This window comes from Benincasa hispida, chromosome 2, assembly GCF_027475165.1.
Source record: "Benincasa hispida cultivar pf3 chromosome 2, pf3_genome.v1.1, whole genome shotgun sequence".
Lineage (NCBI taxonomy): Eukaryota > Viridiplantae > Streptophyta > Magnoliopsida > Cucurbitales > Cucurbitaceae > Benincasa > Benincasa hispida.
This window is the reverse complement of record NC_143479.1, coordinates 572118-643577: the sequence shown is the minus strand read 5'-3', so window position 1 is coordinate 643577 and position 71460 is coordinate 572118. Positions and strand designations below refer to the sequence as shown.

Sequence of the window (71460 nt, the reverse complement as noted above, 5' to 3'; positions counted from 1 at the left end):
GAGATCATTTTATATATTCAAACAAGCTAAAATAATGTGGCTGATGATTTTAATTTCATCATAATGGAGAGAGAATTAGAAACCGTGATTTTGTTTTGGGAATTTAATATGTGGTGTGGAGATTCAAATCTCGACCAAATCTCTTGGTTGAGAGTATATGCCTTATAACAATATAGTATAAGGTTTGTTTTGGTAATGTTTTCATTTTTCTTTATTTTTTTTATCTTTTAATAAAGAAAAAAATGAAACTATCAGTTTGTTTAGTAACAATTATTTTTTTTTATCGAAACAAAAACAGAAATGTATTTGGTTACTAAAAACTAAAAATAAAAGAAATTAGAACATTGACCAACGGGTGATGACTAAGTTATATATATAGTTCAACACAACATCCGAGAGTAGAGATTTGAAACTCTATTATTCTTAGGTTGAGATGTAAATGACTTCAACAAGTTGGGCTATATATGTTCATGTGTTTAGCTGATTTTCTTATTTGTGGGGTTAACATAGAGTGCAACAAATGCCTTATGATATGTAATAAAGATTTGAATATCTAATCTTTTAGTCAATGTTTTAATACTTTTAAAGGTTAGTCGGTACAGAATCGAAACAAAAGAGTTATCAAATAGATCATAACCACATTGACTTATGAAGGGTGATTTTGAACCAGACACTAGAATTACAATATTCCACACAGGATGCTTAAAGTTTGGGTTGAAAAATAAAATTTGAGTTGAATTTTAAATATAATTTTAATTTGATTGAAAGGTAGAAAATTAATGAAGGAGCAATAATGTTTATTTTTGAAGTGGTGCTGGATATGTACCACTTTTTTCTTCAAAAGCAACCACAAAATAAAACTTGATACATACATTAAATTTATGTTACTCTTTACTAATATAAGGACATTTTGTGGGGCAATATTTTGAAACTTTTAAATGCACGTGAAGTGTGAACTTCAAATTTTGAAGAATTATGCAAATTTAATTAATTAAAATTAATTATTGATTTCTATATCTTTTTATAAAAAGTAATTACGATAGATATCAGTTAATAATTAAATGTATAATAACAATTTTTAAGGAATTTCAAATATAGACTCTAACTATTAGACTTCGAGAGCCGGATCTAAATTTTAGTTATAGCCTCTAAATGTATAATAACATTTTTAAAGAATTTCAAATATTAGACTATAACTATTAGACTTCGAGAGCCGGATCTAAATTTTAGTTATAGTCTCTAAATGTATAATAACATTTTTAAAGAATTTCAAATATTGCAAAATCTATTAGTGATATACTCTGAAAGTTGGATCTAAATTTTGCTATATCTACATATTATTTTGTATTGTACTTTGTTAATACTTTAGACATGATTACTATATTTGCAACGGTTCATTTTTAAAAAATATTTCCATTTTAGTTCCAAAACCAAAAAAATTAATCTGCTTAAATTTCTTTCATTTTTTTTCACTATAAGAATGTGGACTTTTGCAGACGACAAAAACGATCGGAAAAAGTCCGAAAACCGTTGAGACAACCTATCCTAACGGAAATCCAACCGTCAGCTACATGTTAGGAAAGCGTCGTCGGGAAAACCTTCCTTGACCCAAAAAAACATTTTCATCGGGAGAAAAAGATATTTCGACGAGACAAGGATGAGGACTTTTGCTGATCCTAAATGATGCGCATCGGGAAAAGTTATTTCTCTCGACGGTAAGAATAATTTCAAACAGAACCAACTTATGCCGATGGTTCTGTTTGGCGTCAGGAGATGGTTACTTATCCCAACGCTCAATCTACGATTCTACCGATGGCAAAAATTATCTTGAGAGTTATTTTAGCGTGAAATTATACTTTTTTCCTGACCCCTGTACCATTAGGAGATGGTTACTTATGCCGACGATGACCTATTTTAGCGTCGGGAAAAGGGTAAAAACAAGCACGAAATATTTTTCTCGACCCCTCCGTCAGGATTACATATTTAGGCGTAGGAATATCTTTTTTTCCTTATTTACTAAATTTTATATCTATTATTTTTACAAATGTCATACCTGTTTGAATCTTACAAATATCAAATAAACTATATTAAAAATTAATAAAATTAATTAAATGTTTACAATATTAAGTAATATCTAAAAAACATGTTTGAATCTTACAAATTAGTCAAATAAACAACTACTAATACTATTAGACAATCACCCTATACCAACGGGAACCCAACATAAGAACATTAATAAATTCAAATGAACTTTATTCAAAATGAATATAAACTTAAAAGTCAACTTAAGAACATTAAGAAATTGAAACAAACCAATTCATATTTGCACATTTCAATCTCAAACTCAATATAGTATATATCTCTCTCAAAATTATTCTCAATAACTCAATTGAGAACATTAATAAATTGAAACAAACCAATTCATATTTACATATTTCAATCTCAAACTCAATATAAAAGAAATTTAAACTTAAACATAATTATACATGAAGTTTTGCAACTTCAAAAAATCAGGCTACTTCTTTTGCATACTCAGTTGATAACTTGTTACTAGTCTTAATCCACTTCTTATCAATTCTTAATAATATATGTGATAAGTTGAACCTATATGATTTAGACAAGTAATTATATTAGAACACATCATTTCAATTTCTAAGTATTAATTTTTTGTTTGATGAGTTGTTTTCTTTAAAGAACAATATTCAACCATAAATAATAAACCCAAGTTAAAATATATATTAAGATTTTAAATTTCATTTCATTTCTTTCTTGTTTTTGTTTCTTATTTGGATGTGTTTTCCCATCATCTTTCAAAATAAAGTCTTCAACAATAATCATGTAAAGTAACCATAAACCATAAGACCATATTCCCTAAGAGCCTAATAAAGTCCAAACTAATTCCCTTTATTAAGGCCACTAAATAACTTATAATTTTTTTCTACTTCCCATGTGAGACATATTCTCAATATGGAAAGTGTGTCCCTGTTTAACTCTTCCATCAATCTTGCATTTCAAATTTGATATTCCTCCTCTAGTACAAATTTGTTCGTTTTTTACTGCTTGTCACTGCATTTAAACTCCAAAAGTTTGCTCATTATTCAGTTAACTAAACTAGAACTAGAACTTCTATATGGATATAATCCGAAGTACTTAAGGTACCTTGAAAATAATTCTTACCCACTACACAAAAACTCAAAACAATAATTCTTGAATCTAAAAACCAACAAAAACTCAAAAAAATCGAAAGTAATTTAAGCCTTGCTAGACAGCATGTTAAAACTGAATGTAACAACAAAATATTATGAATAACTTAAGCCAAAGAGATTGTGGATATTTGAAAGCTACCTAGAAAGTCCCAAAACAAACCAATAAAACACCTACCCACTACACAAACGACATAGACAAGCGACAACTGGCGGCAAACGGTGGCAGTTGATGGTAGTGGTAGCCCGATCTGTGACGGAAGAGAAAAACGAGTGTGAGAGAGGAGAAGAAATAGAGGGTTTGAGAGAGAGAGAAGCAACAGGAGCAGCGGTTGCTGAAAAAGAAAGAGCAGAGAAATGAGGGTTTTAATTAATCCTCTCCCGACACTCTAAAAAACCGTCGGCTAAGTAGGTTCTTCCGACAGTCGTTTGGACAATCGTTGGGAGGACTCTAATAAAAATTCTCTAACATTTTTTTTAAAAAAATTGACCCTCTTCCGACGTTCGAAAAATCGTCAGTCTAAGTAGGTTCTCCTGACAGTCATTTGAACCACCGCTGGGATAACTTTAATAAAATTTCGGTAACCCTTTTATTTAAATTTACCATCTCCTGACCCTTGCAAAATCATCGGACTAAGTATATTCTCCTGACCCTAGTTTGAACCACCATTAGGATAACTCTATTAAATTTTCCCAATTTTTTTTTTTAAAATTAACTCTCTCTCGATGCTTATACAACCGTCGGATGAAGTATATTATCTCAACGATAGTTTGACCTATCGTTGGGATAATTCTAATAAAAGGTTTCCGATCTTTTTTAAAATTGACCTTCTCCCATCGCTCTTAAAACTGTCAGGCTAAGTACGTTCTCCCGATGGTAATTTCACCCACCGTCGAGATAACTCTAATAAAATTTTTTCAACCTTCTTTTAAAAGCCGACGTCTCATCTATACCGTTAGGATAGACACTATCTCCCAATGTTGCAACTTTAGTGTCAGGAAAAATAAGCTTTCCTGACCCTTTTTTCTGCGCCGAAAAAAACCAAAATTCTTATAGTGTTTTCCTTTCCTTCAAAACTTAATGGATAAAATATTTTTATACAACTTTAGAGAGACATCTCTCCCATCTAATAGGGGTAATAACCCCACAACCCGAACAATTCGGACTATCCAACCCAAAATATAAGGGTTGGATTGGGTTAGTTTTGTTTTTTGGTTGGGTTAGGTTAAACTTTTTCTATTTTTGTTGGGTTGGGTCGGGTCGTGGGTTGGTTAAAAAAATTGAGTTCACCCAACCCAATCCGAATTATATATGTATGTATATATATATATATATATATATATATATATTTCTTTGTTTAAAGTTGATTACTTTATATTGATCAATTTGTGAATTTTTAATTTTTTTTAAAAAATTGTTATGATATTTGTCTTTGTTTAAAGTTTGCAATAAATATCATAGATATTTGGTATTTTTCATTTGAAATTTATGAGATTTTAGTTATTAGTCATGTGTTGTATATAAATTTATTTTTAATTAAAAAGAAAAAATAAGTTATAACTCAACAATCAAACCCAATCCAACCCAAATTTTCAGCATTAGGTTGGGTTGAAAATTTTATTTGGGTCATTTCGGTTGCTAACTCGACTAACCCAAATTTTCGGGTGGATCATAAAATACCATCAACCCAACTCAATCCAACTCATGTATACCCCTGCTATCTAAGAAAATAAAAGTGTTAAATTACAAACTCTCAATGAGTTTGTGACTTTGTGTTTATTTCATCTTTCAACTTTAAAAAGTATCTAAAATAAAGATTTTAGACTTTAATGTTTGAGTCTATTTGACCTCTAAATTTTAAAATTTTTAGTATGAAAATTAAATGTTGTCCTTATCCGTCCTTGAAGCCGTTTGACGATTTTTTAAAATCATAAACCAAGCACAAATTAGTCCAAAATCTAGGGTCGTTCTATTAGACATAAAACTTCGATTTTACATCTAATGGATTTTTATTTTTATTTTTATTTTATTTTATTTTTACATTTTGGAAGCACTAAAGTATATAATATAAACTAATATAAACCAAAAGAGAACTATCGAAACTCCCACTAGCTTTTAGGGTTAGGGTTTTCTGGAAAAGAGAGAACAATAATTTTGTAATTTTGTTAAAGTAATTAATTATTACTACATTTGCAAAGTTGTTTTTTTCTTTCAAAGAATAATTTTAAAATTTGAATTGTATTTTTTGTGTCTGCAAAAATGGCTTAATTTAAGGTTGGCATCCATATTTGAAACACAAACCTCCGGTATGTTTTTGGACAATAAAATAAAAATGCAAAAACCTTCCATAAAAGAGGGCTTTTCTGCAGAAGTTATATATATTGTGTACTGCTTATTAAAAGAAATAATAAGAATAATACAGAAAGAACAATCATAGGGCTAAGAAATATTTTCATTCAATCCATATTAATCACTTTATCCCATCAGACTCCCAATTTTCCACTGTACAATTAATTTTAGTAACCCTAAAACCCAAAAATACACACAGAGTAAATATATTTATATATCATATTGGGGCTTTGAAATTTTTTATCTTTTTTTTTTTTTTGAGAGGAGCCATTTTTTTTCAAACTCACAGTGAATTCCTATCAATTTAAGAGGCACTGTCAGCTAGGTGTATTCAGGTAAAAGGGACCATCCATCTTAATTTGCTAATTAAATATATAATAAAGTTTCAATTTTTATTCATAAAGAGGAAGAAAAAGGAAAAATAATGGTTTTTACCAGTCAAAAATTGTAAAGGTTGTAAAGGGTATTTATAATTTGGCGAAATTATAAGTTTTTAGTTATCTAACAAGTTGTTGATAAATTCGATTTTTTAAAAATTAATTATTTTATTTTATATATAATATAACCCTAAATTTTTAATTTTGTATGTAGTGGAAACCATAAATTTTAAAAATTTAAAAATTTAGTCACCATTTGGTAACCATTTAATTAAAAATTATAAAACATGGTTTATTTTTTTATTTTTAGTACAATTGGGATACGAGGATTTGAACCACAAACCGCATGGATGCTAACACACTCAAATGCCAATCGAACTATGCTCGGTTCGGTAATCATTTGATTTTTTGTTTTTAGTTTTTAAAAATTAAGCCTATAAACAACTCTTCTACCTCTATATTTTTTGTTTTGATATCTACTTTTTATCCATGTTTTTAAAAACGAAGTTAAATTTTGAAAAATGAAAGTAATAATGTTTAAAAATCTATTTGATTTTTGAAATTTGGTTAAGAAATCAACTATTCTACTTAAGATTATTACAAACCATGTAAGAAAATGAGAGGAAATAAAGCTTAATTTTCAAAAACAAAATGGTTATGAAACAGAATCTTATAAAATAAATTTGTAGTTTTAAAAGTTTAGGGATGAAATAGATACCAATCTCAAAATTCATGCATTAAATTTGTATCTAACATTTTTTTTTATTATTATTCTTTTTTGTTTTTAAGATGGAGATATAAAGTAGGGCTCAGCTTTTTGACTGGCTCTTCCCAATTGTTGCAGTTGTAGCTACAGTCACTCTATTAATATCCTCAATTATTATTATTTTTCTTTTAGATTCCCATTTTATCCATCATATATAGAACTACTTAAAAGAAAAGTCTCCTCTCTCTCTCCAAAAAAAAAATAATAATAATAATAAAAAAAAAAGAAAAAAAAAAAGAAAAAAGAAAAAAGCCATAGGAATATGATATTTTTGTAGGGTTTAAGGTTTTTTTCTTCATGAATCCCCATTTTGCAATTTCTGTTTGGACATGTGTGAACTTTTTGCAGAGATAATGATAAGAGATGTGTAATATATACTCTTTGAGTAAAATTGTAAAGCCTTTTCCATTTTTTTAGCTACATAATCATATGGTGAGTTAAGCTTTTAGTTGCACTATATATACTTTCATATAGTTAAAGGGTTTGTACTTTGTTGGCTTCTTTCAAAATATATGGTCTGTGAGGAATAACTTTTTTTTAAAAAAAATTAATGGAACAAACGGGATTGAGAAGTGCACCTGAACATCTAAACTCATAGTGATGACTCAATTGACAAAGCTTAGTTTAATTTTCTCTTTTTAAAGGGATACTTTATTAACGGACGTATGTGAGAAACATATAACCTAACTAAAAAGAGATATATAGATATAAAGTAATAATTAAGAGTGAAACTAGTTTTACTTGGAATTATAGCTGTATTAAACTGATTTATTGTTATTTTGTGTTAGGATTAATTTCTCATATAAATGCACTTCATTCTGTCCATTGATTAATAGGCATAGCCTTCAAAATTCTTATGAGAAATTATTACACCTCACTCGTCTCTCGTATTTAATTTCATCAATAGACTAGTTCGATTTTACTTGGGTGTTCACTTGGATGCATCTATCTTGGTGCATCTCAAGTATAGTCAATAAATTTTATTTGTCAACAAATGTAATGACCTCATATCCTTCACTTTGATTTAAAGGAACCGTCTAAAAGATGTTTGAAAAATTGAACCTCATTCATCAAAATAATTTGTGTGATCGAAAATCATAGCCCATCAAATCAAGCTCATGGCACTTTGATTAATCATTTAACTACCTCATTATATTCATATTCCAAACAGGAAATTAGGGTTAGATTATATTTCATCTTTTCTCTTCTTTTAATCTTTTACATTTTGGGTAGAGATATTATTGTTTTGAAGTCTTAGTTGTATTCCATTGTAATCCTATTAAAGAATTGAGTACAAGTTTATATGTAATAGTTCCTAATTAAAATTGTGATGAACTTGGATAATTGCCAACCTTATATAGCTACCATTTTAATTTTCCACACAATACAATATACATGGATTATTGCTAAATATATACACTTAGACTTTCCTTTTACCCAATAATTTTTCCAATGTGTGTCTTGTCAAAATTTTCTTTTGCATTAATGAAAAAGTTGTACTTGATAAGGAAACTATGCAACATTCCCAAGGTATAGTAGTTTATAATAGAAACTAACCACGTTAATTAAAGTCTACGAATTAGGACTTCGTCAATATATAATTCAATTGGTTAAAAAATATACTATCAAACATATATCAAAATGCTTTTTAAACAAAATACTAGAAGATAAAAAAAAATCAGTAGGTACACCCGAATATCTCAACTTTATTACTTTTATGAGCTTTTTACTATCAACCAAAAGATTAGACGCTCGAATCTCTTCATCCCAATGTGTTATTAAACTTGAGAAAAAAGTTGTACAAATGGCTTTTCCAATTTAAGGTTATTGTTGTAATAGGAGATTGGGTTAATTAGCCAATATATAGTGGTTAACTCACGTATAACGGTCTTTGAATTTCGCGTAGTTGTGATGTAACATTAAGATATATTGAACAAGACCCCTCAAATTTGCATTTGGTTTTGAAAGATTAGTAAGAGGGAGAAAATCATATATTATAGAGAGATCATATAGCATGAATTAAAATTTGAAAGTTTGATAATAAATACAAAATTCAACTTGTGCTGTGAAAATCTTACTGCCCACCATATATCTCTATTGCATGCCTGTGGTCCTTGTTGGCATTGAGTTGGATGCCTTTAAATTAAAAGAACCTACATTGGTCCCTCATCTACTAAGTTGGAGAGTTGGAATAGCTTTCTATCTTCTAATAATCCAATTGATCTCAACTCTCTTCAAATACCTTACACACCACACCTTTTGCAAAGAAAATCAAATCAAAACCCTAATTTCTTGCCTCTCCTATGAGAGGCTTTTCCCTTTTCTCAAGTCACAATTATACACTAACTTTTAGTTAGCTTTCACATTATTGTTCAAAGCAAGTAGTTACAAGCCATCTCGACCAACCCTAATCATAATCTCGATGGATAGTTTGAGTGCGATCATACCAGCATTAATTAATGCACCGAATCCTATCAAAACTCTACAGTTAAGCGTGTTTGGGTGAGAATAATACTAAGTTGGGTGATCACTTAGGAAATCCTCATGTTGCACCCCTTAAAAAAATTCTAGACGGGTAGTTCAATAATAATTTTGCGTTTAGAGATAAAATTCCATAATATTTAAACTCATAATTCCTAAATAAAAAACCTCTAGCTTTAGAAAAGAAATACCCCACAACAGTAAATTGAAAGCAATCGGTAAAAAAGAAAAAAAAAAAAAAACTGAGTTAGGATCATCCTTTATTAATATTATTGTAACGGATGTTCAAATCGATGAAAATGAACTCTATGTTTTCCTTCTTTTTCCACCACTCTTTTGGTCATTTTTTAAAGGTGTAGCATTAGCAATTTTTCTTCGGTTGCAATATATTTTTTTAATTGAAAAAAAATTGGGGAAATTTCAAAAGTGTCTTTAAAAAGTTGAATAAATGTCTAAAAAGTTTGAAAATTGAAAATTAAAAGTATGTGAGACCTAAATCAATTAGTTTCCTAGTTATACTTAGTCTTTCGAACCCAATCTTTAATTGAAAGAGAATTTCAAACCAAACCCATATTGAATTTGAATGACACACACACCAAACCAAATCTTGTGAAAGATAATTACAAAGAAATGAAGATTTTGCATACTAGAAGTTAAGAGAACAATAAATAAATCTAGGGTTTTTTTTTTATATTGAGTATGTCTTTTCTTTTGGATATATATGTAGTAGCTAGCTAGGGCATGCATTCTTCAACTCATGATGTATTAAACAAACCAATAAAGCTGTTTGTAAATGCTGAAAAAGGTTAGCCCTTTTACTTTCTTCCCTTGGTTTAATTTGAATGGTCCCCATAGGGAAAGTTTTATATATTATTATTTAGTGATGAGTTAAAAATATTTATACCCTATTTAAATTTCCATTCCTACTGTCATATACTGATGGATAATTAATGAATCAAGTTGTAAAATTAGAAAGAAAAAAAAATTAGTATTCAACCAGTAAATGTAAATTTTAAAATTTGTAGAGCTATGGATGTGTTAACCTAGTGAGATGTTCAATTGTACTTCTGATCTCTTTTTTTGCTCTAGTATCTTGCTAAAAAAATTACTAGATAGAAACTTGAAGTATATTTTTTTAGCTTCTTTCTCATACTTTATCCAATACAAGACTGTTAGTATATTATGGTTTCATTCTCGAACAAATTCTCTAAATCTAGGGAGATTTGTATCCCCTTTGATATATAAACATTGATGACGAAACTATGTATCATTCACACTCTTGTCTGTTTCATTAATGTATCATAAAAAAAAAAACGTGCCACGTGGTTGAGAACACACCTTACCTTTTCCTTTTCTATCTTTGACATATATGCAACATGGAAGGGGTTAAATAAATTCCTGGCATCTTCTTTCCTTTACCCATCATATTGTCATTTCTTGTGTTAAAGTTTTGATTCCTTGCAAAGAAGGGAAGTTTTTAGAGTATTTTCACTCTAAAAAACATAGCTAGGTTGTGTGTTTCCATTGGTGCAATATATAAAATCTCCCCCTCCTTCTCTTCTTCTTCCACACATCAAAGAAAAAAGCTCTTTCTTTTGGTGATCAATAATTTGAGGGCCAACAACAACTGACATTTCTGGTCTCACAGCTTCAACAACTTGGAGTTTTTGGTAATTTTCAAATAATATAATGTAAGTTCATTATTTTCCTTTTTCACTCACTCACAATTGAATTTTTTTTTAGATGATTTTATATATTTCTTGAAGGTTTCCGATGGATCTGAAGAGCTATGGTTAAATTATTCATTATATACTTTAGAAAAAGCTTTTCCAAGAAGAACCCTTTAGAGTTGAGACGTTCGAGTCTACCTACTACTGATTCGTCTCATCATCTAGTTTCTTGTTGAAAATTTTTTAATTCTTTCTCTTTTTGTTTCATTATAATCATACTAATTCAAGTTTCCAATATCTTATACAAACTTCTCTCAAATCATTACAGCTTGGATGATCCATAAAGGCATATCTCTTGGAAGAGTCTGATTTTTGAAGGATTGATTGATAAAATGGAGCAAAAATGATGAACATATCATGATATATATATGAAATTATATATAAAGATATGTTGAGGAATAATTCTTCAAAAGAAAAGGGGTGTGAAGCAAAAGAAGAAGGAATTAGAAGTAGTAATAATAATGATGATGGAAAATATAGTTTTTCTAAGGCTGCAAGTACAAGTTCAAGACAATGGTCAGGATTTAGAAATCCAAGAATTGTTAGAGTTTCTCGTTCATTTGGAGGCAAAGATAGGCACAGCAAAGTTTGTACAATTAGAGGTTTGAGAGATAGAAGGATTAGACTTTCAGTTCCAACTGCAATTCAACTCTATGATCTTCAAGACAAGCTCAAACTTGGCCAACCAAGTAAGGTCATTGATTGGCTTCTCGACGTTACCAAACTCGACATCGACAACCTCCCTCCCCTCCAAATCCCGCCCGGTTTCTCTCCGTTCCACCAACAAATGCTCTTCCCTCAATATGATCCTCATCATCATTATTATTCCACTTCTTCTTCTTCTTCCCGACTTTGTAATTCTCTCCCTCCTCCTCCTCCTCCTCCCTCCTTTGCGCTTGACGTAAAGGGAATTGATGCGTATCAGACGACAATGACGGTCGAAAAAACGAAACTTTGGGATGTGGATTTAGGACTACAAGAAAAAGCAGCAGCAGCCACAACAGCAACAACGAAAGGGAAGTGGATTGATGGAAGTAATACTACTAATAGTCAACAAGTAGAAGATTACAATGAGCAAATTTCATCTCAAAAGCTCTTATCAATGGCCATTTGTTCTTCAAATTTACCCAATATGATGAACAATAATTCCACTCCTTACAATAATTACAACTCTTGTTTATCACTTTCACAATTTGGGAACAACAACAATGATGATAATGGAAATTTTCCATCACAATTAGTTGAGGCTGCAGCTCAAACAAGTACTTCATCATCTTCTAATTCTTCACTATTCTTCACTCCTTATGCTTCATATATTACCAATCCCTTTGAAAGCCATATCCATTTCTTGAGCTCAAATTCCCATGTTAATTTGTCCAATCCCTTCATGCCTAATTCATCTCTCCACCCTTTTGCCTCACAAAACTTGAAACCTTTTCCACCTCCAAGTTTCAATCTCAAGCAACTTCTTCATGCAGCTGACAACAATCCTGGGGGCAGCCGTGCCGGTGCAAGCTCCTCCGCGAAAGATGGGGCGGCCGAGAACTCGTAGAGGATGGAACCAAGAAGGTTCTTTATCTATAAAAAAGTTAAGGTTTCAAAGTTTTCTCTCTAAATCCTTTCGGATTTTCTTCAGAATATACAAGTTAAATGTTAGATGAAAACTCTCTTTGAAGAGAGATTGTAGAAAAGTGAACTTGTAATTTTGATAATTGTTTGAAAGCTTTTGATTTATATATATATATGTTGGAGAATTAGACATTCGATATTTTTTAATACATCAGTTGTAATATATCTATACATTTTGGTTTGAATGAATCAGTGTATCCAAGTTTTTGTTGATGAATGTAATTGTTATATAGGTCATGATAGAAGAAAGGAAACAAGGATGGAAATTACCATTTTTTTTTTTTTTAAAGAATTTTAGGGACCAAATTAAAAGAAGGAAAAATAGTAGGAATTGTATCTAAATTCTATTGTTAGCTCTACAAACTTTTATTAATTTGAAGATGGAGATTGAGATGAGGATATTTGAACTACTTAAGTAGATTATATGTTCATTTACTAATTACTATATATTAGAATGTTAACTTAAGAATCACTTTGGGAATCGAGGCGTGATGAGGGCATTATGGATGTGCGGGTATACTTACTAATCCTTCGACCTTCAATATCTTGTTCAAAAGAAAAAGAGAATGATCCTTAAGGTCTTGAGACACACAACTGTATGTTTTTGGAAGAAAATTTGAAATAAAATTTGAATACTATTTAACTTTGAAGAAAGATTTGAATTTAATTAAATTAATGGATTGTGCAATTCTGCTAATAGTTTGGTTTTTTTTTTTTTTCCTTTCGAAGAAGATACTTTATCAAGCGTATGTGAGAAAAATATAATAGAGACAAGTTCGTTCAAAGATGTCAACCTAGTTGAGATGTTTCGATGCACTTGCTCATCCTCGTCTTATGAATATTTTCAAAAAGAAAAGAAAAAAGAAAAGTTTGTGCAACAGAAAAATTGCAGTTACAAAATAGTTGACATTAATGATCTAGATTAGTGGATGCTGTATAAAAAATTATTGTAAAAGTGAGTACGTATATATATAGTAGGTTAAGTTATAAAAAAGGGGCTCTAAACTATGGGGTTAGTCTCAACTATATCATTCAATTTTAAAAAGTTGATTTTTTTAAAACATTTTTGGAAGAATTTTGCCTTTAATTCATGGATAAAAGAAGTTTATGTATGCTTAAGTAAACAAATCTAAACGTATACGGAAAAAAAATAGTTAGGGTTTGTTAAAAAAAAAAACTATAAACATAAGGAAAAAAATTGGGATCGTGAGATTAAAAAGAGGAAAAGGACAATATGTATTGTTCATATGTATGTTATCCGTTATGTATTTTTTTTTTTTCATGCATGTGTTTAGATAATTTGTACATATAAGTAGATACAAAACTTCTATTTATAAATTGAAGGCATAAACCTTCGAGGTTATTCTGAAAAAAAAATTCAAATTTCAAGTGTTAAAATAAAATTTTCTAAAATTTAGGGGTATAACTGAAACCAACGTTCATATATAATTCAAGGGTATTTTGATAATTTAACCGATTTAATTCTAAGCTCACCCTCTATAATTGTATATACTTGTCCTTTTATTCTAATTTTATTTTTGACTAGATGACACGACGACGACAGCGATATACACTTTTTATTAGGCTATACAAAATTTAGGAAACAAACAAGAAACATGTTATAAACAACAGCAATCAACAAACAACAATAGAAGTTTTTTCCCCCTCTTTCAAAGTCTAGTAGACAATATATGATTTTAGCTTAATAAGTGTCATCTATTAGCCTAAAACATTGAACAATAACTTACAAAGTAAAACTGACAAAGTATAAGTATTGGTGCACATTTGATATAGATTGTATAGAGACCAAACAAATGATGAGGAGAGACCAAAAAACGACCAAAAAGAAAACATTTGAACACTGCAACATACATATAAAAAACAAGAAATAGACCAAAGAGATGAGTAGGTATACCCAAATATTTCAACTAGATTGACACATTCGCAATACCCTCATCATATCCAAAATTGAAAATATCCGTCGATAAGTTGATATACATGTAAATTGAATTGTTGATATCGATATTAAATATCCACAGATGTATCTTTGATATCTTTTTATAAATGCTCATAAAATATATATATATATATATATATATATATATATATATATATAAGATATCTATTTAATCTAATATGAATAGAAATACTAATAAAAATATTCATAACTAGTTTATGAGAGTAAAAACAATTTAATTATTAACCTAAACATTTTTTCTAAATTTTTTTGACTTATAAAACTATATGTCAACTTCGATATTTATCGATATATCCATCAATATATCAATAAAATTGAAATATCGATATCAATATTTAAATCCTTGATCATACCTCAGTCTCAATTCATTAATTAAAAAATGAGAGAACATAGTAATAATACAACAAATAAGGGATGAGTTCGGAGACATGATATTATATTATATTTTTCAAAGATAAAAAGTAGTTTCACACAATTGATATGTTAATTATAGTTTTGTTTGGCTAACTTGTAATCCAATTTCATATATGTTGTAAGAAAAACAAATTGAAGCAAGAAAAAGAAAGGAAAAATTGGGTAATTTTGGAATAATGTGAAGTTTCATTTCTTTATGAGAAAATTATGAGAAAGAGATTGAACAAATAATTATGTGTCTCTCAGCCAACAACATTGGTCACAAGATCCAAGACAACAGTGATGAGGCATATTATATTAATCCTAAAAACACATTTCACATTTGTTTTGTTGCATTGGACAAATTCTCTCCACTGTCACTGTTGTCTCCATCATTTTTTTTTTTTTTCCTTTTTTTAAGAAAAAAAAATCCTTCTAAATTGCCCCCACAATTTGTGGTCCTTTCTGTTCTATGATCTCTCTTTTTTTTTTCTTTTTTTTTAAAAAATAATTAATTTCTGTGTGTGCAAAAAGAAAATGAGTTTTATTACTACCTCCATATACAAAATAGGATTATTTTTAATTACAGAAATGAGGGACCGAACCATTATTGATGTTTAAATTGACCAAAAAAAAGTTATAGGTGTGTTTATACGTCATGTATTGTAATTTTTATAAGAATATGTGGTGATCACTTTTGAATTAATGATAAGTTGTTTATTTGAAAAGTTTAATTATTTGGAATAAATTGTGGATTTTTTTTAGTACAACAATTATGATGATGACGGATCGAACCTCGCAATTCTAGGATGAAAGGTTATATTAATTATTGTTGAACTATGGATTTACTGGTTGAACATGTATTTTAATTCATTTTTTTCCTATAAATTTAGTCTTATTTTAAAAAATATATATATAAGGGAACAAAAAAATCAAGACAAAATTTCAAAACAAATAGCAAAATTCCTCTAATGAGAAATCTCTTCAAACCATATTATCGACAATGACATTTTCGAGCATGGACAGCCAAGACATGGGCAATAGAATTATCTTACAGTCAACTGATAGGAATCCTAGAGTGATAAAGATCACGAATGGAATCAACAAATACTTGAACCTCATTTTTGTATCTGTATTTTTCAGTCCAAGGATTCTAAACAATTTGTGAGTCAATTTCAATTCAGAGAAAGAAGATACTAAGTTCAATAGCTCTGAAAAGATCTTGCATAATAAATTTAGTCTCTTACGTTAGAAAGTTATATTTATTTAGTTTATGCATTATAACAAGTTTTTAATAGGTCTCTAAACTTTAGAAATTTTAATTTTCTATCTAACACACCCATTAAATGCCTAAACTTACTTGAAAGATCAACAAGTACTTTTTAAATAAATAGTAACATAACAACATAAATTTATTAGATACAATTAATATTCGAGAGCTTGTAAGAAATTCTTTGGTATAATAGGCCAAATATATACCAATCTAAAACTTAGATTAAATTATACGTCTACTTTTTAAAGTTTTTTTGTTTAGATCTAATAGGGTCTTGAACTTTAAAAATGGTTTAATGGGTCCCCAAAACTTTAAACTTTGTGTCTATTGATCTCTTAAACTTTAGAAGTGTCTAATAAATTTTTAAATTCTAAATTTTGTATCTAATTGGTTCTTGACATATTCAACATCTTTTCTAAACTAATTGATATTTATTACCCTAATTTAAATAAGTATCTACTAAGAATTTAAATTTTCAATTTTGTATCTAAGAGGTTCACCAATTTTAGAAAGTGTTGAATATGTCAATATACTCATCCAGTACAAAATTGAAAGTTAAAATATGTATATATAAAGTTAAAATATGTTTTTAGATACTTTTTTCGAATATCCAGAACCAATTATATTAAACACTACTTCGAAATGTTAAAAACTAAATTTGTCATTCAAATTAAAAGTTGTGTACCGAATTTTTCTTTTAGTACATACAATAATTGTATCGATGGGAGATCGAACCTCCAACTCTCAAAGAAATTAGAAAGTATATACCAATTATCACTAATCTTCGATATATACTAATTTTTTCTTTTTTGAGATAAGCTACTAAATTTATTATCAAATAAAAACATAATTTTTAAAAAAAAAACAATAAAAAAAATTAATTATATGCGAACTAAATTGTAGAAAAGCAAGTACAAAACTTTACTAGAACCAACTAACCAACTCTAAAAACATTGTGTATAACAAAATTGTATGGTCTATTCAATTATAAATGGTAACACCAAACCTCGTATTGATAGGAAAAAAAAAATGTCGAATGTTTTTGCTCAAAATTGCAAACACTTTTCAGCTTTTCACACACAGTACACATTCCACACACTTGTTTCCATTTCTGTTGTTTTCTTTTATATTTTGTTCTGTTTTATGATGAAGTTTAAGGGAAGCAAGATTCAATTCTTTGTTTCATTCAATAACTATTTAATTTTTTAAAATTACGTGTTTTTATCATCGACAATGCAAAGCAAAGTTTTGAAAATAAAAATGTAGATTTTTTTTTAGAATTTGTCTAAATTTTCAAATTTTAAAGCTGAAAATTATTGAAATAAATTGGGAGGAAACAAGATCAATTTTTTAATATCGAAAACTAAAAATTAAATGATCATAGGAGGAAATTCTCTTGTTCTATGATAGTATGGACAATTTTCTATACTATCTTCACATATTGTGTGCGACGTTAACATGCTTTTAAAAATAAGGTGAGATCTACTAACATTAATATATAATTTACAAGTATTTATAAAATTAAATTTACAGTGTAAACAAAGAGAATGTTGTATTCGTAATTTCGAACCATTCTTCGAGGTAAGTCAATAATTACGAAAGCATGGCAGCCTTTCAAAGGCAATGACCAATTATTGCTTTGGCATTGGGCTTTTCTTTGCATGCTGTGAAGGCATGGGGATTGATGCCTTTTCCCATCTCATTTTTCAAAAATTGTGTGACCACTCCACTCATTTCCCTCCCATCTCTTGCTATGTTAAAGGAAAAGGGAAAAGAGGACTATCCACCTTCTTACTTTCTTTTTTTTCTTCTAACTAAATATTCTAAATAACCTTTAGAGTTTCCAGATGACTTAGTTACAAGAAGTCAAGTTCATATTTGTTATTCTATATGTTTATCCATGTTTTTCTTTATATCCGTTGAGTTTAACGTACAATTGCAGGAGAAGATATCAAACGACAATCTTTCATATAGTAGTTAGTAATATTATCCAGTAAGTTATATTCAGATTGATCTATTTATCTCAAGATTAGCTAATTCCACTTGTTACACAAACCTAGCCTCCACATTTTATTATAAGAATCAATCATTCTATTACAAAAATAGCCCATATTTGTTGCAGGGGATCTCCTTTTTCAAACACAAGCAAAGGAAACTCAACAACTTCTCCCTTGAACCAAGGCTTTTTGATCTGCAGTACTTACCTACAAAACTTCTCCATTTGTTTTTGTCAATCATCTACTTTGGAAGAATAAATGAATGTTCGTTCTTAAACGAAATAAGTAACTAAGATTTAATATCCCATAAGTTTTCTTGATATCCAAATGTTATAGGGTCAGACGGGTTATCCTTTGAGATTAAACGAGATGCACGTAAGATGGTCTGAACACTCACGGATATCAAATAAAATATAATAAATAAAATGAAACAACTGTTAGAAGTGCAAAGGTGATAGAATGAAATAGGAACAAAATATTTTCATTGATTTTGATTCTTGTGGCCAAGTATATTGCACAACAGCCAACCAGATCAGAACTGCTTATCACAAATTATTGAGCTTGACACCAAAAAATGGGGGAAGAAAGAGCAGATGTTTATGTCACTGTAAGAAAGCAAATAACAAGTTGAAACACCAGTGGGAATGCAAGCAAACTGGCCAATGCACACCCTATGGTTTATCTTCCAAAATTCTGTCACCAAATAATGATCTCATTAACCAAGTCTTTGAATATTGATCGCTCAACGTCCAACACGACATCGTAGATGTCACCACGAAAATCTGTCCAACTCCTCGATTGGCGCATCACATCGTCTTGCAGAATGCTCATTGAATCATCCTTCTCTATGTCTAAGTTGCATCTGAACTTCTTAGCTTGAAACTGTTCTATTTCATTACACAATTGCTTCAAAATCTTTGGCCCACTAAAAGCTTCTTTTGCAATCTTTGTTGGTTTCAACCATGGCTCAGGAGCACCACCATCAATAGCTAATTTTTCAATAAGCATCTCATTTACAGCATCAAATATGAGCTTCCTATCAACTTTCTCCCTGTTTGAATAGGAAGCTCTTGCTGGGCTGAACCCTTCTTTTGGCGATACACCACCCACCTCTGTTTTCTCCAAAACAAAGAATAACTCTGGATCAATGGGATTACCAGAAGGATGAAGCTGAAATGTGGTCAGACCATGGCCTAGATCCCGGTGTAGAAGACCAGAAGCTAACAATATCTCCGAGATGTATCTGTGATCTGGATTGGCATTCTCACACAACAATCCAATATAATCTTTTTCTCCTTCGTCATGATGTGAGTTCAAACATCCAAGCTTCTGAATCAGATCTTCAATATTTTCAAATTTCATACTGTCAATCTCCACATTATGATTTAAAACTAAAGGATTTACAAAGATGTCATCTGAAATGTTGCATTGGTCTTCACTACGCCTCTCATTAGGATCTAGTGAATCATCACCTATGAGACATCAAGTTATACAGTAAGATCAGATGAAACAAATAAAATAATGTGTCAACAAAATTAAATTGGTTTAATTGGACTCGTAACTTTTGACAAAGCGGATGCCATGTTGTTGGATCAACAGAAAGTTCATATGGTTAGGATAACAAAAAAAACTTTACCATGCAGTGAAATTGTAATTTTTTTCACTGGAGACGCTTCATCGTCTCTATATAATGATGGAGCGTCGAGGACAGAGACAGGACTGGGGTGCTCTAGTGCTATTGCATCTTGTTCTACCGTCAACCCATCTTGACTACTAGCCACCATTGATAACTGATCAAGCAAAAATATTACTCAGTGATGAGCATTTAAAAGATGAATGAAAAGAAAACCAACAAAAGAAGAATACCTTTTTAACTGAGCCAGGTGTTAAGAATTCAACAGCCTCCATGGCTTGTCTCTGGCTGTCATCGATCTCAGTTGATTGCATGCTGCTGTTCACCTCAATACCTATCTTTGAATCCAAAGATAAACTAGTATCTGACTGTAGGGTCATGTCATCCCTTTGGTAACTAGAAACTCTTGGTTCATTGTTCATCTCACTTGATTGATCATCACATTGCCTTACACTGGAAGTCTTGGGCTTTATCTTTCCACAGTGGGCACTCGAGTCTGTCTGCTTCATTTTCCTTTTGGGTTTGTATGCATCAGATTTAGTGGGATGAGATCGTTTCTCCACCTCAACCTTCCCATGTCTCAGTCTTGGACTAACAGCGTCTGAACTTTTCATTGAGCTCGTGTTGCTTTCTTTAAGTACTAGTTGAGCTTTCGAAGAAGTTTGAGGCGATCTTATATTTCTAGAAATCGACTTCTTCTCAGAGGTAATAACAGCAAGATCCTTTTGTGAGCTTTTAGGATAACGTGCTCCGGTTTGGCCATTGGTAGAGCCTTTTTTATTATCCGGAAATCCTTCGTTTTGGAGCTTATGGAGAATAGGGGAGCGATCCATTTGAATCGTTGAGGTTGATACAACTGATTTTTCAACAGGTTTAGTAGGTCTCATAATGATAATTGAAGATTCATATGCCTTGGAAGAATTAGGTACACTAGCAGTGGAGGCAACTACACTGCTCCGTCTGTTTCGTTGGCTCATCAACCTGGTCTTTTGATTGGGTCTAGAAGAACTTGGTTCTTGGTTCCTTTGAATTCCAACAACTGAAGTTTTCTCTTCGATTCCAATTTCGGATAGTGCCCTAATTTGAATTGCCTCAAGTATTTTTTTAAGTGCTCTGAGATCCTTACTGGATTGTTCAAATTCAAGATCTTTCAGCCTCATCTCGACTTCATCATAAACAGCGGGGGAGGAGCTCGGTGCTGGGCCTTTTACAGGCCTAAGAGCTGTGCTTTTAGTAACTTGAGTTCCATCTAGCTTCCTCCAAGGTGCAGTTTCAACAGGGAGCCTAGAAGATTGAATAGGTTTTCTAATCAAATCATGATATTTTCGCCGTGGTGAAGTTGAGCATTTAGATGAGCTTTTATCCGAGGCAGATGTTTTCAGATTTCTAGATCTTAATGATTTTGCAAAAGTTTCACCACCACATTGAGTATCTATAGATGAAAACGCATCAGGCAATGTTTCTAGACCCATCAATTTTGCTACAACACTGGGCAGCCGCTTCTGATTGCCTGAAGAATGATGTAGCTCAGAGGACTTGTCAGTAGAGCAGCTACTATTTTGAAAATTTCTGCATCCTGAAGTCTCTCTGCTGTCCAGTGAGAGTCTAGGGAGCTCTTTCAGTTTAGGGCTGGACTTGAGGTTGCTTGATTCATATGAGCATTGACTTCTCTCTCTACCATCATAAGAAAGCCGTGGAAAATCCCTCGAAAGTAAATTCTTTCCATGTGTTGCTTCATTTTCACATGATGATCTTGGACGTCCTGTAGCTTCATCAAAGTTCCAGGATGTGTCTTTTAGTTCAGCAAGAACTCTAAAAGATTCCTTGATATCAATTGGAGCATCTTGATTATGGTTTCTTGCAACCCTTGAAGAAACCTCTGCACATTTGGACATTGGAGGGGGTCTTGGAGAGTCCCTATGTTTCGCACCATGGCCAAAGTCATCCATGTCTGTCATTTTAACAAATGATGTTCTTACTTCTCTATGCATAGAATCTTTTACTACATGTTTGATATTGAATGGTTGCCTCTCTGAATAGCTAGCGGTATTCAGCTGGTTCAATGTCAACCCCGTTGAGGGACTTTCAAGAACAATGGTCCTGGAAAAGGACAAGGCTTCTAGTCGTGCAGTTTTATTGCACTCCAGAGAGGACAAAGATGATGAACAGGAGGAGAGAGAGTCTCTGGATGATTCTGCAGGCATGCTTTGTTTGTCATTCACATTCTCATTCAGACTTGACTCCTGTAATGAAATAACTTTAAATCTAACATTTACACAAATAGGCATGCAATATAACTAGTTTTACTATTAGGATCAAGATGGGATTCGAGTAATAAGTTAGAGTGAGATGATGTTTGAATTGATTGCAAAAGTATCTTTCCAACGGCTGCATCTTCTGTTGCTATCAAATCAAAAGAAAAGTTGGCATAAGAAAATTAGGCTCTTACATTTGGTTTCTCTTGTTGATGTGCAGTACTCACCAAGTCACCACCATTTGATTGGGAATGACCTGTACAAGACAAGATTAGATATTGAGTGACATATAGCGTTCAAAAGTTTGTAAAAGCGGAGGAAAAAAAAAGTAGAAATGAAACATAATTAGAGAATAATTTAATGGCATGTGGCTGAGGAACACTGTGACTGGAAATGCTTTGAAACAATAGCTATAGTTATTGTCACATAGCTCCACACACACAAAAACCAGCAAAAAGATAAGTGGGAGTTTAAACTTCAAAACAGAAGTACATTGAAGCAATGAAGTATTCATTTTAGTATCTTTTCCATGGTCTTCATAATGAATTTGGCATATGTACAAAAATAAGCCATTCAGCATTTGAGTGCAAAAAAATCTGGCAGTTAGACATACAGATTATAAAACTTTACTCCATTCCTTCAAGGTCAATTGGGACTCTTCGACATGAAAAGGAACATGAAAAACCAGTGATGCATTGAGAAGAGAGAAAATGGAAGTAAGAATGAACATCAAACTTTGTTCATATAAAAGTCCACAGGATAAGCTAAGGTTATTCATGAAATACAAAACAACAGTTACATGAAGTAATCAAAGATTAGATAATTACCAGGAGGGAGCCTCTTGTGACTAATTCGCTTCGTTGTGATCGCATTATGACGATCAAAGAGATGAAAAATACCAGTCATACATCCTATTTGCTTGCGCAAATCAGGATTGTCATCTGCCAAGGAATGTAGAAGTTTTGCAGCCATATCTTTTATTCTCTTCTCATATAATCTAGGCTCCTACCAGTCCCAAAATGGAAATAATAAAGGCTGTAATTTCCATTTTCAACACTTCTCAAGAAACTGGTATATAACAAACTTTGAAATACTTCCTTGTTTATACCATAAATTATATCAACAGATCTTTTTCCAGCTAGTTACTTCACAAAACACCAATCTTTCTCAGATCACCATACTGGTTTTGCAATGAAAATCTTAATCCCACAAAATTTACCAATTGGGTTTGGCATGGAATACTCCCAATATCAGAATACTTCGAAGGAACAAAGGAAAAATGACACCCCTAGAGAATCAAACCAAATAAAAGGAGAGACCCAGAAACCAGAATCATCAAGATTTTAAAAGGCAAATACAGAACAGTCAAAGAATCAGCAATTACTTATAAGAGGGAAACACAGAATCAAAGAGAAAACACGAAATGGGAATCTTCCCCTGCTGATTCAAGAAGAAGAAGGAACGTCATAGAATTGAATGTAGCACTATAAGTGAATATAAAAACAGATAGAAACATGATTTGTATAACAATTAGGGAAGACTGGTCAACAAATTAAACAATAACAATAAGAGAGAGAGAAAGGGAAAGAAAATGTAATATGTGGGTCAGATCAAATGTGCCCCAATCTAATCGGCCATATCTGAGGTATCCATGTGGAATATGTATGTGGGTGGGTCTCAAACTGTCCAAATCTCCATGTGACTTTGTCAAAACTCAAAGAAGAACGGATCCCATTTAGTACTGAAAAACGGAGAAGATTAAGAAGAAGAAGAAGAAGAAGAATATTCCTCTTAACCTTCTCCTCGAGGTTCTTCAAACGCGTCAGATTGTGGGTTTTTGAGGCGTACTCCAACAGTACAGTGAAGAACAGAGCTTTTGCTTTCCATTTTTATTCCCACAAAACAGATCATGTGGTTAATTGAATTCAATAGGACTTTTTTTTTCCCAATCCATTGTGGTTGCTAGCTAAGTGTTTGCATATAATACAAATTTTTGTGGACTTTTTGTAAAAGTGTGGGGCTCAATTTCATTCTCAACCTAATGAATGAAGTTGAAGATCCCTATACTTTTATTTTTTCATTCTCATAGCTTTCATCTATTCATACTTTTTGGTCTCATTCACATTTCATTAATGTATTTTTAATTTGATTGGTGTGATTTATTGATTAATTATAGGTTAAATGGTAAATAAAATCTTCGAACTTCTTTTTCAAAATACCCTTTTTATTTCAAAAGTTGTAATATTATTTTTTAGTATTTCATAAATGTTTCAAAACTATTATTAAAAACTGGAATGGATGTGACAGTGTTCAAGATCCCACATCTGTGTTGAATCACTATCATGTTGTTCTAAGTCTCAAAAATCTCAAGAGTAATATTACAACTTTCGAAAAGAATATTTATATGTTTAAATAAAGGTTAAACTTCAAAAGCTTTTTTCCCCTTAATTTTGTGAAATATGGTATAGTCTTTGATCGGTATCTCAAATTCATGTTTGGTAGATAAGTTAACTTAGATTTAAGTTACATACACCTAGTTCATAAAATTTAGATTTTGCATAAGACTAAAAAGACGCTTTAAAATTTATTAAAAGTGATTTTAAAAGAAATGCTTGAATTTATTTTAAAGAGAAAAAAAAACTATAGGGAGCAAATTTCACAATTAGAAAAGTAGTTATAGTAGAGCATTAATAATTTGAAAGCTTTAAAAAAAAATCATATAGCTAAGACAAGGGTGTAGCTGTCAAAGACTTGCTACAAACAAACATGTCAAGGTTTTAATAATACAAAGTGATGATGTATTGTAATAAAGAGGAAACAACAACTCTCACAAAAAAATATTATTATTATAATATCAATAGCTACTACGCACTGCCAATGTTCCACATGCAAGCCATAATAATTAATATCTATGTACGTACCGAACAAACACAACATATCAAAAATTCTACTATATATAATATCATCCAATCATGTCTTTAATCTCTATTTTTTCTAGGGTAATTGCACGGGTGGCACTTTCAAAATAGTAATTTAGTATATAATAACATTTTTAAAAAACTGCAAATATAGTAAAATCTATCAGTGATGGACGTCATTGCTGATAGACTCTTATTAGTGATATAGTCTATCATTGATAGATTGTGAAAGCAAAATCTAAATTTTGCTATATCTGCAAATTCTTTTACATTATACTATATCTACGAATACTTTAAGTTTAATTGTTATATTTGCACCTGTCTCATTTCTTTAAGTAATAAATGGGTTATTTGGAGTAGTAGAGGCACATATATATATACACACACACAATATGTGGGAGGGAACATCCAGCATTTGCCCTCGAAGTCAATTAAGTTGTTTTAAGTCATAGTAAAACAGTAACATATTTTTTTCTTTTAGATATGTAAAAGTATAAGAATTTGAATATTCAACCTCGAAGGAAGGATTGGATATTAATTATCACTAAACTATGCTCATTTTGCCCGTTTAAATAATTTCTAATCCTAACCATTCTTTAAAAAATATATATATATTTTAGAACATATTGAGCTAAATGGTCTTTAATTAAAATTGTGTTTGACTACATTTTCTTCAAAGTGGTTAGTAATTTGGTTGCATTACACTTCAAATAGTTCTACAATCGTTAAATTGCCATGAAGTTTTAACCATTTCCCAATCAATTACTTTTTGAATCGCCAACTTTAAATGATTTGGTAAAAAATGTTGTTTATTTGCTACCCAATACTCTAAACTAAAGAAGAAAAAACACATTTAACCCACCACAAGTGCTTAAAAAGTTAATTCAAACACAGTCTATGATTTCTCCATAATAACAATGTTTTTAGTTACAATGGGTTAGGTATCCTTTTTATAATTGAAATTTAATTTTAAAAAATGAATTTTTGCTGCAAATAAAGAATTTGTAAGAAATCATTTTTATCATATATAACCTAATCAATCAAACACAAACTTGAAAAAAGAGAAGGGGGTAGGCGTGCTATGTTCAATCTGTATTAGACAGGATGAAGCGATCAATCAAAGTCATTGAAATCCTCTCTCTTTCTTCATCCAAAACGTTTTCCCCACTTTGGATTTTTGTCACTTTATATTCTACCATTCAAGAATCAATTATCGAACAATTTCACGTTGATGCATCATCGTCTCGACAAATTGTCATTGTATAGACACATTAAGATTGTTGTCATATACATAAGTTTATAATATCAATCTGAACATAATTCAACTTTTAAAAGTAAATGTCCTCGCGATCAAAATCTAAGAGATTCAAATCCCATAACTTTCATATGTTGTTGAACTAAAAAAGAACTACATTATAGAATCACAATCAAATACCAAACACCAATCCACAAGAATGAACACAATACTTGTCTACAAACCAATTCATAAGATCCTATTTCATAACTTTTTAGTTTTTAAAAATTAAGTCTATTAAACACTTATTTCATCTCAAAATTTGTTACTTTATTGTCTACTTTTTACCATTGTTTTCAAAAACCAAGTCAAGTTTTGAAAACTAAAAAAATGATTATTAAAAACTTTAAGAGAAAAAAACTCAAATTTTAAAAACTAAGAACCAAATGATTACTAAACAAACTAGCCGAGTTTTCATTGATCTATTTCCATTACATGGAAAAGGCAAGTGGATGGATTCTGATATAACAATTTAGCCACTAAAAACAACATATAGAAACCCTTATCATGGGTGTGGAGGCAATTATTTTTCTAAAAGAAAAATATCTTCCAAAAGAAGTAATTTAAGAGGTATTTCCAAAAAATTTCAAAATTTCTAGTCCCACTCCTACAGTGATAACTTGGGATGAGCCTCTTCTCTCTCGCCAAGTGTGGCGATGAATAGCACTAATTGGGCCTTTCCTGAGCTGTAATTTGGGCCCCATCCATGAGAAAGTGGACCAAAATGGGCCTCAACTGAAACTCCTATGGACATGTAAACCATATATTTCCAACAAGAAGACATGAACATACCTGCTCCCTTGAATTGATCACTCTTTAGAAGCTGAGTGTCAAGTCCGACGAACTTTCCCACACTTGTCAATATCAATCATCAGCAGAAGCTAATTGTGGCAGACGCAAGAAATTAACATTTGTTAGTAACATATGCAAAAGCCTGCAATTAGTGGGAACATTCAAGAATTATTCACTTATACATCAAATGAACAAATCAAATGCCTGCTGACGAACTTCTGTAATGTCCTAAATTCAGAACCTGTGCAATAATTGCTTGCACAACACCATCTCCATATATTCCCTCAATCACAAATGGAAATAAAATATTAAAAAAATATCTTTTTCTAAAAAAAAAATTAAAAAAAATAAAAAATACCACATGACAACTTGTGTTCTGTGATTGAACACTTGAATGGACTGCCACCCAAGTAATTTCTTTAGAACCTGATCAAAGAAGTTTGAAAGCAAGAAATGATAGTATAGCATCAAAATTAAATAGTTTTCTTTTTTCTAAATGCAAAGATATATGAGATAACCAAGCATTATAGAGTACAGAATTAGCCTTCATAAGCGTCAAAATACATAACAAAAGTGTCTAAAATGAATCAAATTACATCTTTGTCAAAACATTGCTTAAAATCTTCCATCCCTCGTCAGAAATAAATTTCAAACTACAAGCCGTAAATGCTTCTACAAAATAAAAATACAATGCAACGATTTGGCTAGAGTAAACTGGATTTCTAGCTGCGTATTTCTAACAAGTAAAAACTCTCTCTGTGTGCTCGTAATCTACAACTAAAAGTAAGTATCGTTAAGAAAAACGGTGAATCTGTACTCACCGGATTAGTTGACAAAATTTGCAACAAAGAAACATAAAACTAACAAAATATATATAGGGGATCAAAGGCTCTTCTAATCTTGCAAGATAAGCAACGGTTATCCAACTATGGCAGAGGATGAACTATTATATAGCAAATAATCTATGAACCAATCTTTAAATCTATGGTCACGTCTTTTGTGAACTAATCATCAGCATGTGGGAATCCTGTCACGGAAATGACTCCAGAGCATACAAGCTACATATACTTGGGAAGTTAGATCGGACTTCATACTTGAGTCAATGAACACCTACATCATCTTTCCTTCTCACTATCTATAATCTTACGGTAGAATTTCCAAGATGGACTAGACTCTGATATGGGTTTTTGACCAAATGGATTCTGTTCAACATATTTTTGAACATTTTCTGCCGTAAATACACCCTCCAAATAAGTGCGAAGATCACCACCAGGCCCTGTGGAAAACTAAATGTTAAAAGACATTGGCAAAAGATCGACAGTAACCATGAAAAAAGGAAAATGAGAAAGCTACGGTTAAAGCAGAAACAAAAGATGGAATTTCCAAAGCCTGTAAACAGATCTTCGGTATATAATTCACCACCCAGGATGCTAAGAAACATTCAGGGGTCATACCAATGTCTTATAGAACTTGAGTGCAAGGCAAAAAAAATGCAGTCTTTTTTGTTATATAAAAGTACTACATAAAGAAGAGAAAGCATAGTTGAAGTGGAAATATGAAGAAAAAACTCTAAACCCATGAAATTTTGCATTTAGGCTAGTAAATTTGATTTTTAGTTATAAGAAGAAAAACCTTAATTACTACTATTTTTTTAAAATAATGAAAAACCCCAAGGCCCAAGACTTAAAGCCTTGGGGCTTCACAAAAGATAGGCGCTTGAGACATCTTATTTTGTGGGCCTCACCTTCAAGGTGAGGAGCTAAACCTACGCCTTGAGGCTAGGCATGCACCGAGGAGGGCTTTTTAAAACACTGGTCAGTATTGTCAGCTACATAATATTTAAAACACTGGTCAGTATTGTCAGCTCGTTATGCATGTGGCACAGTTCTTACCTAATGATGTATCATCACTGTCCCTGTACCGATATGAATTGGGAAATACTGCAGTATTAGCCTGAAAATGATGATAAGCCAAGACACGGAATCTATTAAATTAGCTTCAAAGCAATTGAAAGAGTTCATGTCCTCAAATGAGAAAAGAGCAGAGGTTTTCAACTAACTGGATTGCGCAAGGCCTTGTATGGGGAATCATCCAACAATAAAGTATTTGACGCATCGAACTCCCCCTTTTTCCATGGAAGATTTGGTTCCATATTTTCCCATATTTTTTTCAATTCCTTCAAGACAAGGGGCTTCTTATCGTTCTCAATAGTGGTGAACCTTGTAGTTGTACAGTGCGATTGATCCTGAATCAACCATCTTGGCATTGTTATAGAAGCGTAAGAAACTTGGTGATGGAGAAACCAGATAATTGACTCAACCAAAAAAACAATCAGTAGGTTACACACATCACTCGAACATAAGTTGCTTGTTCTTCAATTACAAAGCGCCACAATTCTACATTAATGTACTTAGATATCAAAGCTCAAAATAAACACAACTTTGGTTTTATTCATGTTGTGTGTGCCACTTTCCAGTAAAAATAATGTTTATTCTACCATTACTAATTCAACATTGTAGGCAAACTAATCTAGAAAACATGGTTAAGAGGAATATAAGCAATATTAACATGTACAATGCAACCCCACAATTCCTTTGAAGCAAGGTGATGCATACTCCTATTTTTGTGGAGATATGGCTTGGCTTACCCAGCAAAAAAGTAGCTTGTGTCTGGAATCTCTCATAAGAAACTTAACTAACATGTCCAGATTCTTCCTGCAGAAAATAACACAAGATAAGGCCATGAATGTCAGGGCTATGATTAATGCCAAAATTACATATGTGCCAGAAAGAAAGACAACTGGAAATCATATTTAAAAATATTATTAATTGAAACAGAAACCAAATGACCAGATTTAGATTGAACTACCAGGTTCTCGATGACCATATCCCCACTTCAAATCTCTCAAAACAAAACTGTAGAAAGTCGTCACAGAAGGGCCTCTTAAACACTGAAAAAAGAAAGAATATAGCCATGTAAATAATGAGTTTGATGTTCCTTAACGTTAAGGCCACATCTAGATGTGTTTTTCTTTCACCTGCTTTGCGTGATATAACAAAGTCCGGAGTATATCCATCTGGAAAATATGGAACAAAATCAACGAGCAGTCCATTTACATCAAGTATGAGAAGCTTTTTCTTTGACAAAACATTTGCATTGATGTTATCATTTGTTGCATCACAAGCCAAGAAATGAGGAACATTTTTCTTTATGGTTTCCTCTCTCTCCTTCACATCTGATGTATGGATATCCACAGAGCAGTCAACTAACACTTCTTCCACCAAAACATTTTCTACTATCTTGGTGGTGGTAGAATGCCCATGCAAACTAGTTGCACCCTCTTCATTTAAACAGTTGAATGCAGCATCTTTCTTAATGTCTTCCACATCAGAATTCAAACTTTCTTCAAAGGTATCTGCAAACTTTCTCCTTCTTCGACCTTTTTTTCTCTCTCTTTTTGTTTTGCCATGGGTATCATCACCGTTTGATTGAACCAAGCAATGCTTAGTCTCTAAGCAGTCATCATCTTTTTTAACCATGGTAGCATTTTCAAAATCCTTGGACTTCTGAGGATCTGCAATAACCACAGAGCTTTCCTTTGTATTTGCAGCCAACGACTCTGTTTTTTCACTAATTGAGCAGTCAACTGATTCTTCCAACAGAACACCATTAATAACCTCTTCCATTACAAAGTTTTTAAGATGGTTATTTGTCTCCTCTTCATGAGGATGATTCAGTAGAGAAACTTTCTTTTCGTCCTCCATATTGGTTTCCAAACTTTTTTGGGGGGACTCTAACGGCCTTCTCTTTCTACGACGTCGCCTTTTTTTCCTTATCCTTTGGGATTCAACATGGCTTGAAGAAGTTGAATGATCTACAGTCTCTGTATGTTCATCATCTCTTTTAACCATGTTAGTACCTTTTCCATCTGGATCCTCGGGAACTGAAGAATTTTCCTTTCCATCTACCGAACCAAAGTCTACATTTGGGGAAGTAGATGTCTCATCATCTTCTTTAGGAACTTTAACGTTCAAAAGGGTCAAGACAGATATTCCAGTAGCTTCTCCACACTGTAAATTGCCGTGCTTCTCCTCATTCTTTTGTCCTAGTAAATTTCCTTCTAAATGAGATTGCCCCATTTCGGGGTCCATGTTCAAGCACATTTCATTTGGAAATCCTTGAGAAACATTATTTTCTGTTGAAGCATTATCTTCAGCAGGATTGCAAACTTTGTTATCACCTCTAGTGGTGTTACCCCTCCTCTGCTTTCTTTTCCTTTTCTTTTCCAAACTAGCTTTTTCATTGCAAACAGCCATTTCCATCACCTACTCTAATCTACTGTAGTGTAACTCCGTAGATGAAATGAATTTCAAAGGAAAAATTTGAGCACTCCTAGAAACCTTAACATTCTCAGTCAGGGATCTTCCTTAACCTACATAATTCTGAACCAGTCTTCTTCAAAGCTTAAGACAAGCTAGCTTGTGAAGGTATATGGTGTTAGTTATTCCAGAACTCCATACTTTTACTTCATTGTAAACTTCAGTAGCAGCAGCAAGAAAAACAGTTGAAAGAAACCAAATAAGCTTCGTGAGACATAGGTCCACCAGCTTTTCAATTAAAAATTGAAATAATTCTACATGTACTAAGAAAACAGGAGAGACTTCAAAACTTGTGAAACATGGTCGAGAGCATATTGTATAAAAATGGATCCACTAGTTAGAATCTCTCCAAAATTCATGGGCATGACAAATATCTTTCATCTCTTTTGGGTTTGTGAGGCTCCAAGCCCATTAATTTTCATTTAATCAATGAATTACATTTATAATAAAAAGAAAACCATCCCATTAGTGTAAAAGACATCCTAAATACCAAAACTCAAGTTTTCTCTGCCCGAGTCTAATCACAACAAACCAACAGATAACCACCATCAACCCAAATATAATTTTACTAGAGAGCAGAGGTAAACATAGAACAAATGAATTTTCCAAAAGAAAAATGGAAGTTCTCAAATTATTAATATGAGGCGAAATAACATTGTGTTCTAGTATTTAAAAATTTAAAAAAAAAAAAAAAAAAAAAAACAGGATTGGTTTCTCTTACCGTCTCAAGTATATCCTGAGAGAATCCAACATATATTCAAAGACAACAAAAGATAAAAATATTTAAAAATAAATGAATCTCAGATTCTGAGACCTGTCCAATTTATCCATTACATAACCACTTATAATTGAACATCTAAAACGGAATTTACATTCAATTGTCTTAACGCCAATGAATCTTATTAGTAAAATGAGAATCCTACCTTAGAAGGTAAAGTCATGTATAGTGTACACTAACATGCAAACAATACAAATATAGAGAGATAATGGACTCGAGGCATCCGGATAGACCTATGTGCATCAGATGTTTTGAATAAAAGTTCTGAACTGCCAATGCCTCGACGCCCTTGTGCACATGCCCTTTACATTTCCAATCCACAGTATTATCAACTGTTTTCCAGACCCAATAGTAGACTAAACAAACCAAAATATAAGCTTTTTTCTCCAAAATCAAGAAAACTAAATTATTAAATGCTGTATAACAATCATGTCTCTGCTCTACCATTGACACCAAACCAAATCAAACATATAAAAAAGAATTCTAACCATGCCTCTAATTTAATTCCTCGTTCGCAACCGTAAAGTAGGTTAAGGCGGTTAAGACGAGAAGAAATGTCAAGAACAGGGAGAAGAATAGCAGTACTCGGTAGCAGAGTTCAACATCAAACAGCAAATTATCAATTCGTTCATCAATTATCAATAAATGAACATTTCTTCAGATTTTAAAATAGAAACTAATGAACCGCAAAACCGAAGTGCTACATAGCGACAATTAAAGCCAAAAATATCGAAAAAACGAAGGTTAGAAAAGAAAAAGAAACCTTAAGAGGGCGAAGTTGGTCAGGATCTGAAAGTAGAACAGAGAATTTGGTATGAATTTGCAAAAGAAGAAGAAGAGAAGAAAGGACTTGAATGTATAGCAGAGAGAATGTAGAAGTAGAAGTTGAACTCCCGCGAGCCGCCCCGCCTTGAGACTTTTTTCATTGTAGGTTGCAACTTGAGATTTACCGGATTCGAAACGTCATCCCTGGATAAAAATAATCCGGTCCGGTCTTGTTATATTCTCCTAAAGGTTGTACTATTCGAGTCACCAAACAACTTTTGTTCCTCATCTTTTGATTTTTTTGATTTTTTTAATTTGACAACGACTAGTTTTGATATATGGATAGATATATCGATAAAATATTGATGTTGACGAATATTTGTGTAAACAAAAATATTATTTGAATCAAACAAATTAAGAACCCGCTTGTATTGATTTCGAGAAAAAAGTGTTTTAAAAAAAACTCATTTGGTATTTAAACACTTTTGATAAAAACTTATTGAAATATACTTGCAAGATATTTTAGATGGAATTTCTTCCAAAATGACTTATTTTTTTAATGTAAACACTTGAAAATGTATTTCAAATACACCCTAAGTTGTTTTTACTTTCCAATTAAATTATAGATACTTTTATTAGTATCTGAATTTGATCCAATTCATATTAAGATTGATGAATATTGTTTTTGTATGTATCATGTATTTTTTTTGTAAATGGTATCAAATTTAAACTCTTCCCTTTATGAATATATCAACATATCGATGATATGTTGACTCATCCTACTAGAAATTGGAACAATGAATATGATAATTTTAAATCATTAAATACTTGAAAGAAATTTTGAGGTTTGTATAAATTTCAAATCTACCTTCACTAATCATATCGTGACAGCAACCTTCATTATTTTTTTTTTTTTTTTGCTGCAACAATGTTAACTAACCTCTAGTAATGATTTAATTGAATGTACATTAAAATTTGGTATGCCACCTAATAGTTATTGAATAATCTTTGCATTTTAGTTGTGAACTTTTAAATACAAGTACTACCTCCAATATGCTCACATATATGAAGTGAACCTTTCTTTCCTAAAATATTAAATCAGAAATATTCACGGAGGTAATGAATCTACCACCCTTTTAAGGTAGAATTATCTAAAATACCAAACTAGGCTCATATATTTTTTTAACATGTTCAACTACCAACATTATCCAAGTGCTCCTAAACGGTACAAAACATGTTACACAATCACACTAGAAAAATAAATGAATCAGTTGGAATAAATATTTATTTAAAAGAAAAAAAAATTAAATAAAAAGGTTGCTCTTAACTATTGGTTCTTCACAATCCAAGTGCATCCTATTCCCTCTTCAACCAAAATTACAAGTTACAACACACTTTTCATGTTACCCATCTTTTGGAACAATTTGTGAACACTTTGGAGCCATATTTGTCTCTTCCCAACTGAATCACCAAGAAGCAAGATCCTCTTTAATGTCAGCAACCAGGCTATGACTAGAGAAGACTATATCCCTTCATGACTTAATAAAGTCTGAAAAGTTAAAAGATGGGACAGGTGTCGTGTCGTAACTTGAGTGTCTTGTAGCTCTAAGAACAAGGTAAATCTTTGAGAACTATCATCCTTCAATTCAAGCCGAAAGAAAGCTAAGCAGCTAACTACAAAACTTGTATCTCCATCTGTTGCAGTGCTTCTCTCACCACTCCACAAACAGAAGATGAGACGAAAGATTAAAAAAAATAGATGGAGATTAACATGTTCAACTCCCAACATTATCCTCTTTAGCTTCTCTTCCAAAAAACATAAGGCCAGGTTTGCATAAAATTAGACTTCAGGGTGGTCACAGAAGCCATAAATTCTCTGAGTTTCTCCCTTTCTCTTAGGATTGTCCAGCGACATAGACAACCAAAGTCAAAGAGTAACAAACTCAGAGGCTGGTCTACCCTTTTTTTTTCCTAACACGGTCAAAATATTGCAGATAGAAAATAAGGATCCTAAGGCTCAAGATCAAGCTCACTGAAAACAAGGCCCAAATCTATTTTTCAAGAAGTTAGCACAAACTCATGCTTTTATGGTACTCATCCCTAAAAATAATTCAGATCCTGAAACAATTCTTTGCCATTTAGAAGCTCAACAGTAACATTTTCTTGTCATTGTTAACACAAGGAATATACAGACATGACCTAAAGTTTTCCAAAATTTCGAACATATATACTCATCCTACTAGAGTAAATAATCTACAGAAGTACAAAAGCAAACGTGTTTTGGTGCTAATACAATTTGTTCCTCCTAAACATACCTTGTACCCATAAAATGAGAATACGACCGCAAAGTGCAACTCTAAGAAAGTCAATGGTCACTAAATGGTTGAAGGATGATGCAATGTTCCTCAATAGGTCCTTAAACCGGAAGCATGGACAGAGTTTTCATAAAGATCAAAGTAATATCACATCACTTAGTTGTTTCCTGCAGTAAACCCAAGGAGGAAGAATAAGTAGTATTCATTTAACATGATCAAATTCTAGAGCAAATTTTCCGGTCCTTTTAATTCTATCTTCCGTATTACTCCCTTGAAGTAAAATCAAGCATTCCACCATCATTGGAAATTAACATAAACAATTGGAAGATAATCAAACCTATAAGCTACATTTCAGGGAAATCATTGTAGTTTTTAAGCAAATTCATATAGTAGAAATAATACAAATCCAGAAAGTATGCTAGTTTTCATCCAAACCAAACATGTCTCTTCAAGAGACGAGTGAATGAGCCATGTGCGAACTCATTTCTTAGAAGAAAGAAAAATCTATACAAAAGATATTCACTGTTCATAATATTAATTCATCTCTTGAAGAAAGGAGTTTCTAGCTACCTCACCAAAATTAACATCTCTCTCTAATGTGTTTGCAAAGAAACTACAGTATTCGGAATAACTATATACAACTACAACTTCAAAAAAAGAAAATCCCACACCATCCATCTGTAAACATTTACTGCATCGATCATATATCTAGAAAGTACAAAAAGGTACTAAATGTTTTTCAGGAAAACAAATTACATACATGTTATTTTGCTGCAACCTCAGGAATATAATGAGAATCATATGTTAAAGAACTTATGTCACGATGCTCAACATGTTATAAGCTTCATCGTTTCTTCAGTATCCACAGGACCATGACTAACTCTGACCGACATTTCAACCACCACCATGGATCTATCATCTATCCATCCCCTGTAGATGTCCAAGACAAACGCATAATTCCTGATATCCACCCAACAAGGGGAAAAGCAACTATAATAATGTTGCCTTCATATAGTCCACCACATTGGGATTGCACCTTTCATCATGTTCTATGTCTTAACATACTTGTCAACATAACCCTGCATAACGTACAAGGGCGGTATTAATGCTAGAAGTATATAATAAATAATCCCAGAGAAAAAAAATAAACGGAATATTAACTTTTCAAAAAGAGAAACAAACTTCAATTGAATGTGATATTTCAAGCAGAGCAACAAAATCCCTCTCCAATGGCCACAAATCACAAAAAGGCCATAAATTGATTTGATTGCCGTGTTAACATAATATTCTTGGAAATTAACTTTAGCCATCTATCGGTCACCTTTTTTAAAATAATTTAGTCAAACCTATTACACGCATACGTGAAAAACCAATTCATCTATGTTTCTTTTTCATTATTGTTAAAGATTGAAGTAGTCAGAGAGAACAAATTCCAGAGGCTACATCATTTATCTTTCTGCTATAAAATTAATGAAAATGTTCAAACAAAAATATAATACATGAGATCAAAAGTTCACCAAGATGTTGCCACAGTAGTTACCATTCTTCCTTCTCAATTTTAAAGGTTAGCTAACAAATTGTCATAAATAATTTATCTATTTTCACGAAAAGTTTTTCATAGCTTCAAGAAGCAAATGGAATTGTAAACAAATTGACTGTATACTATATTATATTCTAAGATAAGTACCACACTCCTTTAATTCATTTATGATAGAGAGATCTCACCATAACAAGCTTTGTCAGTTTCCGTTGTGATGAATCAATGTACCGATTTATCTTTGCTTGAGACCTGGGTATTTGGTGACTCTTCATAGCTCCAGATACCTTGTCAACAGTCTTCTTGACAATTGTCTTAAAAGCTTCCTTGCTCATATTGCCTTGTCGCCATGATGGTTTTAAAACTTCCTTGACAAAATCGGCAATAGCAATCCTGAAAAGCTTCAGTGACCTGGAACCTTTGGATTTCTTGCTCTTCTCAGAGGACTTAACCTGATCAATTTCAATTTCTCCTGATAAGTTTGCTTCGTCGTCAAGGTCATTCTCAACAGCACCAGCTTCTGCGTCTGCTGTCTCTCCAAATTCATCATTCTCCAGAGATGTAGTTGAAGTCACAGCAGCAACTTCCTTATGCTTGTTGTTCTCCTCCACATCTAGTAATTTATGGGAACCACCAAGTCTTGTTATCGTATAAGATTCTTTAGCCTTTTTCAGCTTTTGACCACGATCAGATTTCTTGGTTATAGGTGATGATGGCTCAATGCTGTCAAAGAGTGGATCATACTGATCACCGCCTGTACCAGACAAGAGTTTCCCCAAAGGTTTTGTGGAATTTGGAGAAGTAGTTGTCTGCCTAGATCCAACATAATTAGCACTTTGCCCATCAACGCGAACATTGCTTACATTGAAAGTAGAACTACGTATATCACCACTAGGAGCATCATTTCCAAAGTTCAAAAAGTTAGATCCGAAGCTGGAGCTAAGTGGCTTCTCAAAAGTAGAAGCATAAGGATTATGATAAGTGGTAATTCCCAAACCCCCAAAATCAGGAAGCAAAGGCGGATGGTTCCTGCTTAGAGGATCGGGATAATGTCGAGACATACTACCAATCTGGCTTGGGTCACGGAACATGCTATCATGTGCAGGTTGTGAGGTATACAATGGCTGTTGGAACCTTGAATAAGGATGAAACTGTGAAAATGAACTTCGAAATTCACTGGGAGGAAAATTATCAGCAGAAGATTGCATTTTATTTGCATTTGAAATGGGCATAGAATGATCATTAAAGTTTCGATGAGGGAAAAAACTGGAAGAATTCATCTCCACAGAAGTCCGTCCAAAGTTTTCTTCATTCTGAAAGCTTGGAAATCCAAAAGGTCGGGTAGGTTGATTATTTGCAACTGGCACAATTGATCTAATTTCATCCATGTGCATTGGAGGAGCTCTATAAGGCTCTTGGACTGGGGACTCGCCAAGCTTAGAATGAGAATGCAACTCCAATGGCTGGGAATTCATAACAGATTGAGAACCCAGATCATATCCATGAGACAAATGACTCTGATGAAATTGCATTGGCATACTGGCATTGGTAGTTACAGGAGTCAACAAGTCATACGATGGTTTCGGCGGCAGTAAAGAGGTCTTGTGATAGTGAGATGGTTGAATGGATACCAAATCTTGATGAGGAGGAAAACCTCCTGGTAATGAAGCTTTAGAAGGAAAGGACACATTTTGAGACACAAAATTATAGGGGGCAGGTATTGGGACCTCAGCACTACTGACACGTGAAATTATGAGAGGAGGCGGAGGAGGCAGCTCTGTAAGAGAATGGGCATCATCAGTAGCACAAACTGGAGCAGTAGCAGATAATGGTTTCGGTACTGGAGACAGTGATAAAATTTGTGAGGTCAAAGGTAGCTGAATAGCAGAATTGGTATCAAACTGTGGCTTATTGGATGAAGTTTTATCCGTAAAATGTTCACATGCAGGAGCTTTATTGGCGGTAACTGCAGTTAGTTGATCAGGTAGTAAATTGGAGGCAAAAGAAGCATCCATCTGGTGCGAGAGGTCATTGGCAGTTCGAAGCTCTGCAACAAAGATGCTGGATTGCTGAGCCACTGACTTCTCTACAGAAGTCAGAATGCTAATGGAAACATCACCAGAGAATTTCTCCATATCAGCATTGCTCATGCATTGTGAGGAGGCTGTAACTGAATGTTGCTCGTGAGACTTCTCTCCTTCTTGACCATCTTCATTAACATGAATGTGGACAGCCTCAGCTGGTTTTGAATAAATTAATTCTTCTTGAACTAAGCCCATTCTATCTCTAAAACTTTGACATTTAGATCCAAATGAATCTGGATCACCAGTAGGACTATCTGTCTTCCAATCATGAGTATCAACTTTCGGGGACACTTTATGCGGGATTCTCTCCTGATTCTCAACTTCCATATGCCCAAGATCTGATACTTCCCTAGACATGTTCATAGTGTCCTCTCTTGTTTTTACATTCTTGGAAGTAGGGTGAACATCATGATGTTTGCTCCTATGGATTCTTGATCCATCGTTCTTGTTGGGTTCATGGTGCACATAGCGACAAGATGCTCCTCTATAGCACCTACCTCGCTGAAAGTCGAAACATTTTCGTATCATACCCTTATCTCGTCGCATATTCTCATTATTAAACTGGCTTGTACGCCTGCTGACAGGAGACCTGCTTCTGCCTCTTTGGTTACGAGGAGACCAACTGAAACAATAGGAGAGTAAAATTTTGATTAAAATGAAATAAGCGCACGTCTCAATTGATGCTTATGCAAAATTGTTCCTTAACAACATTGAATAAATTAATTCATCATTTAACTTTTAAGAAACAATATATACATGTGAAAAAAAATTGTCACCTGTGAGAACGGCTTCGTCTCTCCCTTCTTCTCCGTGGACTCCTTCGTCCCCTCCTCCTATCAACAGGAGAACGACTTTCACTACTATTTCTAGATCTTTTATTCTTGTGTCTCCTTGTATAGTGTGAATCATCAGAATCACTATCACTGCCACCTTCTCTGACTAATCTCCCAAATTCATCTATTTTTACAGGAGATGATCCCAACTTCACCTTTTCTACATCATTTTCCTTTTGTAACTTTTCAGTATCTTGGGGAACATCAACACTACGACCGTTGATTGCATCCAAAGACTTGGAACCAGTGCTTGTACCAATTTGATTCTGTTGGTTGTTGTAACTCTGTTCATTCCCTGTCTTTCTGACATTTGCCTCATTAGCATCAAAAACCTGTTTTGGTGATTCTGAGAGGACCTGAGCACCAGATTCAGGCATTGAGGATTCACAAGGTGGAACATAACTCCACTGAACCTGCAAAGAACCTTTTGATCCAAGAATAGTCGAATTGTCAGTGTCTTTGTCGGAAGTTTTTGAATAAGCTGGAGTTGAAGGTGAGATGGCAACAAAATGGACATCTTTATGGTGAGAATCCTCGTCACTTTCTGAATTCTCATCGGAAGCATAGTCCTGTATAAGTCTAAATGGGCTGCCACCTGTAATAAGTGCAGTAGACTGACTAGAAATAGTGACTGCAGAAGATGCTACTTCACCAGCTAGACCTTTGTCATTTTGCAAGCAGGTAAAAGAGTTCTCAAAATTGTTTCCTGGAGGAAGTTCAGTAACTCCAGCAGTACTTCTGACAGGGCTGTGAACTTGGCAAGCTGCAATGCTGACAGATTTTTCATGGTCGAGCAGAAGTTTTGGCCCTGCATCTTAAAAAACAATTATGAATACTTATTAAACACACAAAAATGAGGATGAATTGCAGCAATGCAATCACTACAAGAGGAAATACAAAAAAAGAAACAAACTTCATAAAGAATCCCCAAATCAAAAACCTTGAAGGAACTAGGTATTGTGAAATGAACGCATTTTGTAGAACCAGGATAGCAGATCAGAGTCATTGGGTTCATTGACAGTGACCACATCTGACAAACTCCTACAAGTTTTAGTTTTTTTTGTTTTTTTTTTTTTTTTGATAAGAAACAGAATCATATGAATTGGAGATAAAAAAAAGAACATCGGGCAGGGGTTGAGGCTAACCCCCCAAGAGCTAGTGAATAAGAGCCTTCCGATTGTTAAAAATCATAGAAAGGCTTTAATTACAGAAGAATTTGGTATAGTTTGTGCACCACCACGAAGCTGTATGCTGAATAAAAGTCCAAAAAGAATCCAAAGAAACAGACTTATCTTCAAAAGTTCTACCATTCCATTCTTCCCAAATGCACCACAAAAGGGATCTAGAAGCGCAGCTCCAAAGGACCATCCCTCTAGCACCAAAGGCTCTACAATCAAGCCCATCAACCATCCAATCGTCAATTTTGTTAGGGAGGCAACAATCAAGACGAAAGGTTCTAAACATGAGGGACCACTCCTTAGAGGTAAACTCACAGTGCAAAAACAAGTGATCAAGGGACTCTTCACTTTACATACAAAGACAGCAGATAGAAGGACTGAGAGAGGAATGATGAAGCTTCCTTTGAAGTTTGTCATGAGTATTAAGGCTTCTATAAGCAAGGGACCAAAGGAAGAACTTCATCTTCTTTGGAATTTTAAGCTTCCAAACAGTTCTCACAAAAGGAAAAGTGAAAGATGAGGTGCTCTTCACGATGTTCAAAAAGGTGGCATTTGTAGTGAACATTCCAGAGGCCTCTAAGTTCCACTTGAGGCTATCACGGCCATTTTGAGGAGTCCAAGAGTTCAAAATTTCCAGAATAGCAAGCAAGTCACCCATCTCTCTATCGAGGAGGTTCCTCCTACAAAGTCCGAGACTAACAGGTAGAGTTCCAACAATCTGCCACAACGGCATCCTTCTTCAAGGAGAGGGAAAAGATGTTAGGGAATTTTATAGCCAGGGGCATATCAACACACCAACTGTCCTTCCAAAACCATAGCTCTCCCATCACCCATAATGAAAGTTGTGAAATTGGAAAACAAATCTTTATGTTTAAAGATTCCCGCCCACGGTCTCGAATTTCTTCTTCTTTTAGACTTGTTTGTTATCCAGCCAGAAGGATCCAAACCATAGATAGCCACAATAATGCGCCTCCAGAGAGCATCCTCTTCATGACAAAAACGCCAGAGCCATTTCATAAGAAGAGCAATATTTTTTTACGAAGAGACCCGATACCAAGGCCACCATAAAAAGTTGGGAGGGAGGTAGAGTTTCAGTTAGGAAGTAGGGTTACAAGGACCTCCATTCCAAACACAGTCTCTAATGATCTTTTCCAGATTATTTATAACTTTGACCGGGGCCTATATAAGAGAAAAAAAATAATTGGGGAGACTATTGAAAACCGATTGAGCCAAATTCAACCTACCACCTTTCGAGAGAGAGATTCCTCTCCATTTGTCCACTTTCGACTTAAATCGCTCCTCAAGATTTCTCTCCATGCTTCCTTCGCACTATGAATCCCACCAATGGGGAAGCCCAAATAGGTGAAAGAGAGAGTCTCAACTCTGCATTCGAAGTTAGTAGCATAACAAATCACCTCCTCCCTATCAAGGTTAATTCCGATTAAAGAAGTTTTAGCAATATTAAGGGACAGCCCTGAGCCCAGCAAAAACAAGTTCACAACAATCCACCATGCCTCAAGGTTGCCATCTTCCCACGAGCAAAAGAGAAGAATGTCATCAGCAAACTGGAGATGCGTTAACTCATGTTTCTAAAAAAGAAGCCTTTTATACACCTCCTTTCATTACAGTACTGAATAAGACAGCTCAAGGCATCCCCCCAACTGTGAAAAGAAAAGGAGCAAGAGAGTCTCCCTGACACAGGCCCCTTTTAGCAAGAATTTTACCACAGGATCTTCCATTAACAGTAATGGAAAAGTTGGTCGTTGAAAGACAGCCCAAATCCACCTCCTCCATCTCCTGCCAAATCCCGTTGAGTTTCAGAATCATGTCGAGGAAAGCCCAATCAACTTTGTCGTAAGCCTTCTCGAGGTCAAGTTTCAAAAGGACACCTCTATTCCCAGTCACTTGCCACTCCTTTAAGGACTCAAGAAGCTGTCAAAATAGCATTGAGAATCTACCTCCCCTCCACAAAGGCCGCTTGAGACTCATACACAATGGAGGGGAGCACTTTCTTAAGTCTTGTAGCAAGCACCTTAGAAATGATCTTATAGAGGGAGGTAACCAATCTGATTGGTATGAAATCATTTACCCGAGAGGCCTTTTTCTTCTTTGGAATAAGACAAATATAAGTTTCGTTGCAACGCTTGTTAACAGTACCCTTTTTTTAAAAATCTTGGAACACGCCTACTAAGTCGGATTTTAGAATGTTCCAAGATTTTTTTATAAAATTCCCTTGTCATACTGTCCGGGCCTGGAGACTTAAGAATCCCCAAATCAAAAATAGCCTTGCAAATCTCTTTTTCGACAAACGGGGCTTCCAAGGATAAACAGTCATGAATGTTAAAAGTCTTCCAAACAGGGCCATCAAAGGTGAAAGGCTAAGGGATTTTGTTACCGTAAAGATTTGAGTAGAAAGCAAGAATTTCAGCCACAATCTCTTCCGCATTCATGATCACCCACCTATCACTACTTTTTAAGACCGAAATAAGATTCTTGATTTTGCGAGTAGAGACTCATCTATGGAAAAAGCTAGAGTTTTCCTCCTCCTCCATGAGCCACTATGAATTAATTTAACTCTCTTGTTCAAATACTACGCTTCATACTTTAAATTGTTCAAAGGTTTCAACAGAAAGAAAAAGATAACTCTTATTTAATAAGCAGATAGTCCTTGGAGATGTCAGAACCTCTCATCTATCACCCATAGCGGAACCCTACCAAGAAGAAGAAAAGATTCTTTGCCTTGCCATGTGTTTTTGTAAGAGATGCAGCAAGAAAAACATAACTCTTCTTTCATTATTCAGTGTTCATTTAAGTCATAAGACAATTATTTTAACATTCTCCTTCACATAAGAAACAATCATTTTTCTTGACAATAAAATGAAAAGCAACATGGAATCACAAAGAAAAATCTGCTATGCATGAATCCATTAAACATAAAATGAAAAAAGCCAAAGTGCATACCTTCAGCTACCTTCTCCTTTTCGGGGCTGCAGCTTCTCAAAACTTCAGGTTCTTGTAATTGTACCTGATCCTTTGCATCATGCTCTTCTTTTCTTGATTTGCACTCGTAGCTTTGAATTTCAAACGGGTGACTAGTTTCCTCTCCTGTATCGGCTACAGTGATGTCATCTTGAAGCCACCAATAGGAAACCAACCACAAAAAGAGAGGAAAATATTAGTATTCCAGTCTCTAAAAGGGACTCGAATCAAATAATAACAGAGCTCTTGGTACAAGCACCATCACAACCATATCCCTTCTTTTCATCTTCCAGCTGAACAAAATTTTTGCTCAAAATTCAAACCAACTTAAACTGGAGATATTAGCTTCACAAGAAACTGCAACTCTTAAGACAGAAGTACAGATAAACAGATAGAAAGAGACATGCAAGGATTACAAAATGGATTTTCATTATGACTAAGATCAAAATAGCCAACAAGAATTGCAAAAGGTGTTCTTGAATTGAATCAATGGCACGTTCAAAATCAAAGCATCTGAGTTGCATACTTTATGAAACAAAAGTATCATAATATTTTCAAGTGATGAATATAGTAGAGCAAGTTTTTATATTCCTGCAATCTGCAAACAATTGCTTTGACCACTCACTACATATATTTCAACATGGTTGTCTCTAAGTTAATGAGCTCTTATGGTCATAGCTCCTGCTGGTGTATGTTAAAGGAAAACAATCAACAAGAAAAAAGACTAATAAACCCAGTACCATCGTCAAGTCACTGCATAGGAAAAAATTAATCAACACTAAGACTAACCTTCCATCTCCATGTCAGAGTTTGCAGGTGAAATGGAAGCTGCTGACACTGTCAAATTCTCAGATTGTGGCTCAATTCTTAAATATCTCAATGGAGACTTTTTTTTCATTTCTATATTTTTGGATGCCACATAATCTTTATCTGACAATATCTCATTGTCCACTTCAGAAACCATGAGGCCGCAACCAACTTCTAAGTTTCTATGTTCGTCATGCTTGGGTTCATTATCCCCTAAATGACTGGTAGGTGCATCTCCTTGATCAATTTCAGAGGGCTGCAAGCCTTTACTATAATGAATGGTAGAACTAGGATCTAATTCAGACCGACACGATAAGCTGGAAGAATCTGGGTATGGAATTGAAGAAGAGGGTGAGGTGGGAGGGGGTGGAGAAGGTGGAATAGGAGGCGGAGAGGATGGTGGTGGAGGAGGAGCCATTGGAAGCAGATGAGATTCTCCAAGAAAATTGGATGAGGGAGCAGGAAAAGTGGATGTTGTTGGGTGTTGTGGAATAGAGGGAAAGACCTGCAAGCCACCTTGTTGCAATGGTGGATGAATTCGAGATCCATACAATGTTTGTCCTTGTGAAGGAGGATGAAGCGGTCCTACAGTAGAAGGCTGCAGAGGCCGCAATATATCTAGATTGGGAGCTTGAGCAGGAGGAGGTGGAGGTGGTGGTGGTGGTGGCAGTGGCGGCGGCGGAGGTAGAATGTGATGCATATTCTGAACTCCTGAGTGTGAAAGTTGTACATTCTGCTGAGCAGTTGAGTTAAAAACAGAAAGTTGTGTGTTTCCATGGACTGGTGGAAATGTGTGAAAATATGTTTGACGGATATTTGTAATCCCGCCAGGTAACACTTGAATGGATGGGCCCTGACCGAAGGGAGGTGGTGGGGCATGGGAACCCGGCTGAGATAAATGTAGAGGTTGCGTAGCCTGAGGTGGGGGAGCAGGTGCTTGTTGAGTTATAGGATGTGATGGGATTGGTGGGCCTGGTTGAACATATGAGGTAGGAGGAGGAGGCGGAGGAGGAGGTGCTCCTGCACGCTGTTGGTATGCAGGTGGCCACGGTTTCTGAGGACCCTGGCCGAACTGTGAAGCATAATTTGTTTGACCATACATCTCAAATCCTATAAAACTAGAATTGTATTCTAGTACAACGGTGACTGTTGTTAAAAGAACCACAAAGGCACAGGCACATTCTTTAGCTCGAGCCACCAATAAAGCATCCTGTCAAGCAATAAAACAGAATAAATAATCAACAAGCAGTACCAAAGTACATAAGCTGATACTTAAAGATAATTAAATACACATTGCAAATTCATCCAAACCCAATTTCAATCCATGGCATCATGCATGCTTTCAGTGTGGAAGCTACAGACACCCAAACATGGGATTCATTCATTGATGGCAGTAAAAACTTTAAAATAATTAAAATAGATGGAAATATCTCTATTCTTCTCTTCGAGCTTCCCAAGTATCATCAATTATAACCATAACTAACCACTACCTTGTTAAGTAACATAATGATAACTAATCAAAGAATTTCAGCAAATGTCTGATATTACCTCCGACTGGAAACAGAACAATATAAAAGGTATAATGTATTTCCCACACAGTTCTCTTTTCCATCATACATAATAAAAAACAGAAGAACACGCCAATTGTCAACCCGTCAACCAGCATAGAGTAAGAACTGCAAAGCTAAAATACCGACACGAGCGGAAAAACGAATCAAACGAAGACTGGAGGAAAAGCAAGAGAACCCAGTTGCAATAAACGAGCACTGAACCACTTACCGCATCAGTTGAGATTCAAATTTGAGGCTACCGTCACGAAATTCGGGAGTTTTGAGATTAAAACGAAAAAACCCAAGATTGGGATCTTGAAACTGGGAAGAGTATTAGGGTTTTGGGAGGAAAACTGAGTAGAGAAGCGTGGGAAAATGGTGGCTTCAACCCTACAAGAGGCGGCCAATGAAAAAGCTTCTTCTTCTCTATCTGATCCTTTCACAGACTAACGGAAGGAGATTCTATTCCAATCCCCACTCTTCCCTCCCAGTTACACACAATACAACCGAGCGTAAGAATAAAGAAATAGTTCGCATCCCTCGCCCACAAAAAGATGTAAGCTTTCTTCCTTTATCAATAAATAAAATGTATATTAGCCTAAAAAAAAATTGTATATGATTGTAATATATTTTTGTCCGCAAAAACTACCCGACTTATAATTATACTTTTAAATAATTTATTTTAAAAGTTGAGTCCTCAGACTTATATAAATATTAAAATTAGACTTTGAAACTTACATAATCATATAAATTATATAAGTTTGAGTATTCGGCTTTTATTATTTGTGGGTCCAACATCTTTGATTATGATAAGGTTGAGGGTTTAATTTTAGATTTTTTTTAAATAATAATATTTCAATAAATAATGACAAAAATAAGGTTGAATGAAACATAATGACAAAAATTATGGTAATCGTAGACCCGGTACACGATTAAAGGAAAATATATATCCGGTCTACGAGTATTTAGATGAATCATGGTTTAAAAAAAATCGTGTACACAGTCCATGATTTAAGCTTCACGTGGCTGCCACATTTGAGACTTTGCCACGTTGGAAATCATAGATCGCGTCCATGAGTTTCATTAAAAAAAAAAAACTTTGTTTCACCATCGCATCTAGAGGTGATCATCAATATGGCAAGATCAGTTTTGGACAAAAAATGGTTATGTACTTTTCACGAAATAAGGAAAAGATTGAAGAAAGAAAAATAGAGAGGGAACAAAAAAAAAAAAAAAGAAAGAAATATGATGAAACTACAATAAAAAAAAATGACAAACTAAGAAAGAAAAAGCATGAAAATAAACATAAGAAAGAAGGAAGGGAGAAAACAAACCGTAGAGATTGGGAAGAAAATAATAAGCAAAGAGGAAGAAGAAGAGAAATGGTGTAATGAAAAGGGAAAAAAGAGAGAGAGAAATAAGAATTCGTTTGATAACGTTTCTATTTCCTATGTTCCTGTTTCTTGTTTCTTTGAAATAAAAAACAATAACAGAAACTTGTTTAATAATGATTTATTGTATTCTCGTTTCATGTATTCTCTCCCTTATATATATATTCATATTTTATGGTTTAAATATAATATAATTATATAAAATAAAAAGATATATAGCATGCATCAAATTATAAAACTTAGTTATCAACTATTTAAACAATCGAATACATATAAGTCCCAATATAAAACTAATATTGATAATACAATTGTTTAAATCACTCATATGTTGTTAAATTTTGATTTACGATATTATTTCTCACTAAAGTCATTTATTTTAAATTTTAAATGATGTAGTCTCAAATCTAACTCAATTATATTATTACGTAAAATGTCGTAGTTGTAAAAATATTAAAAGGAACCTAAATAAATATGTCAGTAAATAAAATTTATATTATTATAAAATTATAATTGGTTTCATAGGTCAGAAAAATTTAAAAATAAAAATATGAATTTAAAAAACATATAAAACGCATTTTGCAAAATTTAAAATTCAAAATTCAAAAAATATTTATATATACATATTGAAAAGGAAAATTATTTTAAATAGCAAAATTGTTGAAATATTTATAATAATAGCAAAATATTACAGTTTATTTGTGATAGACCGTGATAGACAGTGAAATTTTGCTATATTTGTAAATATTTCAGTTTATCCTATATTTGTAAACAGTCCTATTGAAAATTTGAAATTTAAAAATATAAATAATATATAAATCTAAATATTTGAAAATTAAAATTTAAAATTAAATTTGCTATATTTGTAAATATCTTGGTTCATTTTTCTATATTTGAAAACAACCCTAGTGAACATTTGAAATTTGAAAATAAAAATAATATATAAATCTAAATATTTAATAATTCAAAAATTCAAAATTAAATTTATTGTATTTGTATTTATTAGGATTCATTTTCCTATATTTGAAAATAACCATAGTGAAATTTTGAAAATTGAAAATTAAAATAATATATAAACTTAAATATTTGAAAATTTAAAATTCGAAATTAGATTAAAATATAGATATTAGAAAATAATAAAGAAAATAAATATAAATAAAAGAATCCAGTAATTATAAAATAAATATAAAAAATAGAGAAAAAGAAAATAAATATAAAAAATATAGAGAAAAGGGAAATATAAAAGAAGTAAAGAAGTGAATAAATAATTATAAAATAAATATAAAAAAGTAAAGAGAAAAAGGGAATATAAAAGAAAGAAAGAAAAAAAAAGTAAATATAGATAAAAGAAATAGAAAAATAAAAATATAGAGAAAAATGATAGAAAAATAAAATTAAAAATCTCATGTGAGATTGGATTCAAAAACTATGAAGTTGAGGAGTGAATTGGACATACTTCCACACCAATGAGCCAATTCTCCATTATCATATATTATAAGAATAACTTTAAATAAAATAGAAACAGAATAGGAGAAACTATTTTTGTAGTTCCTCAATTTTGGCCCCATTTTTATGAACGTTTCTCAAATTCTGGGAACAAGAAACAGGAATGGTTATCAAACAGGTCAGTTTCTTGAAAAATGAGAAACAGGAAATAGTAAACGAAAACGTTATCAAATGGGTCATAAGATAAAGAATATAGTTTGTTATGTGAGATGGGAGAGAAAGACAGAAAATAAAAGAGAGAGAATGGAAAAGTTGAGTAGGTTTATTGGGTGTTGGAGAGGAAGAAGATGCAATTAGTTATAATTGTTTTAGAAACTTAAAGTGATTTCCTCCCAAAAAAAAAAAAAAAAAAAAAAAACTATTGTCCATGGTTCTAGGTATTAAGGAAATGTAATAACACGTGTTTGATGAGACTAATTCTCATTTTTCCTTCAATACAATATTTTTTAAAATTAATGGGCATATATGATATAATATATTTGTTAATAATGATATTAATTGTTTTAATCCTCTTTTTTTTTTTAATTTTTTTTTCTTAAAAATGAAATTTGTGAACGATGTGGAACTCGTGGACCCTATCTACGATTTCGAATGTGGTAAAGTGTTTCATGTGGTTGCCATATGGAGTTTAAAATCATGGATCGAGTATACGATTTTGTCTACACCATCTATGGGGTCCATGGTTCATTTAAACACTCGTGGACCCGGTACACGTTTTCTTGTAATCGTTTACTGGATCCACGATTCCTTCACCCCTATTGTTGTCATTATTTTTTCTTCAACCGTAGTTTTGTCATTATTTATTAAAATAACATTGTTCTTAAACATAACTCTCAAACACTCCTAGGAGTTTAGGCCCAAATTTTACAATGAAGAATTTTGAGGAATTTTGAGGATGGGATTGTAACTACCATCTTACTTCAATGGTGGTTTTTGCAATTTGTCCAAAAAGAAAAAGTAACAACCAGAGGATGTGGGACCAAACCATCCACCTCTAAGGGAAAATGTCATATAGTTACCAATGACCGGAGCTTATTTTGACCAAAAAACAAAATCTTTTGTCTTATAATAATTTGTTATATAAATTTAATTTTGTCAATCAATTAACATAAGTATAGCTTAGTGTATTAATTAACATCTACTACTAACATTTTAGTTCCTTAAAGTTAGAGGTTTGAATCTTTCAACCCTCAATTATACATATATAATGAAAATCATAACTTCCATCTTTGAGTTGACCTATAAATTTGATTTGTAACATATATTTAAAATAAGAAAATTATTTTAAATAACAAAACTGCTAAAAATGTTTACAACTAGTAGCAAATATCACAGTTTATTTGTGATAGACAACGATAAATTACTATCTGTGTCTATTTGTATCACGATAGACACAGATAGATATTTTGCTATTATTTGTAAATATTTTAGTTAATTTACTGTATTTGAAAACGTTCCTTTAAAATATATTATTAAAAATGCTATAATTTTTCATTTTTTTATACATGCATAATGGTGATTTTTCTCGTTTTGATTTATATTTATAGTGACCAAATTCTAACCGTCGATTTATAATTTAACCTATATTTTTATATTTTAGTTACTTTTGGATTGTGATATTTTTGAAATATTCCTTTTTTTTAACATGCAAAATTCTAAACTATATACCATATTGAAAACAATATATTTGTTTTATGATGAATCAGTACTCAACTCCATGTTCAAGCTCACTATCCTTAATATAAATACAGGGATTCAACACCATGGTCAAATTGGATGCCTTAATAACTTCAAGGTATCCCTAATTTGACCTATAGAGAGGTCATAATTATTAAGCCAAACATTTTTTTTGGTTCACCAAACATGGGGTTAGAGAATGAAACATCAACTTTTGAAATGGTAATTAATGTCTTATCAATTAAACTATGTTAAGATTGACGAATTTCTAACATTTAGACTTTGAATTGTTGTCATGCTTTGATAAAGGCATTTGTTAAAGGATGTTGTGACATACTCGTCCAAATGGTAGGGGTTTGGCATGGCATACATGGGGGAGAGGGAAAAAAAAGTAAAATGATTCGTGAGATGGTTGAGAAATTGAGGATATCCAAAAAATATTAACTTAGATTTTAAAAAAAAACTAAAAGTTCATGACATACGTATATTTCATTGACATTGAAGGTTCAAAATCTTCGTATAATTAGCTCTATTGCTTTAATTTCACATCATATTCTTGGCTACTATCACGTCCAAAACAAAGATTATAATATATACATTACTATTACATAGTAAAATTTTCAATTTGACCAAAATCTAATAAGTTGTTTGAAGGGTTATTTTCAAATATAGGATAACGAGACAACTTATTTACAAATATTACCAAATGTTACAGTATATCAATAATAGACAATGATAAATACTAATAGACATCTATCAATGTATCACTAGCACCAATAAATAATGACATTTTTATAATGAATATCAAGAAAAAAAAAAAAAAACCAAATTAAATGTAGCCAATTCAAACCAAACCCATCTTAGATATATAAAAGGTGGATATTTAGTTGGTTCTGTTCTATGTATAGATTGAAGGTTAATCCAAATGTAAAGTACAAGTTCAATTTTAAAAAAAGGGTAAAGGAAAAAAAACAAATTGAAGCTTAAATAATAGAAATTAACATTAAACATGTGAATGAGGCACAATAGTTAAGCTGCGAAAAAATGAACCGAACCGAACCAATATCATTTGAGTTCAGTTCAATATTTCAATTCTACTTGGAAAAAAAATCCCATACATGCCCCTACTGAGTTAAATTCCTGATGGCCCTAAATAATGCCTACCAAATTCTCCATTAGGCTTGGTTAAAAAAATGGAACAAAAGCCAAGCCATCACAACCTTGCAAATTCCATGGGAATCAAACACAGAGCTGCAATTCCCTGTAAGAACAACTCACAAGAACATAAACCTTTTCAACTTCTAATGTAATCACTAACTTCTTTCCCAGTTCACAAGAGGTTGCAACTAGAAAGCTAAAAGTGAACAGGCCTTCAACAGCAGCTAAAGACAACAAAGCTAGAAGAAGAAGAAGAAGAAGAAAATGTTTGATGCTACACGATGGTTGATTCCTTCCTCGAACAAGAATGGCAGTCTGTAAGAAGCTGCAACAAAAGAACATGTGGGGTGGCTGATTCAAATGGACAGCCTAGTGTCTGAACTCTAATGTGATATGGTTATTACGTACAACTCGAATGCGAAGAATCAAAATCAATGGAAGGATTCGACACAATTAGATCTAGATGTGTTAGAAGATGGTAAGATCATAGTAATTTCCTAGTGTGCATCTGTGCTCTCCTATGAATGTACAAAAGGCTTGAGGGATTTGTGCATCTATCTTCACAATTCCATTTTGTTGTTCATTCGTCATTTCCATGGCTATTTTGAAACTTGAATCGCCTCCCCGATCGTAGCAGGTCTTCTGTCATCTGATTAAAAAGAACAAAAACAACAAGATAATCATACCTCACTTTAGATTTCCAATTTACGTGGGAAAAAATGTACAGAGAGAAAAAGCTCTTTTTCATTAATTTCAAGAGAGCTTACAAAAGATATTATAGATGGCCAAAGCTAAAACAAAACTGATTCAAAACAAAGCCCAACATACTCAACTAAATAATAGCCATCATAGTAACAGTCTGAACAAAGAAACTTGCCTGAAGAGAGCACAATATTAGCAAGCTATAAATTACGATGCCTTGTGCAAGAGGGGACAGGAATTCATGACAATTTCTGTATGTGCTCAAGAAAGACCTACCTTGGTCGGGGAAAAAGGCAATAGTTTCCTTGTTTGAATCTGGGGCCGGAATACTTTCTTTTTGAATGTCCACCGTGGAATCTAATGTGTCATTTGTCTTTGTATTGCCAGAAATCTCAACTTCGATATCCATTGGAACATGCATTGAAATATCCTTTAGACTTGAAGGAGGCAATTCTGGACTTGAACTCACCTGCAATAGAAAAGTAACTATTCTAATCATGCAAGATAAAAGAAGAAAAATGTTCTCTTGCAAGGCGCCAACAATGGTCATGCAAATAAATTTAACCCATTTTCACAGGAAATGAATTACCAATTTGGAATGATTTTTTAAGTGCTTATAAAAGTTATAATAATTATTATTATTTTTTTAAAAAAAGTGTTTTAAGTCCTTAGAAAGTCATTCAAACCAGGTCAGAAACCTAAACCTTTATTAGAAAAGGTGTAAAAGTGAAAAAAAAAAAAAGAAAGACTAAGAAGAAACCGCATTGTTTCGAGATTTCCTTGGGAAGGGGACCTTTGTTATTTGCACACTATATGGCTTTGGAGATTTATTCACAAGGAAAAAGCCACATCCCTAAAAGTATGGCATGAAGAATAAGGGGAAACAGCCTGGTCGGTTCAAAAGATAGGGATAGTCCCTTTATTTGGACCATCTTGAATAATAGAATTCTCTAGTTTGATCAATATTGGGATTGGCGCTTAGCCCTCCTAAACTCTCTTTTCCCTCTATTTACAATATAGTTAATTCCAAAATTTTCTAGCAGTATTTTAAAAAGTTCGCTAAGTCGTGAGTCTAGGCCCATTGAAAAGATAGATATAGTCCTTTTGTTTGGACCTTATTGATCAATTGACTTCTCTAGTTTGATCAATATTTGGTGCTCTTACCCCTCCTAAACTCTACTTTCCATCTATTTACAATATAGTTGATTACAAATTATTTTAACAGTGTTTTTCAACGTTGTGCGCCTAGACCTGTTTAGGCCTAAGGCCTGATCTCATGCTCCCTTGATGAAGCCTACTTGAGCTGCAAACCCAAGGGCCTGTGGGGCATGCTTTAGCACCTCAAGTATAACTTCCTACTTTTTTATTAAAAAAAAAAATAAAAAATAAAAAAATTATAGGAGGTGTTTGGGGCATTTAATTGAGTTCTGAAGTCTTGAGTTAGGAAATCTGTATTTAGGCTTTAGGGCACAAAGTTCAATAGTTGGAGTTCCTTGATAAATGTGCAAACGAGAGAGCAGAAAATATGAAATTTCTCGATAAATGTGCAAACATCAATAGTGTTCATTATTGAAGTTGGTGGAATTTAGTTATTTAACATTGATCTATGAAGTCAGTGGGCCAAACAACCCCCTAAATTTTAAGTAATACGAAAATATTCTTTCAATCTCAAATAAATAAATTAAAGAGAGAGAGAGAGAAAGAAAATTGGATTCCTCACCATAAAACCAGGGAAGCCCAAGCCCTATAAAAAATACTAAGAAATTAAAATGAATCCCTTGCCCGGTCATTGTCCATCCTCCAAAGAATTTAGAATGGCATCTAGGATTGCTCTAAGGTTTATGGTTAATGATAAAACAAGAATACTTTGACTAGAACAACAGAAATATTACCATGCTAGATGCCTCAAGGAGAGCTCACCATTTGAGTCTCACCCAGTCACCCTTATCTAGTTATCTGCAATTTCCTTACCTTCTTTGAAAAGGTTGCACCAAATAGGAGGAAAGAAGAAAGTTCAGATAGAAGTTTGGACTTTTTCTAGGAATTTGATTCCTTAAACACTTCTGCAAAAATCCCAATTTTTTTCGTGTGGGATTACACCCAAATACTTCTGCAAAAATCTAGTTGTACCTCATCCTCTCCTATTCGATAATCCCCAAACAAAATCTAAAAGAGAGAGAATCCAAGGGAACACAAAGACATCTCCTAGTTTCAAATGCCATCCCACAGTCTTCATCACAGTCGAAGTTCCTTCAACATTGGAGATTTCAAGAGTTCAGATTCCTATACCAAAGATTAATTGTCTTCGCAAAGAGCAAAACATGGGAGAAAAACTAGAGAAAGAAGTGTTTCCCTTACCTGCCAAGGCCTTGGTATCTTTCCAAAATTGCAGCGACTAAATAAATTATCTTCAGTTGCCTACTCCAGAATAGGAATATGGATAACAAGATTTGAGGACATATACGAAGATCTTACAGCTTTAACCACAAGATTTAATACACATCGCCAAACACCAACCCCAGGAGAAAGACCATACTTGCTAGAGATAAAGTTCTGCCAAAGGCCATCCTCATTTTAAAAAAATGACTTCCAAGTTATACAATCACTTCACTAGGAAAGACAATCTCCTTCCTTAAATTCCTGAAAGTGAAAATGCAACAAAAAATTGATCCCATAAAGTTTAAGAATTCATATTTCCTTATAAAGTGAGACCTGAATGCACAAGAGACACCAAATGTCAGTCTTCAATGCTATCCAAAATACTAATCAACCCACAAGAGCTCTTTTCTTTCACTTTTTATCTCAACCACAGAAGATTTACACAAACTGGCCTTCAAACCAAAGCAATCCCTGAAACTTCAATATCGAGCACATTGTGAATATAAGAGGGATTGGGAGGGGAAAAACAAGGTGTCATCAACAACCTGAAAGTGAATCAACTATTCATGTGGAAATTCTCTCTACCTGCCTTCAGAGATACAAGCACAAACTCTACACTCCTAACGACATGGTGACAAACAATCAACTGGACCAACAAATAGAAGCTTATTACGTTTAGGTGCATCTTACACTTCATATTCACATATAAATAACCCAGAGAAAAATGCACATCTCAAAAGGTCTATTAATACATAAATTATCATCTATTAGCAAAGTAAAGAAAGCCTCGATCTATTTTCACTAAATAGCCAACTCATGTCACAACATCCAAAGTTAAGCCATATGAGGAATAAATAAAGATGTTAAAAAAATTCGTTCCCATTTCCAATTCAATGTTGCTCTGCTCACAAAGAGAGCTTTCTAAAATAAAGGAATAATAACATGCAAAAAAAAAAAAAGGAAATGAAAAGCGATGGTGTCACCTTAGATGGTAGCAAAGCATCTGAAGATACTGGATCTTTCGTGAGCATCGTCGAAGGGACAACCATTTCTGCTTCATGCATAGTAGTTGCTTTTATATTGCTACCATCCTCTTGTCTATTATCTACTTCATCTTTCTTGATCGGTCGAGAAGTCTTCGACTTGATGTTGATATCACCATTCGATACTCTGCCAATATCTCCAAAAGTCCTCTTCCTGATTTCAGAATATTAAGTTTAAAACATAATACTCCCATGAAAGGAAGAGATTGTCAAGTGGCTAACATGAGGCATAATGACTTGAATAAAACGGACATTATTAGGCATCATTCTGACCTAACAGTACTATGATGAGCAAAGTGAGTAGGGATTGGTCTGTTGGAAAACAAAATTCCCCGCAAAGGTTTCCCATCAATGACAGTTTCAATTGTGTATCCACTAGGTATGCTTTCTGTAACCCTGGCTTGAAAACTTTTCTTTCCTTGAAGATGCTGAGATTGATTCAAAGGAAAATTTTGTTTGTCTGCGTTGTAGGACAGCATGCCATCAGAATTTAGTCAGAATCATGCCATCGTATCATAAACCAGTAACAATCTCTCAAAAGAAGTTCCACTCATTTGATTTTCAGATGTGTCACAACATTAACCCAAAAGAGATAAAATATATATAAAAATAAATAAGCAAATTCCTTCACATATCCCTATCCTTTGAAAATTGCAGATGGCCAAAATGTTATCCCTTCTGCTATTTCCATTATATGCTTCTTTATTACAATCTTGTAGACCAGGCAATATTAACATTATAATCACTTTAAGATCTTTTTGGACACTCTCTTCACTATGCAAGGCTGAAATTCTTCAGCCAGGTGCAGTCATGGCTACTTCATGGGAAATGTGGTTTTATGGACAACACGATTGGATAATTACAAAAGAATTGACTATAACTATGAGCCCATCAGGAGGCAACAAGCTGTATATTCCCACAGAAAGAAGTAAAAGCAGAAGACTTATCTTCAAAAAGTCTTCTCTCTAAAAAATTCTTGTAATTATTGATTAAGAATGGTTGCTTCATATTTTATTCAATTTAGGAAACGGTTTCATTTTCTTGTTGGTTCTATAGCAAAACAATCTTCAAAAGCATTCACTGAACAAATTTTCTGTTGCCATTAGGTAACAAGAGACGGAAGATAGGAACAGGAAAGATGATTCACCACACATTCTGCCTTCATTGCTTTGAAAAATACATACAACTTAAAAAACTAACATGGGATACTCAAAAGGTACTTCCTTACGTGGAGCCCCATAGCCCTGCACAGCGATTGGTTGGATCACATCATCACTTATTCCAATTTGTACCATAGCTCTTCCATGACTAGCATTTAGGTTCTGTTCTTGACACTTCAGCTTCAATTGCTTTCTCAAAGACAACTTCTCCGGTTTCCTCTCATTCTCCTTTGCAAGTCCTGAAAATGAAAAGTACACAGACATTATTTACAGCCCATGAATCGTGTGGAAGAAACTACTAACCAAGAAAGGTCCAAAAAGAATGATAATGATTATGTGTTGCCAAGAAAATAACAAGGGTATGAACCTGTGAACAAGTAATACATATCGTCAAGAGCCTCAAGACCCTTATTGCAACCGCCTAAAAGAGCAAGTGTGCCAACTTTGTAGGGATCTAAACAGTCCCCAGCCACTGAAAATCTAGCAGAAGGTCCATCACCCATAGTGGTGATCTTGGTCCATACACCAGTTTCTGCATCAAGTATTGAAAATGGTAAAAAAAAAAAATGATAAGAAACATCAACAACTTCACTTCATTAAAAAAAGGCAAAAACAGCCTAAGGGCTGGTGGGGATAGAGAGAATCCCCTCCTAGGAACTAAATCAAAAGAGTCCGTCAATCAATAATAATCATAATATTCAGCGATAAGATATGACAATAGAAAAATCATCAACCTTTCTGTACACATAAGAAAGTTATTTAAAGAGAAGCAACACTTAAACTTTAGCCAAATGATCAAGATCAGCATTTTAGCCTTTAGCATATGAATCTTACAGCAACTATCTCAAAATTAGGACAGTTTCCATCCCTCAGCATTCAGTATTCATATTAAAGTTGGAGAAAACCCAGTCAGCCATCAAAGAATGGAGCCAATGCTTCATGCCATTACAGATCAGCTTATTTTCCTCTTATTGCATGGGTGCTAATGAGGAATTAACACATACCAATATCGAGCATATGAAGGTCACTGTATAGATTTTGGGCATCAGTAAATCCCCCGAAAACAAACAAGCTCTTTCCAAAAGCTATGGTTGTATGACCAGCACGAGGTGGTAATAATTGACCTGAAGTGTTCAACTCTGTCCACACGAGAGTATCTATAATAGAATACCAAAACGATATGAGGAGGCTTATAAATGAGAGGCTGAGCATATAATGCATGAACATCTACAGTTGCCCAAATAATTGATAACAAGGTGACTTGAGAAAAATGATAAGTACCTGTATCAAGGATGTGAACATCTGACAAGTAATAGTCATGCGCATCTTCGCCACCGATGACTATAACTTTATTCTTCCAAGATGAGCAAGTATGGCTATCACGTGGAGATGGCGGAGTACCAGATGTTGTAGCTTGTTTCCAAACAAATGTCTCTAAAAACATAGGAACATATTATATATTAACAGGCACTGGTGTAAACCGATCCACACCACACAAATGCAATTATAATCATGGAACAGCAGGCAATTTTCTTTTAAAAAAAGCCTGAGCATTATATAACATATTCTTTTGGAAAAGGAAAAACAAGATATACAGAAGGAATAGACTTCCCTCAAGCCTTCATGTAGAGGAGAAAATCAATATTATTAACAGTCAATACATTTTGCCACCCAGCCAAACGAAATTGCCATCAATCATTACAATTCTTATGATGTTTCCCAGAAAGAAATAAACCCATGCAAGTGTAAAGAATCCATATAGCCACATTCCCTTTTTCATTTTTTATTTTTTGTAATCACTAGTGTTTAGATGGGCTTATGGATAAACGGTCAATATAAATACAGAAGGTTAAATGTTTAAAATATTTAAATCAAAACTAAATATCATATTGGTATTACCTGTATTCAATATGTAGAGATCATTATAATACACTTCATCATTATTGCTGATAGATTTGCCACAACCACCAAAGATGAAGAGTCGTTTGCCAACAAGGGTCGCGCTATGACCCTCTCGTGCCTCTGGCCCCTCACCTCTTAAACTTGGACAAATCCATGTATGCAAAGCTAGAAGTAAAGCATTGTGCAAACTTTTAATGGCATGTATAGCCGCATTCCAATATTTAGCATTTCAAATCTAATCAAGACGATAAATGGAACCTTTAAGCAAAGAAAAACAAATTATTTGGCATCGCCATTTTTTTTTCTCTCTCTCTCCTTTTTCTACAAGAAAACAGCCACACAGAAACTGAGAGGCCAGACTACGAAACGATTAAAGAATTTTGAAGACACTTGAATATTCTCATTAGTCAAAACTTCTAGAGGTATGGAGAAAAATCAACTTACAGGTGTCCAATATATGCAAATCCTTAAGAGGGCTCATCCCATCAGTACCCCCAAACACAAAAAGATTGTCACCAATTGTAATGCACGTGTGGCTGTCCCTTGGAGTGGGTGGACTTCCTTTTATCACAGGCCGGCTCCATGTTTGTTTTGCTGCAAACCACCAATCTAATGAGGCAAATACAATTTACAAGCACATTTGCATGTAAGTATGCATGTATATATAATGTTTTAAAATTTCTATGTCACATACAAAAGAAAAACACACCAATAACCCCAATAAAACAATTAATTCCCTCCTCCCTACCTTCCTACCTTCCTACCCCATAACTTCCAAGACATTGAAATTAATCAAACACGTAAACATTAAAGTGTTCAAAAAGGGGCAGGACAAAATTATAAACAAGTAATTCCTTCCAGAAATGTAATATTTTCCTAATTAACGACCATTTAATATCATTCCATAATACATGCTGGTAACAGCAAATAACATACTAGAACGAAGTTTGTCATTACAAAAGTCTCCAAATAAAGGCAAAAAAACACAACAGGGTGTATGCTTAGAATGAAGAGATAAATAAATCCCTGATGAAGAACAAAATACCACAAAAAACAAAGAGTACTCAAAAGGGTATACAAAAATCTCAAACTAGATACCATTACAGAAATGAATGGCAACATTAAAGCAAAATTTCCCCACTTGTTAAAATGTAGAAGAAACAAAAAGAGAAGTTCCAAAAACAAAAACAAAAGCAAAAGCAGAAGGTATGGCTCCTACCAGTGTCGAAGACGTGCACTTGGTTAGTCTGGCAGTTGTCTTTACCATAGCCCCCAAAAACATAGAGATATCTTCCATCTTTAATGGCGTTACAAGTATGGCCCCATCTCTTACCGGGCCCTGCTATCTCTCCCAAAGCTCCATCTTGACCCTGTCTTGAAAGTAGCTGGACCCTTTCCCACCTCATGTTTTTATGTCGGGAAATCAGAAGAAAAAGGGAAAAAGGAAGAAGAACAACAACAACAAGAAACCCAAGAAACCAAAGAAAACAAAAGTAGTGGACTAATAAGCAAAGAGAATGCGAAGGGAAATTTCTTTTGTCGGGGAAAATGAAATCAAAGGGAAAATAAATACAAGAATGGGTTTCATCTGGGATATGATTTAGTGGGATTTTCAGCTGTGAGGCTATGGAGTTTTCGTACATGCAAATATATTTGGCGGAACGTATGTGGAAAAAGGGGGGGGGGGGGGGGGGGGGAGAATAGAAGAAATATGGCGAATGTAGAAATTATATGTTCCTCTGGTTAAAACTAAAGAGAAGAGGGTGATACGAAATTATAATAGAAGAACAGAAAAACCTGAATCTTTTTTCAACCTTTGCTCTTTGGGGCCATTAAAATGAGGCCATGGATCTCCAATGGTTTAAAAAACTTCAAATTTTTTGCCACTTTTGACGAAGAAGAAGGACCCGCCTACGATTTCCTATTAACGACAGAGATTTCTTCAATATTTATATTATTCCTTTTTTTCTTTTTTCTTTTTTTCTTATTGTGAATATATATTTAACTGAATTTCTCAAAAGCTCCGAAAAATGGATAAAAAAGGTCATTGTGGGGAGGGGAAATGAAGGGACCATATCAAAATTCTCTCCGTTGGGGTTTGTGATTGTTATAATGTAATATTATTTTAGTGCTCGATCTTTTATATCGGTTCAATTTTAGCATATATATTTTTAATTAATAATAATTTTAGTACTATTTTGAATATAATTTTAGTTTATGTTGTTGGAGTTGAATCAACTTTTCGTAGAAATTTCTTCGCTAGGATTAAATTAAATCTGAGTGTCTTATTAGTGTTTGTTTTGGAACTAGTCGTCCCAACCAAATGATGATGAGACTGTATGTAATTTAAAATATTATGGATTGATTTGATTACAACTCTATGATGTATTGACCGTGGGTCTTCTGGAAAATTTTCATGAGCTATGTAATTGTGATTATGATAAATGATATATGTGTAGACCGATGCAAGCTAAGTAATCATAGAAACTATTAACCTTTTTATCGGGGTAGTATACACTTTATGACTGTTTTTGTAGCTACAGGTACACACCCATGACTGACGTATGCTCCCTCGGGACCGCACATATGATTGATATGTATATCTTCAGGATACACACCTATGACTGATCTGTGTACCTTCGAGATACACACCTATAACTGGATTATATGCCTTTGGGTTGCATGTCTATTGTCACAATCGCTCTTTCAGAAGCTTCTCTTAGCGATTGTGCGACACTTGTTCCCACTCACGAACAAGTCAGCCAACTCGAATACAGATTGCCGGTGGCACACCGAGTGCCTCTCGCAACCTCCACCCCCGTTTTAGGGGAAACGGGTCTGGAGAAAAGATTTTCGTAAGCATTTTTTGTGAGTGTGAATAAAGAAAGAAAGATTATAGTAGGATAGAAAGCAATAAACAACAACAACAGCTTTATAGAGTACTACTCCGGGTATGGGGAAGTGATGATTAGTCTTATCCCCATATAGTGCATTATGAACAAAAAGCCAATTGGCACCCTTGCATATGCAAAAAGGCGAGTGGTCACTTACAATGAAAATGTAAAGAAAGCAAGCTAACTAAAATAATACAATACATGATATGAAAGTATGCTAGAAGGGGGTTAGATCGGGCATGCTGCCACAGGCCCTAGACAAGCATGACCGTGACATTCTCCCCCACTTAATTGGTTGACGTCCCCGTCAACCGACCTTGTTCAAAATTTGCGGTGGCTGGAGTTGCATTCTTCAAATCTTCGACCCGCTCCCAACTGATCTCTTCGTCGGGGAGATCCTTCCATTTCACTAAGAACTCTGTCAGTTCTCATATGGGTCTTCCAATACGGTGCGTACGTTTATTCAGGATTTGTGCAACTTCTTTCTCAGCGAATTCTTCATCGTGACCGGTGGGCACCTTAGCATGTTTCGTTGTTCATCCTCGGGATCGGGATGATTGGGCTTTAGGATACTCACATGGATGACAGGATGAATCTTCATCCATGAGGGTAAGTGAACCTTATATGAGGTTCTCCTGACCTTCTCAATTACCTCCACTGGACCTTCATATTTCCTTATTAGCCATGGTCTCTCTGGCCTCGGAAACGAAACTGTTCCGATCGTAGCTTGATCAGGACCTTGTCCCCAGCTTGAAACTCGAGGGCCCTCCGCTTCTTATCAACCCACTTATTCATCCTTCTTGATGCTCTTTCTAGGTAGGCGCGAGCTATCTCAAAGGTTTTGCTCCACCCTTTAGTGAAGTTATGTGCCTGAGAACTTTTGCCTGCATAAGGGTGGTCCATCAAGTGTGGCATGAGTGGCTGTCTACCGCACACCACTTCGAAGGGCGTTTTTCCGGTCGCGGAACTCTGCTGGCTATTGAAGCTGAACTGAGCCACATCTAACAACTAGAACCAGTTCTTCTGCCTAGCATCGATAAAGTGACGCAGATATTCCTCGAGCATACTGTTGAAGCGTTCCATCTGGCCGTCAATTTGGGGATAATAGCTAGAGGAGATATTCAGTGTTGACCCCAATATTTTGAACAATTCTGTCCAAAATGTCCCAGTGAATCTTCCATCTCGATCGCTAACAATGCTCGCGGGGACACCCCATAATTTCACGAGTGTTTAAAGAACAGCTGGGCAGTCATCACGGTTGTGCACATCTTCGGCATTGGGATGAAAGTGGCATATTTTGAGAACCGGTCGATGATAACAAGGATCGATTCGAACTCTCCCACCTTGGGCAAATGGGTGATGAAGTCGAGAGACACGCTCTCCCATGGTCTTTAAGGCACAGGTAGGGGTTCCAGCAGACCCGCTAATTTCGCCCTTTCGGCCTTGTCTTGTTGGCAGACAAGGAAAGTCTTGGTAAATTGCATGACATCGTCTCGAAGGCTTGGCCAGTAGTAGCCTTGTTTCAAGAGGGCATAAGTCTTCTGCCAACCATTATGTCCTGCTCAAGGTGTGTTATGACACTTCTTCATCAGCGACCTTCGTAACTCCCCGGATCTGGGGATGTAGAGGCGATTGCCCTTGGTGTATAGAAGATCGTCTTCCACCCAAAACTGGCGTGTCTTCCCCTCTTTGGGAAACTGTATGATGGCTTGCGCCGCTGTATCGTTTGTCAAGTGAGTTTTGACAGTTTCTCGTACTGTTGCACTCAACATACTTGCTTGTAGGCGGGCAAACATACACAGGGTCGCGTGTTCGCTCTTTCGGCTAAGAGCATCGGCCACTTGGTTACTTTTCCCCGGTCTATGTTCGAATTGGAAATCGAACTCCACTAGACATTCCTGCCACCGTGCCTGTTTCGACGACAACTTCGGTTGATTGAAGAAGTGGCAAATGGAGTTGTTGTCGGTCTTGACCACGAACTTGGCCCCCAAGAGATACTGTCTCCAAGCCCTCAAGCAGTGAACTACTGCTAACATCTCTTTCTCGGAGGTGACATACCTCCGTTCGACATCATTTAGTTTCCTACTCTCATACGCGATGGGGTGTTCGTCTTGAAGGAGGACACCGCCCAACGCGAAGTCATAAGCATCAGTCTCTACTTCAAATGGCCTGGTCACGTCGGAAATTCCAAGGACTGACCCCTTAATCATCACTTTCTTCAAGCTCTCAAAGGCGGCTTGACATTCAGGAGTTCAGCTCCATTGGCTATCTTTGTTCAGCAGTTCGGTTAATGGTCCTGTCTTCTTGAGAATTCTTCTACGAACCACCTATAGTAGTTGGCTAGTCCGAGGAAGGATCGTAGTTTGGTCACGGATGATGGTACCCTTCAGTCTCTAATCGCGGCCACCTTGCCCTCTTCCATACCAATCCGACCACACTCAATCACGCGGCCGAGGAAATTTATGCGCTCTTGGGCAAATGAGCACTTCTCTCTCTTTACATACAACTAATTTTTCCTCAGCTTTTCGAAGGCTAGTTGGAAGTGATGTCGATGGTCCTCCAGCGAGGCACTATAGACCACAATGTCATCGAGATATACTACGATGAATTTGTCGAGGTATTCGTGAAACACTTGGTTTATTAAGGTACAGAAAGTTGTTGGAGCATTGGTGAGGCCAAAGGGCATCATAAGAAATTCGAAGGCTCCATATCTCGTGACACAGGTCGTCTTAGGTTCGTCTCCTTCAGAAATTCGGACCTGATAATATCCCAACTGCAGGTCCAGTTTCGAGAAATACTTAGCGCCGTGAAGCCGATCAAATAAGTCAGTAATGATAGGAATAGGATATTTGTTGCGGACTGTGAGCTTGTTCAAGGCCCGATAGTCGATGCACAACCAAAGGCTCCCATCCTTCTTCTTCTGAAACAGTATTGGGGCTCCGTAAGGGGCCTTTGCCGGTCTGATAAATCCTGCATCTAACAATTCGTCTAACTATTTTTGGAGTTCGGCCAATTCTGACGGGGCCATCTGATATGCATTCTTAGCGAGCGGCGTTGCCCCTAGTAATAACTCAATCTCATGGTCAATCCCCCTTCGTGGGGGTAAGGACTTGGGCAAGCTTTTAGGCATGACATCTCGATACTCTTCCAAGACAAATAGAACGTCTTGGGGGATCTCCTCTTCGGTGGTTTCAACTAATTCTATCGGGATGGCCATGAACGTGGGTTCGTCGTGGGCCAGGCCTCGCTTCAATTGGAGGACTGAGATCATTCTCACCCCATTTGGCTACTTGATACTAGTTTGAACTATGGTGGGTGTAGATCCGGTAATGACTAGACATTTGGCGAGGGGCATTGGTATAACTTTATATTCAAGTAGGAAATCCATCCCCAATACCACGTCGAAATCATCTATCTTGACAATCACGAAGTCAACGAGGCCCTTCCAGTCTCCTAACTTCACCAGAGTTCTCTTCGCCATCCTCGTAATTGGTAGGGCTGCAGAATTCACAGCTTTCATCTTCCCTGCATCTCTTTCCTAGGTCAAGTTCAGGCAGCGGGCTTCCGTTTCGATCATGAAGTTATGGGTGGCTCTAGAGTCGACCATAGTGCTCTTGGCCGATCTTTGGTTGACCTAAGCATCCACATACATGAGTCCTCTCTCTAGTGGCTCCGTCGCCTTTCCCACTTTCTTCGGGAGCGCAGATAAGAATTTTAATGCCCCTATCCTGAGATTCTCAATTTCTACAGCTGGCTCGATTACTGTCTCCTCCAGTTCAGCCTTGTCTTCGGAGCTAGAGGCTAATGTGGCTTGAAGCATTAAACGCAGTCCGATTTGGACATTCGCCCGCCCTGTGTGGCCCTCTACATATGAAACAAGACAGGGGGCGATTGTAATTGTTATGCTGTTGTGGCGGCCCCTACCAGTTGTTTCCTGATCTTGGTTAGGATGGTTTACGATCCCCCCTTGTGTTCTTGTCTCCTTCCCCAGGTCTGGGAGGACTTGAACGACTATTTCTGTTTCCCCCATTTGAGGAAGTTGACTGCTTCCTCACATCTTGCAAGTCAGTGCTAAGGTCGTATAGCCGTTTAGCTGCCGCATAGGCAGAGGGGAGATTCTGTACTCTCTGTTCATATAATTTTGATCTCGCCCACGATTTTAGCCTTCGACAAAGCAAAAGACCTTGTTTTTCTCTAACATATCTCGTATATCCAACATGAGTCCTGCAAACTGTTTTACGTAGTCCCTGATGTTACCTGTTTGCTTCAGCTCTCGGAGTTTTCGTCGAGCCAAGATCTCGACATTTTTAGGGAAGAACTGCGAGTGAAGTTCTTGTTTCAATCTATCCCAAGTATCAATAGTGCATCGTCCTTCCTGTATGTTTGTAAATCGTGATCTCCACCATAGTTTTGCATCTTCAGCCAAATGCATCGTTGCTAGTGTGACTTTCGACTCTTCAGTCACCGTGTTCATCGCCTTGAAGTATTGCTCAAGGTCAAAGATAAAGTTTTCCAGGGCTTTTGCTTCTCGCACCCCACAGAAGGGTTTCGGTTCTGGGATTTTTATTCTGCTTACTGGCATTGCTCCCCCAGATGGGACGTGGTTCCCTACCGCTCGGATGGTGAGATTCACCCTTGAGCTCACATCCGCTATCTCAGCTCTGACGACGTCAAGGGCCAACCGAAAGTCTTCAGACAAATCGGTTACCATCTGAAGTATTGTTTTTTGGGAGCCATCCAACTCTTCGACGTGCTCATATTCCATGTTGTTTTGGTCTCGAGGGTCTCCACCCTCATCATCAATTCTCTGACGGGTAATTCGTCTAGGCGGCCCACTACCGCATCAATTCCATCGGCTTTCTCAGTAACTTCTTGTAGCCGAGTCTCTAGGAAACAGATATTATCCGGGACCTCTCTCAAGTAGAGCATTTACTCTTCCATCTCTACCAACCTATCCACATGGGACTTGTTCAGGTCCTTCGTCACCGACATGATCGCTGATCTTTCCCTCTGTGAGTCGACTTGGCTCTGATACCAACTGTCACAATCGCTCTTTCGGAAGCTTCTCTTAGCGATTGTGTGGCACTTGTTCCCGCTCACGAACAAGTCATCCAACTCGAATACGGATTGCTGGTGGCACACCAAGTGCCTCTCGCAACCTCCACCCCCATTTTAGGGAAAACGGTTTTAGAAAACGGGTTTGGAGAAAAAGGTTTTCGTAAGCAGTTTTTGTGAGTGTGAATAAAGAAAAAAGATTGTAGTAGGTTAGAAAGTAATAAGCAACAACAACAACTTTATAGAGTACTACTCCGGGTATGAGGAAGTGATGATTAGTCTTATCCCCATATAGTGCATTCTGAACAAAAAGCCAACTGACACCCTTGTATATGCAAAATGGTGAGTGGTCACTTACAATGAAAATGTAAAGAAAGCAAGCTAACTAAGCTAATACAATACATGATATGAAAGTATGCTAGAAGGGGTTGGATCGGGCATGCGGCCATGGGCAACAGACCCTGGACAAACATGACTGTGACATCTATGACTAATATGTGTTCCTTTGGGATCACGTTTGACTAATAGGTGACCTTTGAGATCATCATGATTGATATGCTATAAATGTACATGGACATCTAGATAGAAGGTTAACATGTTACCTAAAGGGTCCAATAGTTGGTCACTTATCGAGTATTTCATACCCACCATTTCTTATTATATGTTTTTCAAGTAAGGAAGAAATAAGCCTACGAATGACAGGCGAGACCCATGACAGTTATATATGAGATCAGAAAAATCGCTTCCACTCAGTCTATATTTTTTTTTTCTAAGTTATTTGAATATTTTAAACAAGGTCTTGATGTGGACAGAAAAAATTATTTCATTTTTTTCCAAGCTATTCTTTTGTAATTGTTTTAAGGGGACCTCGAATAAATGTTTTATTTACTTATTTACTTGATGAATTAATAAATTTATTTGAAATAGTTTTCCTTATTTCAATAAATTTTGCTTAAATGGTAAAAAATGCTTTGATTGTAAATATGAATTAGTAAGATAACGATCTTTGTCAAAATTCTCGAAAGGTTGGACCATTACAAGATACGTGTATATATATTCAAGGCGTAAGTAAATATAATTTTAAAATTTTAAAAGACTTTAAAAAATACAAAGACTTGTTATGCCACTCATACATTTAAGCTTCTTTTTTTTTAAAAAAAAAATGTTGCATGCTTTAGCAATTTGAGTTATATATGATCATGTTAACATAAATTTTTGTTGAGTAATGAAGAAAAAGGGGGAGAAAAAAATGCTAACAGTAACTTTAATTTTGAATAATTGAGAGTTGTCTATTCAAACAAAGTGTTCAGTAAATGTTCTGAAACAACCTTTAAAATATTCCATCACCATTATTTATATAGATAAAGAAAATAGCTTGTAGCTGTGTAAAAATGTGAAGACTTAATTATTTTGCTGATTTATGTTTTCAGATTAAAAAAAAATAATAAAAACAAAAAAAAACAAAAAACAAAACAAAGAGTACTCAAATGGGTATATACAAAAATCGCAAAATAGAGATACCATTAGAGACATGAATGACAGTATTAAACCAAAATTTTCCCACTTCTAATGTAAGAAAAACAAAAATAATAATTCTAAAAGCAAACTCATTTCAACAGAAGTTTTTCATTAAAAAAAAAAAAAAAAAACAACAACAACAACACAAGATGTTTATGCTTAGAATGAAGCGATGGAGTTTGTGATTTTATAGTGTAATGATATTTAGGTTAAAATATTCTCCACTTTTAAGTGGTTCAACTTTAATTTATACGTTTTCAATCTTATAATTTTAGTCTATATATTTTTAATAAATCTTAAAATTAATTTTTATTAAAATTAATTAAATAATAATAATATTTATAAAAAAAACATATGAATGTATTTTCAAACTCTATAGTAAGAATGCTACTAGTTAACCAAGTTTTTTTTTAGAAAACACAACAATATACTAATAGTAGAGACTAAATTTAATGAACGTGACTCAATAAAGATGTGTTATGTGAATCATATATTTAATATAAATTAATTCATAATACCTATCTATATAACTCGTATATATATATATTAGAAAAATGCTAATGTCATACATTTTTAAATATGAAAACATAAATCAATAAAATAATAAATTGCTGGGTAAGATGTAATGTGTGCATTATTTTATTGATTTATGTTTTCATATTTTAAAATGTATGACATTAGCATTTTTCTAATACATATACATACATATATATATATATCATATGTCCAAGTACATTGTAAAAAAATATATATATATACTCGTGTATACCTCCCAAACACACTAAAATATGAACAATCATACTTCCAAATAGTAATAATAATGTCATTAAATTATTTAAAAAAACATCAAAGAAAATTCACCAACGTTTAAAAGTTTCATTAATAACATTAAACTATTTTTTAAAATATCAATTATTGTTAATTTTGAATGAATATCGTCACTACTCTATTTAAAAAATAAAAAAATGCTCATATCTTATATAGTGATCAATTTATTTTAACTTATATTGAATTGGGAATAACAAATTTTAAAACAACTTAAATAGGTACCCTCGTTTTTTATAGTATCGTATTTCTCATATCTACCTTATTTTTTTACCAATTTTTGTTAATTATAATTGAAATTTTGATTATTTTTTTTTGTTGAGTGCAAAAATTAAAATAGGAAAATTCGAATAATAAATTTTATATTTATCAGCACATTCATATGCCAATTAAAATGGTGAGATATGAGTTCAAAAAGTGAGTAAATCGCTCAATGATTATGGGAGAAAATCTCTATTTTATCTAAAATTAAGAAGTTGAAATTTAAAGAGGGAAAATAAAAATAAAGTGATGATTTAAAAGTAAAAATAAATTTGAAGGGAGAAAAATGAATAAGGAAAGTGAAAGGGTGGTTAAAACAATAAATGGAAAAGCCAGAAAAAGAGTGATGCTTTAAATTTGTATTGAATAGACAAAATGGCGGCTGATTCAGGTGAAATCTTCAGACGGTTCCCTATGGTTGGAATCCCAACTTTATGAATAAAGGTTTCTTCAACATATTTCCCAAAAAGCCCCTTATCACATGGGCACCATCCCTCCATATTTTTATTTTATTTTTATGGTTATCCACAAAGTTTTAAAAAATCAAAATATATATTCAAATATTTCAAGCTTACGAAAATTTCCATAGAATCGTTTAGATATTTATGGAAAATTATTTAAATAATAAGAACAATAATAAATATGTTGTGAATTTGAGGAACACAACATGAATACGGATATAGATCAAATATAATATAATAATATTAAATATATAAAATAAATAACTAAAATTATAAAATGGGATAATATGAAAATTAGTGGAATTCTCACAAATGTATGTGTGATTTTAAGATCCACAAAATGACACTATTTATAGGCAAAGTGGCAAATATGATGTAGACTTACATGAACACCAAACATGAATAATTACAGGATACATGGATAACATGAAGGGTGACACATGACTTTTGGAACACTACGATAAACATCTATTTATTATTATAATATTCATAATACTTCCTCTTAGATACCTATATATATATATATATATATATATGAAATATGTCTCGTTAAGACCTTATTAGGAAAAACCTAATGGGAAAAACCCCCGTGAAGGAAAAATAGTACATATTTCATATAAAACATACTCCTAAATGAATACAATATATTTATTCCCCCTCACAAAAACATTATTTAAGATATCTGAGTCGCCGCATTCCAATGTTGTGCACCGATTTTTCAAAAGTTGTGGTTAGTAATGCCTTTGTAATAAGTCTGTCAGGTTATCCTTTAACAAATTTGTTATACAGTGATGTTGCCATTTTCTTCAAAATTATGAGTGTAGAAAAGTTTCGGTGAAATATGTTTTGTTTTATCTCCTTTAATATATCCTTGTTTGATTTGGGTTATGCAAGTTGTGTTATCTTTGTATAATATTGTTGGAATGTTTTTATTATAAGACAAGCCATACGTTTCGCAAATGTGTTGAGTTACTAACCTTAGCCATACACATTCTCGACTAGCCTTGTGAATTGCAAGAATCTCAGCATGGTTTGGGAAGTGGTCGTCGTTATAGTCTATTTTACTGATCGTCATGATATAGCAGTTCCTCCACATGTGAACAGATAACTTGTTTGAGATATAGTTTCGTGTGGATCAGATAAATATCCAGAATTTGCATAACCAACTAGATCAAAATTTGATTTATTTGAATAAAGCAAACTCATATAAATCGTTCATTGGAGATAACGGAATATATGCTTAATTTCGTTCCAATG

General features: G+C 34.0%; 5 protein-coding genes and 1 long non-coding RNA gene across 15 annotated transcripts; 1 reads left to right on the top strand and 5 right to left on the bottom strand.

Moving 5' to 3' along the window:
• The first annotated feature begins 10571 nt into the window (after positions 1-10571).
• Positions 10572-12753, top strand: LOC120071402 (uncharacterized). Its single transcript, XM_039023664.2, has 2 exons — positions 10572-10868; positions 11176-12753. Exon 2 carries the CDS (start codon positions 11296-11298, stop codon positions 12457-12459), a length of 1164 nt encoding a protein of 387 aa, XP_038879592.1. The 5' UTR covers positions 10572-10868; positions 11176-11295; the 3' UTR covers positions 12460-12753.
• Positions 12754-18632: 5879 nt separating this feature from the next.
• Positions 18633-24105, bottom strand: LOC120071308 (protein LONGIFOLIA 2-like). Of its 2 annotated transcripts, none has more exons than XM_039023503.2 (5): positions 22893-24105; positions 22260-22321; positions 20044-22053; positions 19814-19967; positions 18633-19649 (listed from the first exon to the last, which is right to left on the bottom strand). In XM_039023503.2, exons 1-5 carry the CDS (start codon positions 23035-23037, stop codon positions 18874-18876), a joined length of 3147 nt encoding a protein of 1048 aa, XP_038879431.2. In that variant the 5' UTR covers positions 23038-24105; the 3' UTR covers positions 18633-18873. The 2 variants fall into 2 exon arrangements, with proteins under 2 accessions (XP_038879431.2, XP_090166632.1); XM_090310506.1 differs by having other exon boundaries at positions 22679-23423.
• Positions 24106-26667: 2562 nt separating this feature from the next.
• LOC150037559 (uncharacterized) lies at positions 26668-27210 on the bottom strand. The gene is made up of 2 exons (XR_016528002.1): positions 27070-27210; positions 26668-26963 (listed from the first exon to the last, which is right to left on the bottom strand). It is a non-coding gene; the product is annotated as an uncharacterized LOC150037559 (long non-coding RNA).
• Positions 27211-27578: 368 nt separating this feature from the next.
• On the bottom strand, positions 27579-33201 carry LOC120071075 (uncharacterized). 5 transcript variants are annotated; one of them, XR_016528001.1, is made up of 7 exons: positions 32990-33201; positions 30107-31606; positions 29938-30019; positions 29717-29783; positions 29129-29327; positions 28814-29022; positions 27579-28345 (listed from the first exon to the last, which is right to left on the bottom strand). XR_016528001.1 is itself a non-coding variant. In XM_039023102.2 (7 exons), exons 2-7 carry the CDS (start codon positions 31389-31391, stop codon positions 28185-28187), a joined length of 1842 nt encoding a protein of 613 aa, XP_038879030.1. In that variant the 5' UTR covers positions 31392-31606; positions 32990-33201; the 3' UTR covers positions 27579-28184. The 5 variants fall into 5 exon arrangements, 2 of the variants coding, with proteins under 2 accessions (XP_038879030.1, XP_090167520.1); XR_016528000.1 differs by having other exon boundaries at positions 28962-29022; XR_016527999.1 differs by having other exon boundaries at positions 29129-29314.
• Positions 33202-35098: 1897 nt separating this feature from the next.
• Positions 35099-46874, bottom strand: LOC120071352 (uncharacterized). Of its 4 annotated transcripts, none has more exons than XR_005480217.2 (7): positions 46504-46874; positions 44707-45934; positions 43900-44067; positions 39704-40574; positions 37032-39549; positions 36067-36385; positions 35099-35473 (listed from the first exon to the last, which is right to left on the bottom strand). XR_005480217.2 is itself a non-coding variant. In XM_039023578.2 (6 exons), exons 2-6 carry the CDS (start codon positions 45824-45826, stop codon positions 36356-36358), a joined length of 4707 nt encoding a protein of 1568 aa, XP_038879506.2. In that variant the 5' UTR covers positions 45827-45934; positions 46504-46874; the 3' UTR covers positions 35812-36355. The 4 variants fall into 4 exon arrangements, 2 of the variants coding, with proteins under 2 accessions (XP_038879506.2, XP_090167298.1); XR_005480218.2 differs by having other exon boundaries at positions 39704-40568; XM_039023578.2 differs by lacking the exon at positions 35099-35473 and having other exon boundaries at positions 35812-36385.
• A 5000-nt stretch (positions 46875-51874) lies between these two features.
• On the bottom strand, positions 51875-61156 carry LOC120072293 (uncharacterized). 2 transcript variants are annotated; one of them, XM_090310593.1, is made up of 11 exons: positions 60409-61156; positions 59634-59783; positions 59187-59354; positions 58569-58721; positions 58292-58444; positions 57655-57819; positions 57356-57526; positions 56401-56587; positions 56068-56281; positions 52982-53174; positions 51875-52652 (listed from the first exon to the last, which is right to left on the bottom strand). In XM_090310593.1, the coding sequence occupies exons 1-11, from the start codon at positions 60830-60832 to the stop codon at positions 52603-52605; spliced, it is 2028 nt and encodes a 675-aa protein (XP_090166719.1). In that variant the 5' UTR covers positions 60833-61156; the 3' UTR covers positions 51875-52602. The 2 variants fall into 2 exon arrangements, with proteins under 2 accessions (XP_090166719.1, XP_038880676.1); XM_039024748.2 differs by having other exon boundaries at positions 59634-59798; positions 60409-60970.
• Positions 61157-71460: the final 10304 nt, after the last annotated feature.

Excerpts from the sequence above, each read along its gene's own strand:
- LOC120071075 (XM_039023102.2), bottom strand. The coding sequence starts at position 31,391 with ATGGAAATGGCTGTTTGCAATGAAAAAGCTAGTTTGGAAAAGAAAAGG. Across the intron at positions 29,784-29,937 it reads ATATGGTCATCGAGAACCTG|GAAGAATCTGGACATGTTAG; the intron begins GTAGTTCAATCT and ends TATTTTCTGCAG. Across the intron at positions 29,315-29,716 it reads ACAAGCTACTTTTTTGCTGG|GATCAATCGCACTGTACAAC; the intron begins GTAAGCCAAGCC and ends TGGTTGATTCAG.
- LOC120071402 (XM_039023664.2), top strand. The coding sequence starts at position 11,296 with ATGTTGAGGAATAATTCTTCAAAAGAAAAGGGGTGTGAAGCAAAAGAA.
- LOC120071308 (XM_039023503.2), bottom strand. The coding sequence starts at position 23,037 with ATGGCTGCAAAACTTCTACATTCCTTGGCAGATGACAATCCTGATTTG. Across the intron at positions 22,054-22,259 it reads ATCAACAAGAGAAACCAAAT|GAGTCAAGTCTGAATGAGAA; the intron begins GTAAGAGCCTAA and ends ATTTCATTACAG. Across the intron at positions 19,968-20,043 it reads CACCTGGCTCAGTTAAAAAG|TTATCAATGGTGGCTAGTAG; the intron begins GTATTCTTCTTT and ends TTGCTTGATCAG.
- LOC120071352 (XM_039023578.2), bottom strand. The coding sequence starts at position 45,826 with ATGTATGGTCAAACAAATTATGCTTCACAGTTCGGCCAGGGTCCTCAG. Across the intron at positions 44,068-44,706 it reads CTCTGACATGGAGATGGAAG|ATGACATCACTGTAGCCGAT; the intron begins GTTAGTCTTAGT and ends GGTGGCTTCAAG. Across the intron at positions 36,386-37,031 it reads AACTGACAAAGCTTGTTATG|GGTTATGTTGACAAGTATGT; the intron begins GTGAGATCTCTC and ends TACGTTATGCAG.
- LOC120072293 (XM_039024748.2), bottom strand. The coding sequence starts at position 60,832 with ATGTACGAAAACTCCATAGCCTCACAGCTGAAAATCCCACTAAATCAT. Across the intron at positions 58,722-59,186 it reads TCTCTACATATTGAATACAG|AGACATTTGTTTGGAAACAA; the intron begins GTAATACCAATA and ends CTATGTTTTTAG. Across the intron at positions 57,527-57,654 it reads TATGTATTACTTGTTCACAG|GACTTGCAAAGGAGAATGAG; the intron begins GTTCATACCCTT and ends TTTCATTTTCAG.